Source organism: Cupressus sempervirens, chromosome 1, assembly GCF_028749045.1.
Source record: "Cupressus sempervirens isolate cs-2001-9-10 chromosome 1, ASM2874904v1, whole genome shotgun sequence".
NCBI lineage: Eukaryota > Viridiplantae > Streptophyta > Pinopsida > Cupressales > Cupressaceae > Cupressus > Cupressus sempervirens.
In genome coordinates this window covers 622419343-622484738 of record NC_143118.1, presented here as the reverse complement: position 1 = coordinate 622484738, position 65396 = coordinate 622419343, and the positions used below count along the sequence as shown (strand labels likewise).

The window sequence follows — 65396 nt, the reverse complement described above, 5'->3', positions numbered from 1 at the left end:
TTTTATTTGCTTGAAAAATTAGAAGAAGCAGGTATATCTTATTCTATTATCACAACTAATTTCTTTCTTTGCCAATATTTCTTATATGGCATAAGAGCTGATGGTTTATCTGTTGAAGTGTAAGAGTAGAGATCAGAACACCAGCAAAGGGATCTAACATAGTTTTGAAGCAATCTAATCAAAATCGTAGCAACTTTACCACTAGGTTGACCTCTTTTGGGAGGTCTAGAAAAATAGCACGGTTTGATTTGTCTGTTGTGATTGTGAATTCACAGTTGAAGCTCATTCACAGATTGAGATCCATGATTTTTTTTGAGAAAAGCTATATTCTGTTGCATACAATTCATTTCACTTTTTAAATCTAGGCCTATTTCCATATCTTAATTGGGATGAACCAGGGCAATGATTATCTTGAACCAGGACAGTGATTTAAGTGTGATGTCAAGCAATCATTTTCAAAATAGCCTAAAAAAGGACTGTGATGAGAAAGGATGAGTTTATGGCAGGCTAAAGCCCATCTGAAGATATTGGGTCCTTTCCCATGCTGGATGACCAGTTTATTACAACTGAATCAGTCTTTTGGAAGCCTATTGTTCCAGATGGGTCATGAAGATTATTGTTGCTAGAGGGTATCAGAGAATTGTGACCTCTTAAACATCACACATTTAGGAAAAAAATTAGTTTGAAAAAAGTAAGTTACTTTTGACTATTTAATACTTTTAATTTAAGAATCAAACCTTAGTGTATGATGTTTAAGCCGTCCAAAAAATTATACATATTGTTGCTGCAAAATAGAACCACCAATTGCTGGTTGTGATCAAGAATAGTTAAGTCATGCATGCAGATAATGCAAAGAGGAAGCCATCTCTGTCTCCATCGATCACGTATCCTCCTTTCTTCACTGCAGAAGTGTGATGTTTTTACAAAGAATTGCTTTTAATCATTTTTAAACAGGATTGATGCCATTGCCCTACATAGAAGATGTAAGTAATGTATTTGTTGCTGAAAAATTATTTTGTACTTAATACGATTTTTTTCTTTTGTATTAGTAGTTTGTGTCAATGAGGTGATTAGCAAACTGACTAGAAATCGCTCTGATACAAAGTTGATGCTATAGAGGAAAATGATCTAGATATATTTCTTTGTTGATGGGGTTCACAAGCCGTGCACTTGATGAAAGAATAAAATAGGGAATAGTGAAATAGGTCAGTTGTCTTACTCAGGCCAGACAAAATCTAACTGAACGAGAGTGTGTAGTTGTTATAATTTGGTTCTCTAGTGGATCCTACATATGAAGAATTCGCAGCAGCTGCAAGGGTAAATATAATATAACCGAAGCTTTTAGGTTGAAGTAAATAGTTTAATAGTGGTAGGGGGTTATTATTATTTTTTCTTCTAGTTATTGTAAGTTGCTGTCTCAAGTCTCAAAATGTCTTACTAGTTCTTATAGATTTCAAAATTTCAGTAAAAAGAATCATGTTATTAAAATTCTATTGGTCAAAATTTCAAAATCTTGAAAAAAATCAACATTGTTTCAATTGTCAATGGATGTTTCAAGTCAAAAACTAATTGGAGGTTGAAAGCACAAAATGCTGCAGGGCATTTAAGGATTTCTCTTCCAGCACTAATGATAAGGTTAAAAAATTGTTTGAGTGGTAAAATAATTTGTTCCAAAATTATGTAAGCTTAGATAGGTTTCTAGGCAGCAATGCCAAACATCTCATATCATTTGTGATCAAAGTGACAATGATCTAAAATGGTGGTTGCATATGTGACAACTAGGGCTTGGTGTTATCATTTGTGGTTGGATGTGTATGTTGTTAAAATTAGAGCCCAGAAATCCATGAAAATACCCAGCAATAAGAAAGAGACAAAATTGAAACAAAGAACACTAGAAATATCCTAAGGAAAACCCTCCGAGAATGAAGGGAAAAAATCCAGCTACACAACACAAAAATATCTTTATTGATAACGAAATGTTCAAGTGTACAATATCCTTTGCTTGATATAAATATATAACAATAGGAGAGACTCTTCATATGATAACCGAAAGGTCTCTTGAGATTCCTATAACTCCTATAATAAATAATGACTCTTCAAATATTCATGCCTCAATGCATGAGAATGACACATGTCATTTACATTTAATATTACAAATTAAAACTTAAGTGTCCTTTTCAGCTGAACGTAACAATAATGGTAATAACATTCATATTTCCAAAAATAAAGATCTCTATCGCAGCTACCATTTTCAACATATGTCCCCAATCACAACTCTTGGTGGTCTGTGAATGGATGTGTTTGTCCCCATTCACAAGGTGGTCATATAAGTTGATGATTATGATTGGATGTGTGTCCCAAATCATAATTGTTGTGAGTAGATGTGTGTCCTTACTCATCATTTTGATTTTGGATAGATCTGTTTGTTCCTACCTAAACTTAATGTAATACAAATTGGACATGTGTCAGTCCCTATCATTGGATCTATGGGTGGATGTTTTTGTCCCTATCTTTGGATATAAGTACTCTAATTGCAGTGAGGCTAGTTTCAGTATTGTTTGACATGAGTAGTAGTGTATATCCCTACTCTTACCTTATAATATTTGGTGAGCTATGTGTAGTCATCAATTGTAATGCACTTTCACCTTATATTCACACCAAGAGAGGTGTTAGAAATTAGTGTTCACATAGATGCTAGGAATATTGCGTTCTTCGATACATAAAATAATTATACACAAATAATTGAATTTATTAAATAGATTCACACATTAGTAGTACCAACGTGTTTAAATGTCTAGAGTTTGTGAAAATTTCCCAAGAAGCACGTATATCCTATTTTATTATTGGAGCTTCTTTCTGTCTATGCCTATATTTCTTACAATTCCCATACTCCCATGTCTGTTGGTAACTATGACAATTAAATTCAGTATATGAGGCAAATTAAGATAGCTCGTAGCCAACTTAATCAATTTTAAAATAAATGTGCTGCAATGACTTAAGCGTGCAGATTTTGTAAAATGGCAGTCCTGTACAACAATATAACACAGGAAAAACTCAATTATACTTATTTTCCTAGAAAGAATATAATAAAAACAAACTCAAAGCACATCTATCAAACTTGAGAAATAGAAACTGCTGTACCCAAATATAAGACGGAAAGCTTTCTAGGCGAGGATGCTCAAGATGCACTGCCTAAGAAACCTTGGATAGCTTCTGTTTTTGCTTATGGAGAATTAAGGATATAGTATCAACCACATTCTATAAAAATGCAACAGAAAAGTCCAAACAAGACATCATTTATCCCAAAAACTGGGTGCACTGTCTAATAACACAGAATGATGGACTGCTGGTGGTGTGTTAAAGTGCTAAGTGTATAAAGGCAAATCAACCATAGAATTGAAGAATGACAAAATGAGAGAGACAACCAAGAAAGCAAAAACAACATTAATCATTTTGTAATGAAAATCAATGAATACAAAACATAAATAAGCGACTTGAAGCATAAGGTTTTGCAACTTGAAATAAACTTGGTAAAACCAAACCAGAAAAAAAGAAGAAAATAAAATACAATTAAATCAGAGAAACTTAGAGAAGTTTATAGGTGTGGAAAATAAGATGTCGGTTTAATTGCTCAAGCTTTCACACATACGAGATTAATGCAAAGCCAATTTCCGGTGTGAGAGATGCACTAAAAGGAAAAATTTAAGTCTTTGTTAAATTAAAACTAAGCTATGTGTAGTAGCTGGCAGGAATAGGAAATTAAACAAATTAGCTGGATCCACAGCATCCACTTCGCATTTCCTATGACATGCATCCTCAACTTTGCATCTTTTAATTGCCATCAAAAAGATGAGAATGTTAAAAGCATGGAAAAGTACGATGATGCAGATTGGATCTATGTCCTCTCCAGGCAACTCTCCAAAAGTTACAATGCTCAATTCCTGACTAAAATCCCCATTGCACACCCGCTGCTAAAGAAAACAAACAACTAAACTGACCAATCAAACAAAGAAAATACATTCCATAAACATTATCATCTGGAAACATAAGAGAAAACCATGAACAACACAGATAACACAACTTAAGAAATCTTTTATGTTTCAAAATCCAAACATTCTGTAAATTCCAAAGTCTGCAGCTTCTACATATTCTAAGAAAAACTAGTTCTCACACCCTATGCATATACTGAACCAAAAAGACCAAAAACTTCCCTCAGAAATGAGAGAAAACCAAATTAGCAACTATTCAAACTGACAGCTAGCATCATCAACTTTGAAAGATTTGGCAGCTACATTATCTTCCCCGCCTTTTGAAAACATTGAACATCTTGGTTCAGAAAGAAAGAAACAATGTTGATGTCCTCCATAGGTGAGTGCAAACCTTTCAATAGGTTTGTCGCCAAGGGTTTGTCTTGGGATTCTTTGATGTAAATTTGAACTTGAGATGCTAGTTATGAAATGATGTTTCTGTATAATATACCAAATACTTAACCATATCAAAATTACAACATTAACGAGAACCATTGAACATTCAACATAGTAACATAGTACATACTTAACAACAACATTCAAATAGATATTCAAATTATCAGCAAATAGAACATTTTGATTTATACTAGTTCACTTCTATCAAAATTATAACGTATCATAAAGATGGTTACAATGAGTACCATGATATGATTGATATTAAAATGATTACGAAATTATGTCAAAATTTAGTGAAGGGAAGCCTCTAAAATCCTCCAAGGCAAACTCCTAATCACTAGAACTGCTGGATTCCTCATGGTCAAGATCTACGAAAGGAACACTAACTAATCTTGCATTCGTGTCTGTTGCAGTCTTGTCTTCATTAGTTTGAGATGGCTCCTTTGGCTCTACATGCCATCGTGTTGCTAGGCTCTCCTTGTACATGTGCCTGTTGTGATCCATGATATGCAAGGCATTGTGTACAACCACTAGCTTCTCTACTTTCTTAGAGGAAAGCCATTCCTCTTAATAGAGTGAATGAAGCTATGAGTAGACCTGTTGCTCTCTGTAGCTGAAAAATTAGAAACCCGAGAGAGAAGTCAAATGACTAGTGTGGTAATCTTTGACCTTTGTAATCTATGACATTTCCATCACAAAATCATATGCTTTTATGCCATAGTTTTGATACCCATCTTTGTCGCATCCAAATAACCTATAACCTAGAAAAATGCATCATGAACCAGAATCATTCAATATTCAACATAGTAACATACCCAATAGTAAAACTAAAGTCTAAATAATAAATATAGAATATCAAACTACCTATAAGAATGGTGAATTCCGTCCACTTAGAGGGAATCTCGCTAGCAATATCAACATCATACATCTTACCAATGCACTTGAAGAATCCCGCCTTCACCTTATTATTTTGAAGTGGTGTAACTCTACCAGACCTAGTCATGTACTAATGTAGGAGCATCTTGGGTTGCCTCATAATCCTGCACTTTGGTTCTTTCTGTCAATTGCTACCGAGTTTCAGTTGTTGCTGAGCACCAGTTTTCTGTTGGTACCGAGTTCCTAGTGGATGCCGAGTTCATAGTTGTTGCCGAGTGGTCTTTGATTGCCAAGTGATCCTTTGGTTGCCGCGTTCGTGTGATTGCTGAGCGTTCGTTTGGATGCCGAGTACTAGTGTTTCGTGGAACCTTCATTTGCCAAGTTGCTTGTGTCTGGTTTTAGTTTGGGCTGACCTTGCTCGCATTTAATTTTGGTATAGGTAGTTAATATTTGCTAAGAGCCGACTTGTGGCTTTTCTATGTTCTAGAATCTTCTGTAAGCCGTTTTGGCAAGTATTTAAGGGGATTTTGGGTAAAGTCTTAAGTAGATAATTTTAGGAGATAGATGGAGGACAGATTTAGAAGATGGAAATATGAACTTGAAAATTGGATCGTGAATCTGGAAGTGGTAATTGTAATTGGCCGTAACCTAGAAGGCCTTACAATTGGGCATGTATGTTGATTATTTGATGAATATATAAACATCTTGTTCTCCCTCTCCTAGGTGTTGTTCTTGTGTTGTGTTTTCCGCTGTGTTAACTCTTGCAAGGTGGTTTGCATAGCTGGTGTGCCTTTGGCCCTAGTTCTTTCCATGCCCTCCTTGCGTCAGGTCGTATCAGAGCATAGTTGTTCCTGAGTGTGCAATCAGCTCGCCAAAGTGTGAGGCAGTTTGTACCAGGACTTTGGATTGTGTAAAACCTTGAGTGAATTGGGTTGTAGGGTTGCAGATCTGCGAATTTGACCTATAACTTGCAGAGAGTTATGATCTTGCAGAAACCTGATCTGTAAAGATGGTTCGTGGTAGAGGAAATGCCGATAATGTTATATTGGATTAATTTACGACAAATTGCAGCCAGATTAGATGCTATGGAGATAGCCCAGAGGAGAGGAGCACATCTTGATGATGTAAGTGATGATGAAGTAGTAGCACCAAACCCTAATCCAAAACGTGAAGAACACCAAGATGAAGCAAGGCTATTGAGAGTGTTGTCTAGGGAAAACTCAAAACTTTCTGTAGAAGTTGTTCCTTATGATGGAAAATTGGACACCAATGTTGTATTAGATCAGATCTCTGGTATGGAGAAGTTTTTTGACTATGAAAACGCTCTTGATAATAAGAAGGTGAAGATTGCAGTTACCAGGTTGAAAGGTCAAGCTTCATTGTGAGGGGAACATTTGCAAACTGATGGACAATGGAGAGGAAAAGAGATCAGAACTTGGCCGAAGATGGTGAACAAGGTAAAGAACAAATTCCTTCCTACTGATTAGCAAGTTAGCTTACTAAGAAAGATGCAGAATTTGAGACAAAGAGACATGACTGTGAAAGAGTATACCGAGAAATTCTATAGATTAGACATCAGATCTGGACATGTGGAGATGATGTTGAAAAAATTGCAAGGTGCATAAATGGATTGATCTGGAATTCAAGATGAAATAAGTTTTGTGAAGTTGGAAAGTGTGGAAGAAGCATATCAATATGCCTTGAAAAAGCTGAGGAGATCTTGACAAATAAGCATGAACAAAAGACATAGGGGTAGAGGTGGTAGATTCTAGAGAGGCAGAGGAAGGTCTTATGGAGAAGGTAGCAGATCTGACAATTTTGTGCAAGATAAGGGAAAATCTGAATGGAAGAATGATGACAGAGACAAAACCGAGTGGAAAGGTGGTAGTTCTTACCGAGGAGGTACTGGTTCTTACTGAGGAAGAGGTAATTCCTATTCTAGAGGTGGTTTTCATGGTAATTGTTTCAGATGTGGTAAAGAGGGACATAGATCCTCTGAAAGTAGGCAAGGTAACAGAAATGTTGTGATTCAAGAAGACATTGAGAGTTCACCAAGTGGTCTTGAGGATGGAGAAAATCTAATGGTCAGAAGAACCTTATGTAATAAAGGAAGTGATGAGGAACTTGTTTTGAGAATAAGTCTTTTCAAGACCAGATGTAAGATGGCTGAAAAATGTTGCAAGGTGATCATTGATAGTGAAAGTTCAACAAATTTGGCATCAAAAGAGTTGGTTACAAAGTTGCAGTTGCAGAGGCTGAAACATCCCAAACTTTATCATGTTTCATGGATTGAAGATGAGCATAAGATATTGGTAAGTGAGCAATGTATTGTGAAGTTCAAGATTGGACATTACTTTGATGAAGTCTTGTGTGATATTATGCCTATGGATTGTTGTCATATTTTGTTGGGTAGACCTTGGCAATATGATAGATATGTTGTACATGATGGAAGATTGAATCAATATACTCTTTGGGTAAATGGGAAGAAGCAAAGATTGCTGCTTTTGATTGAAAGTCCATACGAGGTTAGTTGTATTGCAACAAAAGTTTGCATGGTTAATGGAAAGCAATTTGAAAAGGAAGTCAAGAAGAATCAAGTTTGTTTTGCTATAGTTCCTAGAGGACCGAGTGTTGGTAGTAATGACTGAGCAGCAGAAGCTGGTAATGACTTAGTGACAACAAATAGTGATAGCCAAGCACTAGAAGAAATTGCAGAATTGTTGAATGAGTATAAAGAGATTGTTGCAGAGGATATACCTGATGGTTTACCTCCAATGAGAAGTATAAGCCATTGTATGGATCTGATTCCTAGAGCTAGTTTGCCAAACAGAGCACCATATAGATTGACACCTACAGAGAATGAAAAACTTAGTAGACAAGTACATGAATTGTGGGAGAAAGGTTTGATTAGAGAAAGTTTGAGTCCATGTGTTGTACCTGCTGTATTAGCACCTAAAAAGAATGGAGAATGTGTACTGATTCCAGAGCTATTAACAAGATCACAGTGAAATATAGGTTTCCTATGCTGAGGATGGATGATATAATGAATTGTTTGAGTGGAGCAAAGTATTTTACAAAGATTGATTTGAAGATTGGTTATCATCATATCAGAATTAGAGAAGGTGATGAGTGGAAAACTGCTTTCAAGACAAAAGATGGTTTGTATGAATGGTTAGTTATGCCTTTTTGTTTGACTAATGCATCTAGTATCTTCATGAGGTTGATGAATAAAGTTCTGAAAAGATTCTTGGGTAAGTTTGTGATTGTTTATTTGGATGATATTTTAATATTCAGTAAGACTAAGGAAGAACATCTTGAGCATGTTAGACAAGTATTACAGAGACTGAAAGAGGAGAAGCTGCTAATTAATCTAAAAAAGTGTTCTTTAATGCAAGAGGAGATTGTGTATTTGGGATTTGTTATTTCAGCTAATGGTTTGAAGATGGATCCTGAGAAGGTTAAAGCAATTTTGGAATTTTGGAATAATTTACATCTGAGAATGTGGGTGAGGTAAGATCATTTCATGGTTTGGCTAGTTTCTACAAAAAGTTCATAAGAAATTTCACTTCTGTTTGTAATGTTATGACTGAGACAATGAGAGATAAAAAGGAATTCAAGTGGACACATGGAGCTAATACGAGTTTTGAGACTTTGAAACAAAAGGTTGTTGAGTTACCTATATTGGCTTTGCCTGATTTCAATAAGGTATTTCAAATTGGATGTGATGCAAGTGGTAATGCAATAGGAGCTATATTAAGTCAAGAAGGTAAACCCGTTGCTTTCTTTAGTGAGAAGTTGAATGATGCTAAAAGGAAGTATTATGTGTATGATCAAAAATTTTATGCTATTGTTCAAGCATTGAAGAAGTGGAGACATTATTTGATTCCTAAAGAATTTGTGTTGTATACTGATCATAAAGCTTTATAATACTTGAGAATCCAACATAAATTGAATCAGAGACATATAAAGTGGGTTGAGTACTTGCAAAGTTTTACATTTGTGATCAAGCATAAAAGTGGAGTTACTAACAGAGTTGCTGATGCATTGAGTAGAAGATGTTCCTTGTTGACTGAGATGAAGGTTAAAGTTCTTGGTTTTGATGAAATAAAAGAGTTGTATGATATTGATCTTGATTTTTATAAGGCGTGGAGAGAGTGCAAAGCACCAAATTTGATAGATCATATAAGTAAGTATGATGAATATTTCATTCAAGAAGATATGTTGTTCAAAGGTATTCAATTGTGTATTCCTAGAAGTTCTATGAGGTTGAATTTGATTAAGGAAAAGCATAGTGGTGGATTGGCTGGACATTTTGGAATTGATAAGACATTGAGTTTGCTGAAGGAAAAGTATTATTGGCCACAAATGCATAAGGATGTTCAGAAATTTGTAAAGAGTTGTGGAGTTTATCAAGATGCAAAAGGAGTGAGTCAAAATGTTGGTTTGTATACACCTCATAGTGTTTTTGAGAAACCTTGGAGTGACATCAGTATGGATTTTGTTCTTGGATTGCCTAAAACAATAAAAGAGTATGATTCTATATTTGTTGTGGTGGATAAATTCTCTAAGATGGCTCATTTCATACCATGTAAGAAGATATCAGATGCTAAGCATGTTGCCGAACTTTTCTTTAAGGAGATTGTGAGATTGCATGGACTACCAAAAAGTATTATTTCTGACAAAGACAATAAGTCTGTTGGTTATTTTTGGAAGACTTTGTTGAAGATGGGTACTAAGTTGAAGTTTAGTTCTACATTCCATCCATAGACAGATGGACAGGCAGAGGTTGTGAATAGAAGTTTGGGTAATTTGCTGAGATGTCTAGTTGGAGACAAGCCAAGTAATTGGGAGATGGTATTGGCACAGCTGAATTTGCATATAATAATTCTGTGAACAGAAGTACAGGGAAGACACCTTTTGAGATTGTTACTAGAATGCAGCCTAGGGGAGTATCAGATTTGAGGAATGTTGTTAGTGAAGAAAAGAGAAGTGCTATAGGAGAAGAATTTGATGATTTCATGAAATCTTTGCATAAGGAAGTGAAACTGAAGTTGGAACAAAGTAATCAGAAGTATAAGGAGAATGCTGATAAGTTTAGAAGACATCATGATTATCAAGTTGGTGATGAGGTGATGGTTCATTTGAAGAAAGAAAGATTTCCTATTGGAACATACAGTAAGCTGAAGATGAAGAAGTTTGGACCTTGTAAAATCTTGAAAAAGTTTGATAGTAGTAATGCTTATGAAGTTGAGTTATCTGATGACATGGATATATCTCCTATATTCAATGTTGTTGATTTATATAAGTATCATGAGTTAAATGATGAAGTTGTTGCATCAGATGATTATCCTAAGAAGCAGATTGAAGAAGTTGAATAGATATTGGATCAGAGAGTTGGCAAGAGTACAAGGGGAAAAAATTATTATAAATATTTGGTGAAGTGGAAGAACAAACCTATGGAAGATGCTTCATGAATTTCTCAATTTGAGTTGGATTCAGCTTAGGTTGTGGCATCTCAATGATTTAGGAGAATCATTTCTTCCAACCCTGGTTGTTTGATGCAGGAGCATTCTGGGTTGCCTCGTAATCCTGCACTTTGGTTCTTTGTGTCAGTTGCTACCGAGTTTCAGTTGTTGCCGAGCACCAGTTTTCTGTTGGTACCGAGTTCCTAGTGGATGTTGAACATTTAGTGGATGTTGAGGTCATAGTTGTTGCTGAGTGATCCTTTGGTTGCTAAGTTCGTGTGGTTGTTGAGTGTTCGTTTGGATGTCGATTACCAGTGTTTCATGGAACCTTCATTTGTTGAGTTGCCTATGTCTGGTTTCAGTTTGGGTCGACCTTGCTCGCATTTAATTTTGGTATAGGTAGTTATTATTTGCTAAGAGTCGACTTGTGGCTTTTCTATGTTCTAGAATCTTTTGTAAGCTGTTTTGGCAAGTATTTAAGGGGTTCTTGGGTAGAGTTTTAAGCAGATAATTTTAGGAGATTGATGGAAGATAGACTTAGAGGATGGAAATGCGAACTTGAAGATTGGATTGTGAATCTGGAAGTGGTAATTTTAATTGGTCTTAACTGAGAAGGCCTTACAGCTGGGCATGTATACTGATTATCTGATGAATATATAAACATTTTGTTCTCCCTATCCTAGGTGTTGTTCTTGTGTTGTGTTTTCCGCCATGTTAACTCTTGCATAGTGGTTTGGATAGCTGGTGTGCCTTTGGCCCTAGTTCTTTCCATGCCCTCCTTGCGTCATGTACCACTTAGAATTCAATGCATAAGCAACCATGTGCAAAGGAGTGTTCAACTTGTCCCATCTGCGCTGAATGATTGGTTGAATGTGCTTATTATTGACTGCTAAAGTGCAGTCCTCTTGCACTACAAACCTCATTTGGTCAAGCATAGAATCAATGCACCCATACACCTTTTCAAGGGTAGGTGCTCCCCATCATCATTTCTGATCACCTAAAAAATCAGAGTAATGACAGAGACTATGTATATTGAATCACTTCAAAATTGATCACCCTTCATTGTCTCCTTCACCCTCTTCCCCTATTTTATCTTGGCCTCAACCCACCGATTCCATTCTTGCGTCATAACCATGAGTTGCAGTGGCTCCTAGAACTCAAGCATTCTCTCCAAGAGAATGTAATACAATGCTTATTTGGTCTCAACAACTTCAAGAACTCCTTCGCGAAACATCTGAAGGGTGCATGTGAAGTGTGGTGGTTACAAATAAAAATCTGCACATCTCTTGCATAATAGAACACTCCTGTAATCTAGTCAATCTTTTCCATGTCCTTGAGTGCTTTATTCATGACATGCACTCAACATAGAGTCCACAATATATCTCTATAGACTACCATAGTAAGCTTCCCTGCAACTCTATACATATGTTGCATCTGTCAATATTTGGACCATGTTTTGGGGCCCAACCACCTCAATAGCCTCTGTAAGAATGTGAAACTGAAAATCATCATCTTTGCGATGCCCTGAAAAATAAACTACCCTTAGAAAGTATGGGACCTTTTTGCATGTAACCATGATGTTGATGAGTGTATGATGGCTAATGTTTGTCCATTCATCTATAACTATGTTGCATCCAAACTCTATGCGACAAATGATGCCCCAATATCCTTATAATGAGGAGATTGAGACTCTAGTGGTGCTCTCATACTATTCTACAAAAAAAAAATTGCATTTCCATTTTCTTTTGCCACCACTTGTTGGTGTTGGGGCTATTACTCTTGCTGCAAATTGTTTGAGAGGAGACTTGTCATCAAGAGGACCCCTAGCAACCTCTATCAAAATCTGAGAGGGGTGATCTGTAGAAGGTGGTCCACTAGTAACATAACTATATTGGGCTTTTGGATCAGCCCCATGGTAACTTGCCTCGCGCTCAGGTTCATACTCTAATGGACTTGCACTCAGAGAATAAATTTCACTCTCATCTCCATTGATATCATGGCTATCAAAGGCCAATTTGACACTGCATTTCACAAAATGAAAATTTTTCAGCTTAATTAGTAATTTAGAAAATAAAAAATAAATTATTAAGAAACATGTTTCAGCCTAGGCCCTAATTTTGAAATTTAAATAACAAATCACAAGTTATGAAATTTCAAACACCAAAAATGAAAACACTTTTAACAAGAAACAATGAAAAAGAAACAAATTTAAAGTTTACTTTTAGTTTTAGAAATAAAAATCAGAAAAACTTTTTTTTTGAAAAACCTACTTTGTGCTTGATGAATCTCTTTAAGCAAGGTGTAGAACTTTCATCCTCTTCTTCTTGTTCCTCTTTCACTTACAATCACTTCTTGCACTCCTCCAATCACTCATTCCACCTCTTTTCACTCTTTTATCTCAGTTGTAGCAAACAAGTCGAGATCCGAATGCAAGAAAAAAATGAAGATTAGATGGGCTTATATAGGCTTCAAGTGCCCAAAATGGGACCTACCACTTTTTAGGGTTTTAATAGAATTCTATTGTAAAAATCAAAACTTAAAAAAAGTATTTTAAAAACTTTTTCTTATACACTGATTGGTGACGGGGGATGCCCAGACATCCCTAGGACAGTTGAAGGATGCCTAGGCATCCCTTGTATGTCCCAAGGACATCTGGGTGTCCCTGTGTGTCTTGAGAAAGCGACACAACGGTGTGGGGGGACTTGGAAATGCCAAGTCAGGATGTCCTCAACCTGGCTACAGCTGGTTTGTGGGGGGAGGACGCGTCCCCAGGTTACACTATTTTTTACCAGATTTCAGATCAGACAATCAATGCTTAACCCCACAATTCACTATCCTTCAACCGTATTACAATCAACTGAAATATCAACATCTACCTTACAAGGTTCAGCAATCACTACAGTAGTTGAACTTTATTACAACTTTGCCTCACAATTTGGTTGAATTTCACTATTTCAATAATTGTCTATTTCACTCCAATTTCTTCAATTCCCTTCTACTCTGATTTTCACCCTTTTGTTCAAGCTCAAATCTAGCTTTTGTTAAAAGAGACAAAGCTACCATTTCAAATACTCCTTCCACTTTCCATGATTTTAAGATATTTTCCTTCCTTCATGTTGAACATCATAAGCTTTTTCTCTACCACAATAGACTGCATTCTGGTCATATTGCCATGGCCTAGCCAACAATAAATGACATGCATTCATTTGCACCACATACAAAGTACTCCATCCTCACGTGGATCTATTTTTGAAGTAACAAGACAAGACATCCACAAGTACACTTCAACTCTTCTTTAACCAAGAAATCTTGTAGGGGTTAGTTTTTGGAACACAAACAAGTAGTGATTTGTCAACCATTTCTATATTCACCTAATTATCAGATCCACCATCTATGACCACCTTACATACCTTGTTGTCCTTATATTTGGGTTCTGTTTGGAAGACACTTTTTCTTTTCCAATCAATTTTAGGAGTTCCCATGTCCCCAAATATTAAGGTTCTTCTCAGCATTAGGTTCTCCCATGATTCAGCCTCAGCTTCTTCTAACCAAAGTTTTTCTTCTTCTTAAGCTTCACCGCACTTTTTGGGTTTTGAAGGTAATCTATAACCTTTTGGATTTCATCACAAATAAAACAGTTCAAGGGCTTTCAATCTCTTGGTAGTGATTTTCCACATCCGCTAACTCTAAAGCTTTCCCTTTGTCCAAAGTCAACCTTCACATTCTCACCTTCTTCTAGCTCTTCACTCACAGTAGGTTCTACGGAAGCCTCTTCCCTTTTACTTTTATAGTTCTCACCTCTTTTACTGATTATTTTGTTTTTATGGTTCAGTTTCTCTTTAACCTTCAAGGCATACTCATATGCCTCATCTATGGTAGGAACTTTCCCAATGCAATTCCCATCTTGAAATTGACAATTAAGTCCATTTAGAGACCAGGTTGCCATTTGTCCTTCACATTCTTGGATATCCTTTTAATTTTGGAACCTCATAAAATGCTCAGTATAAGTCTATATCAATTGATCCATTGTTTTAAATTTTGAGATTCTTTAAACAATTTTTATTGGTGAACTGAGGGCAAAATTGGGCTTTCAAATGTTTCAACATCTTAGGCTAAAGATGATTTTTATCTTTCCTTTGTCTTCTTCTTGAACTCTGTACATTTTCCCACTACAAAGCTGCATGCAATTTCAACTTGGCGGCAAGAATGTTAATTTATTTTTGGATCATCTTTATCTCTATCTTCAATCTCAAAGTCCTCCGATTCTTGGACCCAATCCATATATAATTGAACTAAACTTTAAAATCAGAAATATCAACCTTTAACTTGAAACTCTGTTTATGTAAATGTCTCAATAAGTTTCTCCGTGGGTATCGTTGTAGCATTCACCAAGTTCTATGGTTCCTCTATATACTCATTCAATTTCAATCTATCAACAGTTTCCACTCTTCAAAACATTTGTCCTGCCCTTTCACTCCCAGTTGATGCAGACTCTCCTTTGGGCTATCATATATTGCTTTGATTGCAAAAAATAATGAAGATTAGACCTTTGACCTTTGTGTGCAAGTCTCCAAAAGTAGCTTTGGTCAACTCCAAAATAAAATCTCCTTGCTGCTATTAGTTCTTACTTAGTTATATTTAGCTACAGATCATAGAACCTTATGTTCAACCAACCACACTTCTGTAACCATGCAATTACTACTTCTTTGCCAGTTAAGAGATATTTGATTTGTCTGCAGAATTAATGATATACGGAATCATGTGATATATGATGATAATAAAAGCATTTAAATTCTCTACATTCACGTACAATTTTTTTTTTTGTTAATAAGTATTAACATTATGTGTCATTTGCATACTGATTTACTTGTGTTTCCCATGAATCCAATTCAATTTTGCATATCATCAGGAGTGTATCTTGTTGATTGATTTGATTTTTTTAGCTGGGTATGAAAAGAGTTCTTTTCATATAAATTAAAATATCTGTGTTATGTGGAGACTCTGTATGTTACGTATAATAATTAATAAAAGGATCTACGTTCTTTGTTTCTGTGCCACGTATTTGTTTATAGCTGATTTTTCTGTGATGTTTGTATTGCAGTTTTTACATGGTTCATGCAAGTCCATTTCAATTTCGAATATCATCGAGGAAACTCTTCTAGCTTGAAGTGGCATTTGCAACTACACTCCATACTCATGAGCTCCTTCAATTCACCATCATTTATTGACTCTTGTGAACGTTTTCCTGTGGCTTGCAGGAAATTACTGTATCTCCTCATGGATATGGAAAACTTAGTTTAGCTTCTGGGAAAATTATCACAAAAGATATTTCTGTCAATTTTTATTTTAGTTTTTCAGTACTCTCCAATTTTCTAGCATTTAGTGTAATAGCTGTCTTTACATTTGTGATTTTGGCAATACGAATTAAAATGTTACTCTTTAATTAGCTGAATTGCATGGCTGAATTAGTTGCAATCACAGGAGCTGCCTTTATTATCATTATATTATGGCTTAATTTTAGTCAAATAATTTTTTCGTTTAACTGTATTTGAAATCCATATCATCTAAAACAATGATTTAAATCAAATAGGAGTTTTTACAACCCCCCAATTGAAACCAAAGACAGTCTGACAAATTCTGTAAGGGCAATTTATGATTTCATGGATAAACCATGGAACATATTTTACTTTCTTTATCATAAAAGCAGAGAATGTTTGTCCTTCCTGTTATATCTTTGAGGGATCCAAGTTTCATTTGAAAATTAAGAAGGATCCAACGTAAGGCTCCTATATATTCCTATTCTCAAGATGTAATGTCCCCTTTTTCTAGTTTGCGCTGTATGATGTTATTATTAGTCTATTTTCCATGGTCTCATAAGCTAACCAAGCTTTTTTAGGAGTCTTGACGATATTTGGCTTAGACAGTTTCAGTTGTAGGTCATTCTGAAGGATTTTGAGGCAGTTTTAGGCATACTTACTATTGAAAGCAAGTCATTCTGGCCATGACTGTACATCCAGAAGCAGTGACATGTCAATGGTAATTGTTTAAAATTGACAAGATTTAATTATCATTGATATGATTTATTATGCATTAATAAAGTTCTTTTAAAAAGTTAAATTTAATTATTTACCTTTATTAATGCGTAGATTGTAGTCCGTTAAAAGAAAAAGCAACTACGGGAAAAAGGAAAAGGCAATCATAAAAAAATACGCAACGCTAGAAAATAGGAGAATGCGTAGATTGTAGTTTGTTAAAAGAAAAAGCAACTAGGGGAAAAACGGAACCAAGAAAATAGAAGGGAAAAAGGCAATCATAAAAAAAAATGCACCACTAGAAAATAGGAGTTAAAAACAAATCATGGAAAAACAGAAGCTGCAGGAAAATAGGAAGAAAAAAGCAAATCACAAAAAAGAGTCGCAACAAAATAGGTTGGAAAAAGCAAATCGCAGAAAAATAAGAGTCATGACAAAATAGGAGGGAAAAAGCAAATCCTGAAATTAAACAAGTGCGAGAGCTCGTGTAAAAACAACACAAGGAGGAACGAAGAGCTCTCTTTCATCAGGTTTGATTTATGCTTGGTTTAATACTTTCTCTTGGAGAATTTGGGAGCTTGGGCTTTCAGCAGGTTATAAGATGGAAACACTCAAGCTTGGAGGTAGCAAATGGAAACCCATTGTAAGTTGGAGATATTATCCAGATATCTCACTTTGTATTTCAAATTTCTAAAAAGAAGGCGGTGTTGCTGTAAGGTAGGAAATATTACTTCACAAGTCATATTTATCAGATTAAAGAGTTCAAGCTTGCAACAGAATTTGTGAGAAATGCTGTGAAGAGTTTGAGTAACATATATGCCGCTATAGACATTTCTAGCTACACTGCTATCTCTAGTAATAAATACAAATCAGTTTCATGAGCTTGCAATTGTTGAACAAGGCTAAGAAACCCAGCTCATCATTGAGGAGTCTGAGAAATTTACATGGATACAACTCCAACCCTAGACTTTTTCAACCAAATTGTAGCTAGCTGTAGCACTCACACGTGATTGATTATTTATACCTGCACAAGTTATATCTCTTCATTGGCATTCAGAACAGGTGTTGAAGCAATAACAAGGGAGCTTGATATGGTAATATATTTATTGTTGGATACTTCCAGAATGATACATCACTGAATACATACATGTCCATGTCCGCTATTACCTGAAAATCATCTAGGGAGTGGTGTCAAGGATTTGTCATTGCTGTTATGTACTCGATGGACAATTTGGCATCAGGAACAGCAATCTGGTATGCATATTACTAGTTTGTTGATAATTTCAGAGAAAACACTGTCATGATCAACTGTTAATGTACTTAAAAATCCTTGGAATTAGATATAAGAACATATATACTCAAGTTGTTCTCAATATTGCTGTTGCATTTCAATTTTTTCTGTATTGTTTCAATTTCCATATCTATTCTCTCTATAGCAAACTCAGAAATAACAATAAATCAGAAGCAAATCATTTGACACCAAAGCCAGCCATTACACAAGATCATGTTATTGCTAGTCACTTTATATTGTTGCGATGTGTACAGTCCAATTGAAGATTTCCATCAAATTATGTGTTTCATATTATGAGGTGGGTATGAGAGGAATCCAAGAAAGATGGATGAATATTAAGAGTGCGCTGTTTTGTTGCCAAATATTTTTGCTAATTTTCAACTATGTATGTTTATCTGAGTTTCAGGGGCAAGGGGATGCTGTAATGCAGCGACAAGAATTTGGGGACAGCAAAAAACCTCCCAGAATTTTGGAATGACAGGGAGATGGTGGCGTTACAGCTATTAAAAATTAAAATAACTTAAAAACAAATTAAAAGCAGAAGAAATTCAAAAAAATAAAAACAATGTGCTGCATTTGCAATGATACTCCTTCCTCTTTAGGTCTTTAGCAATTTTTTTCCTTACAAATAACTTTAAAAAAAAATAGTACTAAATGAATCAGGCTGTTAGGTCCTAAAAAAAGGGGGTGTCCCATCCAAGTCCCTGTGATGTCTGGGTCACTGGGTGTGTCGCTATGACCCCTGAGAGTATCTTCATATGGAACATTGGATAAAGTAATAACATAGATTCTAATTATTTTGTCTCACTAAAATAAGGCAGTGGAGATATTATTCTTCTTGCTCAAAAAATTGGCTTGCAATTGTACTCATTAGGATTTATTTCTAGAAATGTTTGCCATTCAATTATGGTACTACTTTCTGCAACATACACCAGTCCTAGGATGCTCAAGAGAGTTCTTATGGTGCATTCTTGAAAGTTGGCAACGATACACAATGCTTACATGTAATCTATCTTTGGATGGAGAATTTTGTTGGTTGAACAGAATAATCTGAGAATTGAGTCGAAAATTCCAAGAGGTCCTGTCCGTAACAAAATATAAATCTCTTATTCTACCATGTGTCAGTTACTTCCGACTTAAGAGCTAGGCTTATATGCATGCCTCTAGCGTGCTGACTACATCGTTTCTAGGACCAGAATTGCAGGTGTGAAAATTTCCTGGTTGACTTAGGCATTGATTTTGTTCATCTTCTCAGAAATTTATATTTAACATTTAAGGCCCATTTATGTGTGCCAAGTGTATACCTAGCTTTTGCACCCAACTAATATGCCATGTGACTTTTCAATGTTTCATAACTTCGAAGGCATAGCAACACATGCAAATAAATTAGGATTTGAATTGTTGTACTCTTGTACCAAATCTTTGGGCTTTGATCTTTCACATGAACAAGTGCCAATGGTGTTTTTCTACAATTTACCAATGAATGAAACAGATACACAAGATCATAATTTTTTCATGTGTTAGATACATTTAACATTTTATGGCCCATTGAGTGCTTGGACATCCAACTAATACAATTTCATAAAATTTTGCCCAAGCATCATGCCGCCACCTGTTCTGACTTAGTGGCAATCTGTGTTTGAATATGCTGAGGTACCACATCAAACTTATCAAGTTGCATGGTATAAGATGCACGTCCTTTAGTCATACTACGAAGTGTACTCACATACTGAAACATCTCTGCCAGTGGCACCAATGCATCAACAACCTGCATCCCTGTAAATATTAGCATGCTTCTCCAATGCAATGCCATGTTGAAGAAAATATATTCAATTGAACACTTAGTTATTAATTATCAAATGTGTACAACACACATTACATTTAATGCTCTTATTTAACAAGACAAACAGAAAAGCATAATGATGTCATGGCTACAAAATGGCCTACCTTGAGTCCTCCAGGCTTATCACCAAAGCTGTGGATCTGACCACGCCTTGAATTGAGATCACCAATAACATCTCCTAAATGCTCCTCAGGTGTCACAACTTCTACTTTCATTATGGGTTCCAGCAACTTCGGACCTGCCTTTCTCATTCCTTCCCTGAAAGCTCCACGAGCTGCAAGCTGGAATGCTAGTACACTAGAGTCCACATCATGATACGAACCATCTACAAGGACAGCACGCACATCAACAACAGGGAAGCCTGCCAGAACACCATTGCTCATACACTCTTCTAATCCCTTCATTACACCTGGTATATACTCCTTAGGCACAGCTCCACCTTTAATTGCACTCTTGAATTCGTATCCACCACCAGCTTCAATAGGTTCAAATCTTACAGTGATGTCTGCAAACTGACCTTGACCACCTGATTGTTTCTTGTGCACATATTTAACTTCTGAGTTCTTTGAGATGCTTTCTCGATAGTTCACTTGAGGTGCACCCACATTAGCCTCAACCTGAAAAAGCAAAGGATAAACAGTTGTAATATATTCTCGGGAAGTGAAATAGAATTTTTTTTATCTGGTAATGGTTTGAAAAGCAGGAAAAATGCATGCCTTGAACTCTCTTTTCAAACGATCAACAATGATTTCCAGATGCAACTCTCCCATTCCTTCTATTACAGTTTGGTTTCCCTCTTCATCTCTTGAGAAGTGGAAAGAAGGATCTTCCTGAGCAAGTTTGATAAGACCCATGGACATCTTATCCACATCAGCTTTTGTTTTAGGTTCAATTGCAACCTTAATTACAGGATCAGGAAAGTTCATCCTTTCCAGCACAATGGGTTTAGCTGGATCACAAAGTGTCTCACCAGTTATAGTCTCCTTCAAGCCAGCAAGAGCTACTATGTCGCCTGCCACAGCAGCCTTGACTTCCTCACGGCTATTTGCATGCATTTGCAATAGTCTTCCAACTCTCTCTCTCTTTCCTTTGTTGGAATTAAGCACATAAGATGCAGAACTCAGCTTGCCAGAGTAAACTCGTACAAATGTAAGAGACCCTACAAATGGATCTGCCATAATTTTGAAAGCAAGTCCTGCGAATGGTTCATCGTCACTTGGGAGTCTTTCTAGGATCACCTCTGGATCATCAACATCTGTCCCCGTTACTGGCGGTAAGTCAAGAGGACAAGGCAAATAATCTACTACAGCATCTAATAAAGGCTGCACACCCTTGTTCTTGAAAGCTGAACCACACAGAACTGGAACAAATTTAATGGATATGGTGCCCATTCTAATCAATTTCTTGATTGTTTTCTCATCAAGCTCCTCTCCCTCGAGATACTTCTCCATCGCTCCATCATCAAGTTCCACTATAGTTTCAAGCATTTGATTCCTATACTCCAAGGCCAAATCTTTCAGATCAGCTGGAATGTCCTCATATCTGAACTTTGCACCTAGTTCTTCCCCTGACCACACTATCGCTTTCATTCGGATCAAATCAACAATTCCTTGAAAGCTATCCTCTGCCCCAATTGGAATTTGTAGAACAAGAGGTTTTGCCCCTAAATTTGTTATTATCATATCTCTAGTCCTGAAAAAGTTTGCTCCAAGTCTATCCATTTTATTAACAAAGCAAATCCTGGGAACTCCATACCTATCTGCTTGTCTCCATACAGTCTCTGATTGTGGCTCCACACCAGCCACACTGTCAAACAAACAAATAGTCCCATCAAGCACCCTAAGAGCACGCTCCACTTCCAAAGTAAAGTCCACATGACCAGGAGTATCAATAATGTTTATACGATGACTATTCCACACAGCTGTTGTTGCAGCAGAAGTGATTGTAATGCCTCTTTCTTGCTCCTGCTCCATCCAATCCATTGTAGCAGTCCCTTCATGAACCTCCCCAATCTTGTAATTTCTGCCTGTGTAAAATAATATCCTCTCTGTGGTGGTAGTTTTTCCTGCATCTATGTGGGCCATAATTCCAATGTTTCTATAATCTGAGAGTGGCACCTCACGTTCTGATAAAATCAAAACAAAGGCTATGTCAGAACACTCAAAACTGTTTGCAAAGAGTAGTTAACAGAAAAAAGCAACCATCTCAGACCAAAGTATGCCATTTGTAAACAAAACCAACACTGCAAAATGTTAAAACTACAATGTAGCAGGCATTCTTAACAACAAATTTTAAAAGTATAAATTATTCACAAATACACTACATAACCTAAGGCTGAAACTGCAATGTAACAGAGTTTTTATAGTCAAGTGATGGTCCTGAGTAAAAGTAAATGTTATTCATTATTCAACCGATAAGAAAAATTGGTACAAGCTACCCATAATAGAAATCCTCCAAGCATAGCAGCTAAGCTAAAGACAAGGATTCTAATCCTGTGAATATTTGTGAGTGCAAATTTAGTAGTATTTTCAACAACAAACACAATTCAGTGGAACATATGTGCCAGAAAAACTCGGAAGTCATTCATAGCTGAAAGAATTATGTGTAAAACGGACCATCAGAACCCAACATAGAAGTCTGGTGTGCATAGTAAATGGTTTTTGAAATAGTCACTCAAAGAAATAAGGGCACAAGATGATCATAGAGTGCCGCAAGAATTAAACTATGCCACTCGAATCCCCGGTACCTGATTTCGGAAGACAACTAAAGCATGCAACCTTTCAAATCCCAAAGAAAGGTTCAAATTTTACTCAGAATCATTGAGCGGATTGTCTACTTGAGCAAAATTGCATGGGCAAGGTTGTCAGGAACCCAGAATATAGGCTGCTTGCCTCCCCATCCCCTAGTCAAATACATAACATGTTTCTCTAGAGGAATACTCTCCCTAATAGTAGAATTACCCGAATTTCTGAACCAACAAAACAGATAGGGAAAAATTGAAAAGTAGACAATGTTTTCGCCACTAAAATCATTCCTATAACCATAACAGAAAAAGAGAATTGCTAAATAACTTAATTGAAAACAATAACATAAAAACAAGAAAATAACATCCAAGGCAACAATCAATCGCACTTTAAACAAGTTGTAACACGACCAGTCTGGCGTACATGTTAATAAAATCAAAACGATAATTGTCAAATGTAGCAAATCAACTTATCCAAAAATTTCCTTCACTAGCTACCCATTAGAATCCCTTCTCCTCCTTTAATACTTGGACATTGTGTCAAACTTAATCTGAACTGAACACTACTATTGAGAACAAGAATTAATTTTTTTATAATTTAAAAGACATCAACAAATATGCTGGACCTCAGTACTGGGAAGACGCAAAGCAGTATTTCATAGTACAGTGACACCTTTCTTCCTTTATCGCTGGCAAATGTGGGTGGAAGTATTCCTTCCCTTGTGGTTTAAGAGTGTAAGAGAGAGGCATCAGTCTGTTAACTATGGTCCGCAAGTATTTCTTATTAATTTGTTGGAACAAAATCAAAGGGTTTGCAGCATATATCCAGACACTTGGAACAAATTCAAGCAAAATTTAGAATAGAAAGGAATTGCACTTGAAAAAACAAAACAATTTAAATAATTTGCTATACTGACCACCATCAGCAGCCATGCACACGACGGGCATTCTTTTCGAGACATTTGAGACGGAGGCCTTCTGAGGCAACCGGCTAAGATTGAGTCCTGTTCTTTGTATTGACGATGATGATGAAGGTAAAGGAAAACTTGCTAAACTCTTCAAACTATGAAAGGAATTTACTACAAAACCCTTTTTGGTTAGTCTTCTGCTACCATTATGCTTGTGGCCGACGCCACTGTTATTCTGCAAACAATTATGGCCAAGGCCATTATTATTCTCAAAACTGCTGCGAGAGAAGCACTTCGCACCCTTGAGACTTTCAGCCATTATTTACTGAATAATATTAAATGAGAATCCCTAAATCCTACAAAATCCTTCAGGCCTTCCTTCCTCTGCCACAGCTGCAATGGATTATTTGGGCCTTAATGTTTTTGTTTGTCTGGGCTAACATTTCATTTTGATTTGTATCTTGTTTGGACTCATGCGAGAATGGGTGGAGGATAGGTACTTCCTACTCCAATGATTTCGTGATCCAAAAAACTAACGAAGGCAAATGAACGGTGAATACGCTACAAGCGTGGAATGCAATAAACCCATCTTAACCTGGGGAATCCTACATCTTCCAAAGGTGAGTGCAATGTAAAATCAGCTATTAACACAGAGAAATGGATATGCACGGTGGATAAATTTTCCAACTGGGACATGCTACTGAATTTAGCAACGATTTAGTAGATCTTTTGTTAAGAAACACATTCAATTTAGAATTATAAGTCACTTAAATACCTCGTTCAGATATAGAGATTCGATGGATAAGGTGATTTGTTTAAAAAATAATCTTCCTACTGTAAGAATTGTTTTTTGGAGACAATTTTGTCACAATTAAGTTTTGGATTTTATTGTAAATGATATAAAATTTAATATTTATAAATAAAAATTAATAAAATAATTCTAAAATAAAATTAAATTAAAAACTTTATATTATAATTAAATTTATATTTTATTTAAAATTTATCAATTTATATTATAATTAAAACTTGGAATATAGTATCATGATAATTTGAGTAAGAAAGCTTATAGGATTTTCCAATATGTTGATTTGGGAACCAATAGAGGCAATAGAGGTGACCCAAGGAAGATCGAGATTGACTTCAAATTGGAAACAATGACAAGAAAGATAAAAACACTTTTTAAATAATGTTGCTCTGCTATGTAAATTCGTTAGCGAACAAGGAAGAATTGGGAATTTCAAAAACAAAGGCTGGAATCATGCGAAACAAGTAAAATTCTTCGTCTCTACTAAATATGCAAGGGTTTCATATAATATAAATTCTCCAGTTCATTGCTCCAAGTGTTTTAGCATATCGGCTAAAGATACAACGAGGAAAGTGGCGCAAAATCAAGATATTTCAAAAAGGCAAAACGATATACATTCCAAACAAAAATAGTTCCCTCTGTCTGTGGTTTAATCCTAACATCACCTATCCAATGTTATAATCCTTTTGAGATCCTATTGTAGAAGCAGGTTACTTCAAAGAAGAATCAACTCAAACAAGAACAGAAGAAATTAATCTCCAGTGGAATAACTAAAACAAAACCTTCCACACAATTAATTCAAGAAAAAACAACAAAATACAATGTTAAAACAACAACATACAACTTGATTCAAGTAAATCATAAAAAGAAAGGTTAGTTATCTAAATGAACTAATGACTCAAAAACTCATAAGATTTATTGAGATAAAGGCAAACAAATATTACAGAAAAGCAATGAAATAGAGGGTAAAAACATATGTTCAAAATTCAAACCTGGTTTCGGGCAGGAGTCCTTAGGGAGGAGGATCTAAGAAACCAGGTACGAAGGAGGGTTTTCAGGCAGAGTGTGGAGAGGCAAAAAATGGGGATGGGGACCCACGTGTTGATGGTAAAGTCCAGATCAAGCCAAAGACGCAACCTAATGTGGTCAGGCCAGGGAATCTTCCAACAAAATGGGCCTCGCTCTTTGGTGTCAAACCATCTGGTAAGTCATCTTTCCCTCTGGTTAAGATTGTATCAAGCCTGGAAAAGGGATCATGCATGATTGCTATTCCAAACGAATTAGTTGATCATAGCATAGCTTCAATGGCATCCACATTGGTTGGAAAGTTTATCGATCAGAGACCAAACATTGATGTGGTGCGTTCCTTCACCTTGAAGAAATGGCATCTTAAAGGTTAGGTCAGTGTTACTGCGATGGCTAAGGGGTTTCTCTCTTTTGACTTTACTTGTAATGAGGACATGACTAATATTCTGTGTGAAGGGCCCTAGAGTATAGGATAGGCAACTTTGGTGTTGCATAAATGGTCTTCAAAATTGGACTTAAATGAATCTTTTTTCAGCAAGCTCCAGTATGGGTTAGACTCCCTGAGTTGCCCTTGGAATTCTGGAAGAAGGATGATTTTATGGGTGTGGCCAATTCCTTTGGAGAACTATTATCAATTGATCCTATTACTGCATCTAAGAGAAGACTTACCTATGTGAGGATATGTATAGGAGTAAGGGAAGGGGATGATATGCTAGAAGTGGTGTGCTTCGAGTCTAAGCTCGGTACTCACATACAACAGTTGGACTATGAGAGCGTACCTTTTGGTTGCTGTCATTGTTTTAAGACTGGATAGAAGGCTTTTCAATGTTCGAAAGCGAAGATGGACAAGAAGAAGAAGTCTCTCCCTTCCTCTTATCTCAATAGGGACAAGAAAATTTGGAAGAGGAAGACCACCAGCATAGGCCACAAGGCTGATCCTATTATGGTTGGTCAGAAGGCTGGAGAAGTTAAGAAGGACGTTACACATAAGCTAGCACCTTCTGCCCCAATAGCTCAGACCAAAGATAAGAAGGATTTTCCCCATTCTGAAGAGCATGCCTAGAAAACTTCAAATGGTGAAGTATTTGCAGATCTAAAGGAAAAGCCAGAGGTAAATGCCCTAGAAGGAAACCAAGTTGACTTTCATGAGTCAGAAGACTCTCATATTGTGGAAGGGGCAACATATTTGCAACAGGTAAAAGCCTGTGGTTAAAGATTGCAAGGGAGCTCCTCAACAGATTATGAAGGAAGCAGATTCGGAAGGGATCCCTGAGTTGGAAGGGAGAAGTATTTTGGTTGCCAAAGACAAAGAAAAGGATAGAGTCAATAAGGATATAATTATCTATCAAGACCCATAGGATAATTTTGTTTCCTCTAGAGCAGGAGTTGAAAGCGTTGTGGAGAACGAGAAAGAAGTTTTGGTGAGGGTGCTCGATGATTGGGAGGATCCTCCTAGAACTCCAAAGAAAGCTCAAATAGTATCTAGGTCTTTGGAAACTATTTTGGAAAGAGAAGCTTTTCTTTCCTCTAAGGCTAGGAATAAATTTTTTAGAGAACCCTCTTTGGCCTCTCCGGTGGAGACTAGAAGCAGCTGCAAACCGGATGTGGGAACAAAGGCTAGAAAAGGTAGAAAAATAGAGAAGCAAACCAGAGAGGAGGAGACCAGAAGATGCTTGGCGAATGGGTACCAGAGAACTCTTCAGGAGTTTTCCAAGAAGGAAAAATGAAGATCATATCATGGAATATAAGGGGCTTAAACAAAGCCTACAAATAGGAAATTATTAGGAATTTGATCAGAGATCAAAGACCTGATATTTTGATGATCCAAGAAATTAAGATGAAAAAGGAATCTCTAAGGAAAATTAAGTTTAGTAGCATGATGAGTGGGGAGGTTTCGGATGTAGAGGGTGCCTCTGGTGGTCTTCTGATCCTGTTTAATACCAAGCATTTCAGAGTTGAAGCAGTATTTAATGAGCGCAATATTCTTCTCTGCCATGTTCATCATATTCAATCCAATGAAAATTGGTTTTTGCTGAATTTATATGCTCCTAATAATAAAAAGAGAGAAAAAATCACTGGACTAAAGTAGGAAACCTGGTGCAAAGTAGTAATTTAAAGAAAGGCATCATTATGGGAGATTTCAACACTCCTCTTATGGATGGGGAGAAGATGGGTGGTCTAATCCTAGAATGGGAAAGTAAACAAGACCTCTCTAGCTTCATCAATGGTTTGGCTTTTATGGACCTGGATCTTATGGGAGGTGCCTTTACTTGGTCAAACAAACACTTGGGGAAGGACTGCATCTAGGTTAGATTGGACAGAGCTTTAATCTCCCCTGATTGGCTGAAGTCTTTCTCTTGTAGGTTAGCTCTCCTTCCTAGAGTGGGATCTGATCATTCTCCTATCTCCCTCTCGATTGCTCCTATATAACCTAGAAGGAATCCCCCCTTCAGATTTTAAAAAATGTGGACTTCTTATCCCGATCTTTTGGATAAAGTCAAATTTTGGTGGAGTTTAGAAGTGGAAGGCACTGCTATGTTTAGAGTTGCCAGGAAACTGAGCAATGTTAAGAGAATGGTTAAAGTTTGGAATAAGACTGATTTTGGCCATATCTTTCATGAGAAAGATGTCTTGTCTGACAAACTTATTTATGTTCAAGTCTCTATTCAACAGGACGGGTATGATGAGCTTAGTAGGGAGGCTGAGTTGTCTATTCTTACAGACTTACATAATATCATTAGCAAAGAGGAGAAGTTCTCGAGGCAAAGATCTAGGGTCAACTAGCTTAAAGATGGTGATTAGAATTCAAAGTTCTTTCATCTAACCACCCTCAAGCATAAAGCTAATAACAGAATTGTTGGCATCATGAAAGGGCAAGATCTGATGACTAAGGAAAAGGAAATATCAGCTGAAGTTGTCTCCTTCTTCTCTTCTCTCTTGTCTTGGGATCCTCTTCTATCAAAGGTGGACTAGGAAGACTTGGTTGTTTCTATTCCTCAGATAATCCAACCTCATCATAACTTAATGCTTCGTGCCATTCCTTTTGCTGTTGAAGTTCGTGAAGCTCTCTTTTCCTTGCTTGCGGATAAATCTCCTGGCCCTGATGGGTTCCCTACCTTCTTTTTTTCAGATGTATTGGCAGGTGGTGATGGAAGATGTGGTGAAGGCAGTTTAGGAATTCTTTGGAGCCAGGAGTATTCTTAAGGAGATTAACTCCACTTTTTTGGTCCTCATCCCTAAGGTGCCTGGGGCTAACTCTTTGGACAAGTTTAGACCTATTAGCTTGTGCAATTCCTTTTACAAGATTATCTCGAAGGTTCTTACCTCTAGGTTGCTCAAGCTCCTCCCTTTGATTATATCATAGCAACAAACGGGTTTTGTCCTGGGCAGACAGATTTTAGACTCGGTCATGATGGTGCACGAAGTGATCCACTCTTTGGAAGTTGGCAAACGAGAAGGGATGCTGCTTAAACTAGACCTATCTAAAGCCTATGACTAAGTTGACTAGACTTTTCTTGATATGGTGCTCAAGGCTTTTGGGTTTGATTTAAAAGTTTGCAAACTGATATCTCAGCTTGTCTCTACTTCCTCTCTTGTTGTGTTGGTTAATGGAGCTCCTTTAGATTTTTTCAAACCCTCAAGAGGGCTGTGGCAGGGGGATCCTCTCTCACCTATTCTCTTCATTATCCTGGTTGAATGTATAGGAAGGCTTATTGAGAGAAAGCAGAAAGAAGGTAGAATTAAAGGGATAAAACCTTCCTCTAAAAGTGATCCTTTCTCTCATTAGCATTTCATTGATGATACTATCATGGGGGGGGGGAGGCTTCTGTGAAGGAGGCAAAAGCCATGAAGGATGTCCTGGATATCTACTCCAGAGGGTTGGGCCAACTAATTAACTGGGATAAGAGCTCTTTATATTTTATTAATACCCCAGAGGATAGATAGACGAAAATTTCTAGGATTCTGAGTTGTAATGTGGGAAAGTTTCCCTCTACCTACCTTGGGCTTCCTTTGGGTCTGATTCCTTCTGACTCCTTCTGGAATGGTATTATGGATAGGTTCAACAAAAAGCTTGTTGGCTAGAAAGGAGCTATTCTCAGTCAAGCTGGCAAATGTCAGTTGGTCAAATCCACCCTTTAGAATTTGCCACTGTACGCTTTAAGCCTCTTTGTGATTCCAGTTAAATTCACAGAGAGGATGGAGAAAATTCAAAGGGATTTCTTATGGATAGGTGTTGAAGGGAAAAAAAAGATACCCACTAGTTGCCTGGGACAAAGTCTATCTACCTAAGAATTATGGAGGTCTTGGCATAAGGAAGCTTACTCACCTTAATAAGGCTCTTTTGGCAAAGCAAGTATGGTGCATCTTCAACAACACTGGGGAATGGAGAGACACATTGGTCAACAAGTACATTAAGAGGCCTTATATTCAGTTCACCCTTTTTAGCGAGGACATTCCTAGAGGATCAACTATCTGGAATGGTTTTCTTAAAGCCAGGGACCTGGCAAAGGCTAAAGTTTCTTGGAAATTGGGGAATGGGGAGGATATCCAGATCTGGTCTAATAGTTGGCTTATTCAAGGCCCCCTAATGAACAATCCTGTCTATGATGTTTGGGCGAACCATTGTATTCAACTTTTTGGGCTGAAAGTCTGCAACTATAGGAACGAACAGGGTTGGATAGATCTATTTATAATCTCTGATGATCTAAATCCAATCATGTTAATGTTAAATTTAATGGTTCTCAGCAATAAGAGGGATGAAATGATCTAGGGGGACAACTCCAATGGAAATTACTCTGTTGCTTCTGGGTATATGGCTCTTTGGAGCTTAAAAGAGAAGCCTCCTTGGTCAAAAGCTTGGATCCCAGGCCTCACTCCTAAAATCAATATATTTTATTGGCTGGCCTTACAGAACAAAATTCTCACTCAGGATAACCTTATAAAAAGAGGACAAATTCTGCCAAGCAGATGTAGTTTATGTAAGAACCAGCTGGAAACAGGTAACCACTTGTTCATTCATTGTTCCTTCTCTAGGGAGGTTTGGGACTTCCTGACCCAAGACTTAGGGATTAGCTGGTGCATGCTAGATAATCTCCTAGATTTTTTCTGCCAATGGAAATCCTTGTTCAATTCCCTTGTTTTGTAGGAATTAGGCACTTGGATCTTACCCCACTACTGCTAGAGCATATGGAAGGAGAGAAACAATAGAATCTTCGAAGACAGAGATGAACTAGCCATTGTTCTTAGGAAGAAGATTCACAAAAATATAAAGGAAAACTACCTAGTAAGGAAGAGGGGAGATATCGAAGTGGGTGGTAGGAAAATGGAGAAGGAAAAAGAAAGAATGTTAAAAAGATAGGAAGCCAAGTGGCTTCTCCCCCCAGAAGGATGGCATAAAGCCAATTTTGACGGGGCCTCTAAGGAAAATCCTGGCTCCTCGGGATGTGGAGGCATAATTAGGAATGAATTCGGGGATGAAGTAGAGACCTTCTCTCTCCCATTGGGATTCCAAACTAATCACTTTGCGAAAGCAAGTGCGGCCTGCCATGTGGTGAAACTGGCTTTTGAAGTTGGACTTACTAATCTATGGCTTGAAGGGGACTCGAATAACATTATTAAAAGTTTAAATGGAAAATCTCATTATTCGTGGTCGATTGCAAATCTTATTAATGAGACACATGAAACTCTTGCTAAATTTGATGGAGGCCATGTCACTCACATTTTTCGGGAAGCAAACCCGATGGTAGATTGGTTTGCAAATAAAGGTGTCCAATCTGACCAAAAAATGACCTGGCAACTGGGAAAGAGATTTTTGGTGGATGTTAAGAGCTTGATCGAGCTGGATAAGATCCAAGGGAGTACGGAGGAGATCAATCTGCAATTATGAATAGGAAAGGCTTATGGGGAAAGGGTATGACTCTTAAAGGATGCATTGGTAAATGCAAGAAGTGGGAATTATTACAGTTTATTCGGCATGCTTCATGGGTCATTTTTTGTATTTGTAACTTGAGCAACGACAAGGCTTATTTCTTCAGTCGCTCTCTAAAACTCGGAGAACCCTATCAGGTGGTGAGGTTTCAGAGAGTTGTGCTTATGAGAATTGTGGGAGAGAAAAGTGCCGATATGGTGGGTGAAAGGGTGCAAAAAAGAACCGATGGGAAAAATGGAGAAATTGAGAAGCAGGGAGAAAGTGTGGGAGAAGCTAGTTCAGGGCAGGATTTCAAGGTATATCATGAAGCTGCATGGTTATGACCAAAATGTGACTGACAGCATGGTCAATTCATGGAAGGATGGTAGAGTCAGGGTGAATGGGATAGCTTTTCTGATTATGGAGGAGGTGATTTTGGCTATTACTAAGATTCCGATGGTGAGCTTTAAGTTCTTTAGGGACAAAAAGCTTTCGACCAGTGCAGTGAAGGACTATGCCAAGAATCCCAAGGAGTTGAATGCCTTGAAAAAGAGTGATACATTTTATGATTCAAATTCTATAATGAAGATTTGGAGGTATGTTCTACATGCTGTCATTGAGTACATTACTCTTGACCCTAGGTTTGATCGTGTTCACACTCACCATTTCGTTCTTTTGAATCATTTTCAACATGATAGCAAAGTTTATTTCCCTTTCTATTTGTTGAACTCTATGAGCAAGGTGGTGTCAAGCTTCAAAAAGAAACCCTTTGCTAACCCTGCTTTGCATGAGGGGTTGTTACTGCTCATCTATGAGCACTTCAAGGCTCAGATGATAAGTAACATCCCTTCGCAGGCTGAGAATGAAGAAATCGAAAGCTCTAGCTACTCCTCCGACTCGGATGATATACAGAGCATTATTCTAAGGAAGGGGTGCTTACCTTCACTAGTAAAAAAGCTACGCCTAATGTTAAGAAGTTTCCCTCCCCCATTACCCCTAGAAGAAAAAGCCCTAGAGATCATGGTCAGAAGAAGCTTGAGGAGGAGTAGGACACCTGTGATGAAGAGGAGACTATGGAGTCTAAAGATGAGGAAAAGGAGAGGCAGGAGGAAAAAAAGGAAACCCAGGGTGGGAAGAAACACAAGAGGGTGGGCATGGAGGATGAGTGGTTGCAGCAGGACCCGGACTCTTCTTCATTCCCTCTCTCCCCTGTCCATCCCCAAGCCCACCCGGAGGAGAAGATAAAGGATAGTTTTGGAGCTGAGAGTTGGGGGGTGTTGGCCAAAGATAGGAGGAAAGCTTGGAGAAATTTTAATGTGAGGGCTTCAAAAATGGGTATTTTAAGAGAAGTGATGAACCCCCAGATCTTGGTGGACAATCAGGAGGAATCACGTCTTAAAGAGCTCCTTAACCCTGTGATTGTGGCTATCTCTGATAATACCAGGGAATTTGGGATGAACCTCTTGAACAATGCCCGCAACAACATGATTGACAATTATAGGTCAATCAAGTGGCTTTTTCATGAGCTATAGGAGGTTAAGGAATCTTAAGGGCCTGGAGAAAGGGATAGATTATGATGATAGGCATAGCCTGGCGGAAAGGAGGATCCACAATCTAGAAAATTATAATCACAATCTGTCGAGCCAGATGATCTCACTGCTCAACTCAATCAATAACAACAATCTATCTTTAACTGATTGGCTTAAAGATAGAGGCATGCAGGGGGATGTGGATGGAAAGGACAAGGGTAAAGCTAGATCTAATGAAGATAATACCACTAGTATCACTTTTTGTACTCTAGACCAGGAAGAACACAAGACTCACCAGTAGGAGGCTGAGGAGAACCAGATGGGTCAGGAGGTTGCCTAGGTCATGTAGGAGCTAGAAAGAAAGATCGAGGATTAGTTCTTGTCTTTTCCCTTTTTGGCTGGCTTTTTGTTCTGGCTTTTGACTGTTTCGTTTCTCTTTTCTTTTTTGTTTGGCCTTATCTTTGGCCTTTGTTTATTTGGCTAGGCCTAGTGCTTATTATCAACCTTTAGACTTGTTACTTTTGTGGCTGGGCTTCTAACGCTTATTTTCAGCCTATTTTATTTTAACTCTCGGGTTTGAGGATCCCTGTAAAACCTGTTTAACTAATAAAAAACATAGGTGTTCACAAGAAAATATTGAACCTGAAGGAGGATGCTAAGATAAGCAAGGAAAAGACCGAGTCATCACCTCTAGAAGATAATATGAACAAGAAAGAAGTACTTTTAGACTGGAGAAAGGTATCAAATAAAACGAATACTCTAGATAAAGAGCATCAAACCACTATAAAGAAATCAAAAAAGGAAAAGAAATTATTGTGATAATAACCAATCATTACTTAGAAAATCAATGATTTGATTGCAAAATATTTGGCATATATGCAATTTGGAATAATCCTGCATCGACTAAGTCTACTTTGGAAAAATGGTTGAGTGCAGGTTGCAAGGACTAACCAAGTATGACATCTCTTTCTGATTTTATATTATATCTTCATTATAATAACAATCAAATTAAATAAGAATTACTTCATGATACTAAATATTTTCTTAATGACTATAGTGTATTTTTTTGTAACCAGGTTCCTAACTTTGATAATAATCACTTGGATATTATTAAAAACTTACTCGTAGAACTTACCTATATTTAGATCCTAAAAAGAATTGGCAATGCTATAAGTGAATTTTTAGGACTAGAATCTAACTTTTCCATATCCAATGACATCAAAATCTTAGTTAATATTAATACCAAGTTCAGGCTTTAGATCTAGTTAAAATCATTACAAATAGAATAATTTACATGTTGCAACCTTGCTTATACCAAAATATCGTTCAAGAAATCATTCTTTTTGATCCATAATCTAGGCAGAATGATTATAAGTCCTATTCTATTATTAACCCTACAACAAAAATAGGATTACAAAACTCTAAGAATCAATCTGAGTTGGAGAATCAGTGTCAAATTTTAGAAGAATTAAGGAGGAGAGTGAAGCTACTTAGTAGTAAGATCCATGTACCCAATTTAGATATTGAAGAGGGTGAGATAGTCGAAATAGAATCTAATTTAAATCCAAATACCAATTTAGAAAAAAATAAAAATAAAAAGAAAGGTTTATTAGAAAAAAGTGGAAATTGGAATGATCAAGTCAAAAAGAACTATGGATCAGAAGAAAAGAGGAAGGAAACAATTAAGAATAATAATTGTTGCTTAGATAGTTCAGCCTTTGAACACAATATTAAGCATTTGGAACTATGTAAAATATGTAAGAAACAAAATATATTTATTGAAGACATAAAATAAAACATAAGGTTGCACAATAGGCTGATTAAGGATATAATGTTAATTCATAATAATATTTGTGATCAACTTGTTTTATGGGATAAGACACATATCCCTCATAGTAATAAGGAAAATCATATTTTGGATGATGAGGAGAGATTCAAGCTAGTATTATCTCCTAAACTGTAAAACTCATTCAGCAATAGAAGCACACAATATCTCTAATAGAAATATTAGGGAAGGCAATCACCTCCAAACTATCAATAAACAAGTGTATAATGAGTGTTTGGTAGATTCTCAACATCAAACAGTAAATAAAAATACCCTTTTAATTCCTTATCAATTGATAAAAGTAAATTGTTTAAATCAAGAGGAAGGTTTTAATAAATATTTTAGTAACCCTAAGTCTCTAATGATGCAAGAAAGTAGGAAAAATGGTTTAAATGAGAATTTAGTTAGGGATTCTCCTTTTAAAGGATTTGATAGAAAAGAAAGAAATTTAAAAGGTCAAAGAAGAAAAATCAATCTAAGAAAAAAGAAAAGAATGTTAATTCAAAACCTTTTATCCAAAAGGTCAAAAATGTGGAAATAGTAAATGCAGAAGAGTTAAGTGCTATTAATTTGGAAGTTAACGACAGGTTTATTGAAAATAAGAAAATAGAACTTTCTTTAATTCCTAATAATATGTTAATCAGTATTAGAAAATACAAAAGATTTAAAGAATCAAAACAATAAGGAAAATCATGAATTAGAATTGCAATCAGATAATCTGGTAACAAATTTGACAAAGAAAATCTCAAACAAGAGTAAAAAGTTTTATAAACTTTGGTAATCTCCTATTGGAGGAGAAAATATAGTTGAAGAAGATAATAGACAAACTTCTCAATATAAAATAGAAGGGAAAATAGAGCAAAAATCAAATTTGAAAATGTTCTAAGAAGAAGACAAGGTTGAGAACTCCTACTCTGATTTAGTAGACAAAAATAGTGAAGATGCAATAAAGGAAAAAAAAAATGGTTGATTAAAAAAATCATGGATCTAGATAAGAAGGAGTTAGAAGAGGAGTATTTAGAAGGCATTGAAGAAAATCATATTAGAAAATATCTCATATAAATTAATGCTCCTATAATAGATAGAAACAAGAATTCGGTCCTCTTAGAAAAGGTAGTTGAAGGTGTTAGAATGTTTAGAATAACTTGGGGTGTGGGGGTGAATTAGTTACTCAAGGTCTATAAGTACCATTTGAACAATCAAACATTAACAATGTTTGTTCTGCTTGTCCTACTATAACTCGATCTCTACTGTATACTGATAAACAAAATTACTAGTAGCTCACTATCCTAATATAACTAACTTGTTGAATGCAAACATGTAAATGTAAAACACCATAAAAAATTCAACACAAGTTTGACACTAGGATTTAACGCGGAAATACAATTTGGGAAAAACCACCAACAACATGTTACCACTTTTTCACTCTTTTGAAGTAAGCCTTGTTAGGAGCCAACTTTGTTATAGGTTACAATACACATTGTTAAATGTGACTTGGTTAGAGGATTTAATCACCTTGTTAGGAGTGGCCTTGTCAGAGAACTTTAGAACATTCCAATAGAATGTCAACTTGCTAAAGGATTTACACAGACTGATAAGTCCTCAATGACTATTAGGTCAACCTTTGATTAAAAGGATTTCAATACAAACTATTTACAATGATTAGAAAGAAAATAATAGGGTTTGATATGAATGTTTACAACTCACTTTGCAATTTTAGATCTCAGTTCAATTCATGTGTTGTTTCCTTGATAAGCCATCCTTGTCACCTCTATCCTTGATTCACTTGGAAACCCTTCAAGAAATCATCCTTCTCTTCTCAAAAAAATTAAGCCTTTTGCTTAGATTCACTTATCAACCTCAGCATCTTTTTTCCATCTCACTAGAAACACACACATATTCTCTGCTTTGTCTCTTTGCATCTCACACTTCACACTTATGTCACCCCTTTATGCTCTCTCTCATACACTCACTCTATGTTCTTGTGCATTCACTCTTGTGAATCTCTTCTCCACACTTGTAGTATGCCTCATACCTCCTTAAATAGGTAATTCTAGTCATTTTCCATCTTTCATGTTCACTGTAGATCTAAGGGTTTACGATATGATCCAACAAATTCATTGTATTTGTTCATCTCCCTTCTTTTCTAGAAACTTCTCATCAAATTCGTTCATTAGGTATCATACCTAATCCTCTCCTTGAATTAAATGTTCCAACTCATCAATCTTATCTTCAACATGATTTCCATATCCCAAGAATTCGATTGAGTCAAATGAAAATCATGATTTCTTATACATATTCAAAATACCATCACTCGGTCATCACTAAGTTTTGACACTCGATCATCGCTAAATTGCTTGGTCACTATAGAACTTCTAGCTCAACATTAACTTGTTTTCTTGGTTGATATTGATGCTCGGTCAACACCAAATTTGCTTGGAACTTACTATGGCTCGGTTGACACTAGCATCACTCAGCATGAACTTCAAAGTTCCTTGATCTTTTACTCTGTTGCTCAGTCAGGCTTTACATAAGTGATATATCTTGATTTGTTCTATAAAGACTTAAAAAACAATGTAATTTAAACAATCACTTCATTTTGTCAAAGTTTAACTAATCAAGTGTCCATTGTAGCTTCCTTTTCATAACTCAACCTTTCCTCTAGGTGCTTTTGTTATAAGCAATCCCTCAAATCCTCTTCATCAATGAAGTAGATATGAATTTAGATCAAATATAAACATGTCTGATTAGTAGATTTGACATCAATGACAATACAACAATTTTCCAATTGTAGTTTCAACAATCTCCCTCTTTGTCATTGATAGAAACACCTTAAAATATCTCAAGTATATGAATACAGTTTCTCTCTTTGTTACCATGCAATCCAACTTTTTGAGTTCAAACATCCTCTTGTATTATTCTTAATACTCAAATTTCTCCCTCTTCTATTTTGTATCTCTTCCTCAAATCATCTCCCACTAAAGTATATCTCTCCCTCTTTGACAACAATGCCAAAGACATGAGCTTTCTTGGCTTCATGTACCTCATACATCTTGATTATGTAGATATTTGCATGCTAGGCTAGATATTGTCATCTGCATATGACTGATCTGTTATGTTTGTAGTGCCTACCCCTAGTTTAGTTTTAGTTTTTATTGTTGAACTCTTTTAGGCCAATTTATGTGTATGCTTGATGATTAGTAGCATTATTTTCCAGATTATTGGATATTGTTTTCATACTCAATTGATTTTATGATGAGACTACTTTGGTACCAGTTAGTTCATGTATGCATGATTATATTATTGATGACAATTAGTTATAATTATTCAAGTTATTTAATGATGTTAGTTAGATGGATTATTTGTAAGTGTTGCCTATGGATAGTTACCCCATACTCACATGTGTATGGTGTGTCTATATGTTTTCTTTATGTATGATGTTTCTGATGTGGTTAAGGAAGGGAGTCGTAGTCACCTGCTAATCAGGATCTACACGATGCACCACTTCCTGCCATTACCAATTCAGTTTAGATTATATGTGATTGTATATGTGTAGATTTTATGTAGATTGTAGTTCCTGGGTATCGACTTCCCTGAATTGCCAGGATGAGTGTACCCTATTGTAATATCTCAATGGTAAGAGAGGGGAGATAAATTCTTGAGTCCAAATCCTAACCTTAAAACCAATTGTCTTAGAAAATTAGAACAAGTATCTGAGATGATTACCCTTCCAAATTTGTCATATGACATAAATTCATGATTATAACCCTTGAGTTTGATCTTGTATGTGGTATTTTATGATGGATTTTCATATTTTGTCTTGTAGGTCTTTGGTGATTTTTTTGCTGATTAAGTCAAATTAAAAGAATAATTAATGATTTAATTTAATGAAAAATTATTAAGATAATTTCAATATTTAATTATATTTAATTAATTGAAAAATTAATTAAATAAAAGATTTAAATTTAAAGAGAAATTTACAATTCTAATTTTAGAGTGTAATAATATTGATTTAATTTAATAATAATATATTTAGGAGATCATTTTAAAATAAATGCTAAATATTATTATTACTTAATAAATATTTTATCAAAAATGCTTCAAAAATTAGTTAAAGAGAGAAAGATAAATTAAATTAAATTAAGATATTTTAAGTTGTAAAAAGTGTGCATGAATATTCAAAAAGTAAATAAAGAGTTGAAAGATTGTGACCAACGAGTTCCCTTGTGTGATCACACAATTAGTGCCCCAAATTCAGGGGAGAACTCCATATCAGAGATTGAGAGTTCATTTCGTAGGGACCAGGATTTTTGGAGAAGGGATTTTCAGAGAGAAGGTTTTGAGAAAAAAAGAGAATTCTCTCACAATCTTTGGGTGTTTGCGTATTAGCATAAGATTCAGGTAGAGTCTTGTGTTTTATTTGCATAATAAATTATGTTCTTCGGAATTCTTGTCTACGTCATGTTTGTTGAATTTGTTTTTTCCAAATTTTGTCTATGATGAATCTTTCAATCTTTCATGGTGAATTTACTGGTATTCATATCAAATTCTATCTATATATGAGGATTGAAAGATTAGGAAACTCTCGTTCTAGAAAATTGAATAGTTGTTATTTTAATTAGGAATAGTTTTGAAATGAAATCAAAATTTAGAATGAAAATTCAATTGGTTTATCTGGGTTTCCCTATTAGATTAGATTCACAATACATATATATATATATATATACACACACACACACACACATAGTAATTTGTAATTACTTTGTAATCACATTATAAAATATTTAAAAAAAATGAAATTATGCAATTTTGTTAGGGCTGCGATTGCAGTTAATAATAAAAATAAATTATTGTTTTTTGGGTGGACAGGACCACCAACACCCCACCCACCCCTTTCTTCCATCTTCTGCTGGCGGCAACATGTCCACCTTCATCGATGCAATAGGTACTGTGGCAGTAGGGCTGTCGCAACAGTACTTTGCCAGTCATGCGGGCCCTAAACATAATGTTGTGGTTTCTTTTTTAAATTTTAGTTTTATTACATTTTAATTTAATAAAATTTTAATATAGTTTTTTTCTAAAAATTATTATTAGTAAATGTTATTAAAATTAAGCTTTATAATTAGTTTAAATTAATAATGATTAATTTAATAAGATTATTATTATTAGTTTTAATATATAGTTATTATATTATGAAATTTAATATTTGTTGTTATTAATGATTTAATATTAAGTTATTATTTTATTAATAAGATAATACATATTATAATCAATAATTAATAATTATTATTAAAAGTTGATAATATTGGGATAAGTACTTGTTTATTTAATAAACAATTTATCAAATACTTTATTTTTAATATTTTAAATGAAGTAATTTGATGATTTTAACTTTATTAGGAAAATCGATTGTTTTAATTAAACTCAGAATTCTTTTGGTCTAGTTGGTTTAGTGTGATACTTAGAATAGATTCCTTTCTCTAAGGAAGTTGAATTAATTCAAAAATTTTAATATTTATGATACTTGGGAAATGGAAACTGAAACCCTAGTTTTGAACATCGAATCTTGTGTTTGAAAACGAAAATGAAAAACTTTTAATGAAAATCAAATCATGTGTTTTCAAAACGGAATGAATTGGAAAATGACTTTTGTATGTACTCTTTTTATGACATGTGACTTTACTGTTGGGTGTTGGGTTGACTTAGCTTTGACCAATCAGGTTGTTTTACTAGTGGCTCGGGAGTTCTATTTTTGTGATGATGTTTTGATCTCGATCTTTTATACTCAACCATGGTATGTGTCTAGTATGCTTTATGATGAGTTTGGATCTATTGTTTGTTATTGCTTTCCAGTGTTCTTATGTGAAATTGAGGTGAATGGTGTGACCTATTTGATTTAACCTTTGACTCTTTGATTAGTTATTTATGGATGCTTTCTAGTTGCTTGTAAAGGACTGAGGTGTTATTGTGAATTTTCTTTTGATGCTTTCCAGTCACTTGTATAGGGCTGAGGTGAAAACTATGATTCTTTGATCTATACTTTTATGTGCTTAAGGTAGGTTACTTGTATGTAATGTTGGGAAGTGGCTTGCAATGGAGGTTGGATCCCAAAGTGGCTGCCTAGGTAACCCATTTTAGGTTATCTTAATAAGTGAAAATACTACACTAAATGAGAGTAAAATGAACCTAATAAGAGTCTTTGTCTTTCCTCACCCATGCCTCAAGTTCTAGTGCAAACTAGGATGGGAGTAGAGAGAACGCTTGGTTGTGACTATGCATCATTAGTATGCCTTGTTAGTTGGAAAGGATATTAGTGCCGAATAGAGTCACTAGGGGGCCAAGATCAAGTCAGACTAACTCTAGAGTTGATTCATGTAATGACACTTTCCCGCTTGCATAGCAGATTCCCTACATATCTTTGTTTGCCTCTGGGTTTAGATGTCATTTTATCTTGGAACCTCTGAGTTAGATTACTTTCTGGTTTTCCCTTAACCTAGATTGTACTTTTGATTTTTGGGATTGTTATCCTGTTTGGGACTTGAGACTATCTCCTCAATGTGGTGAGAGTGGACCTTTTTGGGTTACCATGAGGTTGGGTGGTAGTGCTTTTTACTTTTACCATTGAGATTCGTCCGTTGATGCTGTGGCTAGAGTTCCTTGTTTCACATTTCCTTTCATTCTATCTTTGTGTATTATGATGGATGGTTATATCTATATGATGGATAACTTTACTTATTGTATTCTATTTTGTTTCATGGATCCGAAGTTATGATGTAATCTATTTTATAAATTTATATTATTTTAACCTTTCATACCCTATGACATGTACAGTGGATGATTGTGCATTTTGAATTAATGCCAAGTAGCATTCAGAATAAATGTATATTATTTAAACGAATTTGAACTTGTAGTTATTCTTTTTATGTGGATGTTTTATTTATTGGACTTAGTATTATTTAAATTTAAATGTGATTCAACGTCATGGGATCCTTAAGGAATGTAATTTGTTATGTGTTGCTTATGTATGGTTGTATGTTATTGCTTCCGCTATTTTATAATTGTTGTATATGTTAATTTTTTTTTATAAAAATATTTTGAAAACTTAGTAAAACTTTAGGTTAGTTCTTTTGGATCCCTTGGTAGGGTGTTATAATGTTCTTCTTCTTCTTCTACTTCTTGACTACCTTAGGACCTCCTAAAGTATAATTGTCTGCATCAATGCATACAATATTTTGATTAGCACATTTGATGCAATGCACCATTTCTCCTTAAGTTTCTTTGCTTAAGGGAATCACTCCTAATTTGCCTCTAAGATTTTCATGAGCATCTTTAGGTAAGGCTTTAGTGAATATGTCAACACTTTTTTCTTTGGTGTGGACATATTCTAACTTCACTTCTTTTTCTTGAATTAGTTCTCTCAAGTAGTGATACTTGATAGCAATGTGCTTTGTTTTAGTGTGCATCACTGGATTCTTTGATATGTTAATAGCACTTATGTTATCATAATAGATAACCACTAGATCTATAATTTCTTCTTTCATTTCCTTTAGTAATTTCTTGATCCACATAATGTTTGAACAATTCACTGTAGCAATCACATACTCGGCTTTAGCTATTGATTGGAAAATATAGTTTTGTTTCTTGCTTGTCCATGACACCAATCTCTTTCCTATAAAGAATGCACCTCCACAAGTGCTTTTTCTATCATCAATATTCCCTGCCCAATCAGATTCAGTGAACACCTTCAATTCAAATCTATCACTCCTTTTGTAATACAATCCATAATATTTTGTACCTTTCAGATATGTCAATATCTTTTTTATTGCCATTATGTGATTCTCCTTAATTTTTTCTAGAAATATAGCAACTATCCCAACTACTAATGCAATATTAGGTCTACTATGAACAACATATTGCAATTTTCCAATCACTGATTTGTATAGTGTTTGGTTCACATCAACAGATTCATCATTTTTAGATAACTTATTGTTAATCTTTAATTGGTTTTAATATCGCAATGACAAAACACTTAGTCATTGTCTATTAGTATTTGAGTGCAAGCTGAGTGATTCAAGAGCCAAGCAAATAGTGTATGCCAAGCCATTTAGAAGTTGAGTTACAACATTGAGAATGTAGTCATGGCCGAGCATCAAAGTCTTCAGATGCTGAGTGAATAGTTTTGGACATAATTGTTTGTAATGGCACAAACTTCTATGTAAACCATTTTTGGGTTGACATCATGATTATTTTATGATTCTAGAAGATATTTATGGAGGTATATTACAAATCCCTATGCAGTACATGCAACTGATCAAATTAAGGGATGCTTTAAGAGGCATTATGGATCAACCTCAACTGTTGATTCTTAGCTAACCCTAGTTCACCTATGTTTATTTAATAAGGAAAATGCTAAAGAGTATGCAATGCATGAAAGAAGACAAATGCTAAGTGCAGAGAGAGCATTCATGTGGCTATGGAGGTTGTGACAATGATCTGAATTGTAGAATTAGTTAAAGAGAATAGAGGAAAGTAGACAGAGGACATAAGAGACGTATTTGATCAAAAGGATCAAGGATATATCAGTAAAGAGAAGATCTGACATCTAGCAACAAAGTGCTAACCAAAGGATAATGGTGCTAAATCATTTTAACAGGTGATACAGAGAAAATCTCCTAATAGAGTAGTCTTATTAGACTTGTGTAAATCTCTTAAACTGAGTGCTTTCTTGATTGTAATTTTAAGTCCTCTAACAAGGTACACTTTTATGACACGGTGCAAGGCAAGAGAATCCCCAAAGGAGATGTCCCAACCCCCAATAAATAAACACACAACGGAAACACAACATAAGATAACAACAATGAAAGATTTGATACCAAATCACAACTCTTTATTTATAAAATAACTGTTTACATGCAATATGCTTGGCTGTAAGGCCTTCCTGGTTAGGGCCAAATACAATAGCAAATACAATAATAGTTATGCAAGATCCCGCAAGATCCAACTCACAACACTAATCCTAGCTATTCCAGACCTGTAACATAACAACAATCTGGTAGAAACCTCCAAGATCTCAACTTGTGCTCGCAAGCCACCAAGCAACCTCCTTGTTTCCAAACCGCAACCACTAGCTCTTCTCACAAACTTGCAACTCCACTACAATCCTATTGTAAATTGCCTCACATTCGGTGCTCTATCCATAGACTCAAGAAAACTTGCCCTTCAACTACTCCATGCTGAACTCAAGATCTACTCCCTATGAATGAATGAATCACTCCATGAATGAGTGAAATAAAAGACTCCACAAGACCCCCTACTTATACCCAACTAAGCCATAAGTCGGCTTAGAAATTACAAATTAAATAAACCCCTTGCATTAAATGCATATTTAAGTCACAAGTAAGCTCACAACAAACATTTAATCAAAATGTTAACTCTTGCATTAACCCATAGTTAACATGTGATAACCACACAAAATATTTAGGACAAGCCCAAGTTTACAATACAGATTTAAATGCACATAAGAGAGATAACCAAGACCACAAATAGGTCCACACAAACTCCTAGATTGATCCACAACATGATCATACACTACATACATTAAATGCACCAAGAACTCCAGTCAACACCTACAAACTATCGAGTGATGACAAACTCCCAAGCATTGCCAATATCCCAATACATGCCGAGCACAATAGACCATGTTGAGCTCCAAGACCATGCCGAGCTCCCAGACCATGCTAAATTCCAAGACCATGTCGAGCTCCATAGGCCATGTCGAGCACTAATCCTTCTTTGACCAAGTACCAGTCCAAGTACCCTCCAAAGCAACTACTGAGCCTCCTCCCATTAACTCCAAAGTAGTCATCGAGAAAACCCAATATGCTCCTACATCAGACTCCCTAGGTAGATAGAAAAGTATGTCCCACACTTTGATGCCCAAAGAAAGATCAACAAACATCTTCATCTTCACCAAAGGCTTCCACTCTAACAAGGACAAGAAAACTAATTTGCACATCATCCACATCTGCATCATTATCTTAACTGATCCTTGTACTCTTTTTCATTTTCTAACTAAACCTTTCCTCTAGGTGCTATTGTTACCTCATTTGATCAAATCCTCTTCATCAATCAAACAAATATCAAAACTTAAATCATATAAGCAATTGTCTTACCAACAAGTAGCACGTTTGACATCAGTGACAAAATAATGATTGAAACATATTTATCATACTTATATCAATTTATTTTCAACAATCTCCCTCTTTGACATTGACGACAAACAAAACTAACCAAATTTAGTCCGTATGACCAATCAGAATACCAAAAAGAAAATAATTCCTTGTATTGAAATCTCTCCTTCTATCATAAACTTCCATCTTCTGGATAGGTTATAAAATTTTCTTTTGATTAATGGACAATCAGTCAACTCATCCTAATGACTCCCTCTTGATCAGTTCTTATATTTCCCTCAATATTATCTCCCTCTTACTAGGTATATGTAATCAACAAGTACACTTGTACACTTTCTCCTTCTGAGTAGATATTCCATAGTTCTATATCTTCTATATTTGAATTTCTCTCTTTGTGATTTCCTAAACTTAGTACAAATTTCTTGACAACAATTTCTCTCCTCTTTGACAATAATACCAAAGACATGTCATCTTAATATCTAGATATAAATATTTTCAATTTCTCCCTATGTCACCTTGCTTGTGACTAATTCATAGTTCCAACTCTTTGATTACATTAGGAAACTCTTAAAGTAAGATTCACTGCATCAATGTCTAACATATGTCAATCAACTTGTTTGATGTAGGGTACTTCTCATGCTTCTTAGATAGCCTTTGATAGGGGTATCACCTCTAGTTTACCTCTTAGATACTCATGAACATCCTTAGGTAATACTCTTGTGAAGATATCAACAATTTCTTCTTTTGTGTTGACATATTCCATCTTCACCTCTTTATCTTGAACTAATTCTCTCAAGTAATGATACTTGATTGCAATGTGCTTAGTCTTTGTTTGTATCACAAGATTCTTTGATATATTTATAACACTTGTATTATCACAATAAAGTATTACAGGTTCAATGATTTCCTCCTTCATACCTTTGAGTAGCTATTTGATCCATATAATGTTTGTACAATTCACCACATCAGCAATATATTTAGCTTCACTAGTAGATTGAGAAATGCAGTTTTGTTTCTTACTAGTCCATGCAACCAACCTTTTGCCTAAGAAAAATTCTTCTCTAGTGGTTCTCTTTCTATCATCAATATTTCCAGCCTAATTAGTTCATTAGTGTAGGCTCTTAATTCAAATTTCTCATTTTTCTTGTAGTATAGACCATACTCCTTTGTTCCTTTCAGATATCTCATTATTTTGTTTATTGCCATCAAGTGATTCTCTCTAGGATTAGTAGAGAATCTTGCAACTATCCCTATAGATAATGCAATATCATGTGTATTGTGTACTACATATTATAATTTACCAATCATAGACCTATATAATGTTTGATTCACCTTAGCTGAATCATCATTCTTTGACAATTTATCTGAATCATCATTCTTTGACAATTTGTGTCCTGTCACCATAGGTGTACTTACTAACTTGGAATCTTCCAATCTAAAAGTTTTTAGTATCTCCTTTATATAATTTGACTGAGTGATGTATATACCATATTTCATCTGATGTACTTGCATACCCACAAAGAACTTGATCTCTCCAAACATAGACATCTCAAATTCTTTCTTCATTCAATTTGAAAAAGCATTAATAAAGCATCTTGACTTCCAAATATGACATCATCAACAAAAAATTTAGATAACAAAGTACCTTTTCCTTTCTCTATCTTCAAGTACAAATTACTGTTATCATTAGTCTTCTCGAATCCAATCTTCACTAGATAATTATGAAGTCACTCATACCATGCTCTTGGTGCTTACATTAAACCATAAAGAGCTTTCTGTAGTCTACATAACATGTTTTTCTTGTTAGCATCAACAAATCCTTTTGATTGTTCTATATAAACTTCTTACTCCAATATGCCATTTAGAAATGTAGACTTAACATCCATTTGATAAACTTTGAAACCTTTGTATGTAGAGTAAGCAAGTGGAGTTCTTACTCCTTCCAGTCTTGCAATAGAAGAAAATATCTCTCCATAGTCTATCCCTTCTTCTTGTGCATATCTTTTATAGAATAATCTTGCCTTGTTCCTTGTGACTTCACCATTTTCATCTAACTTGTTTCTATATACCCACTTGGTACCAATCACATTTTTGTCTTCTGGTCTAGGAACTAGAGTCCATGTCCTATTTTTGTCATTTTGTTCAATCTCTTCTTCCATGGCTTTACTCTATTCCACATCTTCTAAGTCATCTTACACTGATTTTGGTTCTTGCATGTTCAAAAAACATGTATCATTTCTCAATTTGTTCCTTGTCATTGGTCTAACATCTTTATTACCAATGATTTGTATAGCAAGATCATGTCTCTTGACATATTTAAACAATCTTGGTTCAGCTTTGGCTTCTATATTTGGTCTCTCAACTTCTAAATCACTATGTACCTCTCTGTTAGGTAGTTCAACATCTCTTTCATGTACACTAATTTTAGAATTAGAATGTGCCTTAATTTCATTTTGTAACTCGATATCTTAATGTAGCTCGGTTCCTGAATGCAGCTTGACACTCATAGTATGTGATTTGACAGTCACTAAAATTTGCTGTTGGTTTGGAACACGATTTACAACATCTTCTTCAATAGGCATACCTTCATAAAAGTATACAAATAATTTGTATTCTTCTGATTCCTTCATAGGTTCAACCTCATATACTTCTGTATATTCATCAAATTTCACATTTGCACTTTCCACAACTTTGTTAGTGTTAGTATTTAAACACGTATAAGCTTTATTTCTTGTGGAATAACCAAGAAATATACCTTCTTCACTTCTTACATCTATTTTACCATTCTTGAAATCTTTGATATTATAACACTTGCTTCCAAATACCTTAAAGTATTTTACATTTGGTGAGTATCCATATCATAGTTTAAAAGGTGTTGAATGAGTAACTTTCTTGACTTGTACACAGTTCAAGGTATAGACAACTATACTTGAAACTTCTCTCCAATATTTTAAAGCAACATTTTTTTTATAATGAGTGTCCTAGCACAATCCATTATAGATCTATTCCTCCTTTCACTGATTCCATTTTGTGGAGGATTTCTAGGAGCATATGTCCATCTTTTGATTCCTTTGTCATTACAAAACATCTCAAACTCATTTGATGTAAATTCTCCTCCTTTGTTAGATCTCAAAATTTTTAAGCTTTTACCTATTTCTTTCTCAAATCTTGCTAAGTACCACTTAAACATTTGGAAAGTATCAAATTTTTGTTTCAAAAACATAACTATCATCATTCTAGAATAATCATCAACAAGCAACATAATGTACTTATCTTCTTTGTAGCTTTGCACTTCAATTGGTCCACACAAGTCAATATGAATGATCTCAAATATTCCTTTAGAGGTATGAGTCTTACTCTTAAAACTTGGCTTTGTCATTTTGCCTAACTGACATTGTTTGCAAATTATATTGTCAGGTTTTTTCAACTTAGGCAAACCTCTGACTCTTCTCATGTTACTGATACTAACTAAGTTATCAAAATTAACATGACATAACCTCTTGTGCCATAGCCACACATAATCAAATTCTACAACTAAACAAGCAACATCCTCTATATCAAGGTAGAATAGATTACCTCTAGTTTGATCACATATATCTTAGCAATTTTGTTCTCAAACTCAATCTTACAACCCAAGTTATTGAGTTGTGACACACTCAACAAGTTATAATTATGTCCTTCAACATGGCTAGTAAGCATTGTCACATAAATTTTTTTTTGTGAGCTTGATAGAACCTTTTCCTTTTATTATAAATGGTGCATCATTACTAAACCTTACACTATTTCCATCATAATAATTCAAGGTAATGAACTTACTTTTATCTCCAATCATGTGGTGTGAACACCCATTGTCAATGATCCATCTGTCATTTTTGTTCACACAAGACACTAGTGTAGTTGCCTCATCTTCATCAGATTCATCCTTCATTGCTACATACACCACTTCATCATCATAATCTTCAAATCCATCTTTTGTTTCCTCTTCAACAATGTAAAAAGACTTTTTTCCTTTATCTTTCTATTCTCTACCGTCTTCATCTCTTCTACTTTTGTATTTGTCACCACCTTTGTAATTCTTCTTCTTTGGGCATCTAGCAACAATATGACCAACCTCATTGCAATTCAAACATATGATAGGTAACTTACCTTTAAACTTGCCTTTACCTCTGTGAAATCTCCTTGCCAATAGTGCTTCAAGTTGATCTACATCTTCCTCATTTGTATCATTGTCACTGGACAAATATTTTAACTTTTTCTTCTTCTTCTCATTGGGTTCCTCCAATGACAACTTAGCTTTGAAAGAAAATTCATTATTTTTCAGGTTTTTAATTATCAAAATTAGATAGCTCAAAAGCAGTGAGCCTACCTACCAGACCTTCAAGAGTCAGATCATTCTCTGGTATACATCTTAATTCTTGTATTGGATAAACTCTAATAGCATAGATGAGAAACAATGTTCTCAAAATTTTTCTTAGTACAATATCATCATCTATTTTACTAGTAGCTCCTTGTATTGCAATAATACAATCTTTTATCCTAGAACAATATTAAGCAACATTCTCACTTTCTTGCATTCTCATACCATCAAACTTACCTCTAGAACTTTCACCTTTGGCTCTTATAATATTTTTGTCACTTCTATAGATAGTGTGTAGAGCATCCCATATTGTCTTTACACTATCACAACCCTTGATATCATCAAACTCAACATAGCTTAGGGAAGAGGCAATCTCCAACATTGCCTGGTTGTGTTCTTTCTTCATTTTTAGATCTTCAACATTTAGGGCTCCAACAAGATCAATATGCTCAACAAAAATGGTAGATTGTGCATGATCTTCAAGACCTCATAGGTGTAGCTTCATCAAACTTTTCCATGTAGGAAAGTTATCTCTATTAATCTTGGGTTCTTCTCTTTTTGACATCTTGATCTTTGTGCTTCTAGTACCTTCAAACTAGTCCTCTTAAGCATATGTCTTTGACATCAATTGTTGGAATTCTTTAGAATAACTAAGAGGTGGGGTGAATCAATTATCCAAGGTCTAGATGTACAATTAAAAAATTTCACAGCTCAGTGAACCCATATCAATAAAACATATTCATCATGCATGCATCCATTAGATTATACAATCACTTAAACTCGTATGTTATGATCAAATTAATTTGCAAAAATGTAAACATGAAACATAACATATTCAATAACACATTTGGTATGATGATTTAATGTGGAAACCCAATTTGATAAAAATCACTAGTAACATGCTACTCATTCTCACTCTTTTGAAGTGATGCCCTATGAAAGGCCAACCCTATTAAAGGTTACAATACACATTGTTAAATGTGACCTAATTAAAGGATTTCAATCACCTTGTTAGGAGTGAGCCTTTTTAGAGGACTTCAAATCATTCACTTGGAATGTCACCTGGTTAAAAGATTTAAAAATAACTGTTAGTTCAACTTTGATCCAAAGGATTTACCCTATATTGATACAATGATTAGAGAGTAATAGTAAGGCTTGATCTGATAACAACTTACAACTTCATTTGTAGATTACAGATATCTTTTTCAGTCCTCCATTTTTCTTGGCTTTCACACTCTTCAACTCTGATAGCTTGTTCACCCTTCAAGCATCTATACCCTTAAGCCTTCTTTCTTTGTTTGCCTTGATGTAGTCTCTTCTCTTAGGTCACTAAATGAAGCAATACCCTAGACTCCTTGTCTTCCTTAGGTTCTCACACATCAACTCTTGTTTCTGACCAGCCATCTCAATAAATAGAGAATTAAGATATTTTTCCATTCATCCTCAATTGTCCATTTTAGGGTTAGGTTAGATTAGGTAGGATACAATGAATATACCCCTCATTTCATTTCATTCCCTTATGGAAACTTTTCCTTCAATCCTCTTTGAATTAACCTCAAAAATAGTTTATCTTGAATTCTATGCCACCAACTCATCAATCTTATCTTCCACATGGTCCATACAATCCAAGAAATCAAACTTGCCAGCTCAGATTGATGAAATACTCGATCTTTCTTATAATGCTACCACTCAACATTAACTAGCTTCTAATGCTTGGTACATACTATGTTGATTGGCATCCACTGTCAAAACACTTTGCAAAAACCAAAGTTTACTAGTGCTTGACATCAACTAAACTTTACTCAACTTATACTATTTCACTCGGCTTACAATGAAATTTACTTTTCTTGGCTCCAACTGATTTTATGCTCAACTTGCACTAACTTTTCTCGGCACCTAGTCATTTTACTTTTTCTTCTAAACTTACTTAGTGTAACCAACCTTTGCAACCTTAAGTAGATTATCAATGCATTATAATATCAATGTCTTAATTGATCCTTGTACTCTTTTTCATATTCTAACTCAACCTTTCCTCTAGGTGCTATTGTTACCTCATTTGATCAAATCCTCTTCATTGTTCAAATAAATGATATTACTTAAATCATATAAGCAATTGTCTTATTGGCAAGTGCCAGGTTTGACATCAGTGATAAAACAATGATTGAAACATATTTATCATACTAGTATCAATCTGTTTTCAGTAGTTAACCTATATATGTCCTAAGTCACTCCTTATATAGTTATGTTTAAAAGCTTGTGACAATAATCAATGGGTCTAAATAGACTTGTCAAGTTAATGCTAGCTGGGAACAACTAATTATTCATTTTATTGTACCTAATCTAATGATAGTTCTATAGGAATTTCTAATCAACCTAGCTAATCAACAACTACACCAATTGAACTAGGTTATGGCTTGTCACTTAGCATGGGTTGAGTGAGTTTTATTATTTTATTATTTATATTCTAGAATATGTATGCAGCTGGAACAATTTTTCTATTGTGCTGATATGTAATAAGCAACTTAAAAAGGATCTCTCTGTATATATAAAGACTACAAGTTGTGCATTTTGTCATGTATTGTATCTACATTTTCTTTGCTATTTCTTAACTTATAAGAGTATTTCAAGGTTGGGAACCACTTCAACATCCTTTGCATGGTTTAGAGGTGATGTCATTATGGTAGTGAGAATAACTTTAATGAAGAGTTGAGTGTAAGGAGTTACTGCCTGAACATTCAAGAAAGATTCAAGAAACATTCAATAACATGTGAAATAAGATATTTAAACATGCCTCAACCAATTATGATTTAATTTTGGATAACCTACCTGATTAGTTTGGAATTTTTTTCTCACCAAAAATCATAAAATGTAAGAATTAATGTGCCAAAAAGAATGTAAAAAGATGATTCTCATAAATATATGATCATCGTTCACAATCCTTTTTTAAAGCTTTTTCGACATAATCATTCCTACAATTTTTTGGCTCAATCTCCAATTGGTTAGTATGTGTTTTGAAAAATTATTCTTGGACTGTGAGTCGGGAAAAAGAGAAATATACAACTTGAAAATTATGTACATGGCTTGTCACTTAGCATGAGTTGAGTGAGTTTTATTGTTTTATTATTTGGATTAGAGTTAATGTCATTGTTTTATTGTTTGGAACCACTTCAACATCTTTTGCATGGTTTAGAGGTAATGCCATTGTTTTATTATTTTGAACCACCTCAAACACCTATGCTAGAGTTACAACACAATGTAAAGTTGATTTTAGATATAAAAAATAAAAGAAAACATGACATAATTCATCCCCAATTTTCTGTTCACAACTCAAATGCTCTCCCGTGGCCTGATCTCTCTGTTTATATACATACATACATAGATAAATATACACATATATACACATATACATATACAAATGTATATATGTATATACATACATACATACATATACAATTATCACAAGGGCACAACAACAAAAGCCTAGATCTCCACTGATCTCCACAATCCACAAGATCTCTCTACATACATACACACACACACACACACACACACACACACACACACACACACACACACACACACACACGCGCGTGTGCGCGCGCCCGCACGCACACACACACACACACACACATCTGTATATGAAATTTTATCACCTTGGAAGGCATTTGATTAGAAATATGGAAAAGTTGCAAAAATTGACAAAAAGTTATCATGCAACAAATATTGTTGCTAAGCAATTTTTTTTGTAAATTTGGAAGGTGAACAGTCAAAGTTTTGTTTTGATCAAACAAGTAGGAATGAATATGTAAGGTCAGGAGATATAGCCTATAAACGAATGTTCTTCAACCTAGGAAAGGGTTGGAGTTGATATGTACGAATTTGAATCAATAAGAAAGAGATTTTGGTGGGAAAATATGTATAGACAACAAGTACAATTTTAAGATCTCCTTGCAATTTTACAGTAGGTACATGCTTATATTATGAAAATTTGTGTTTTTGCTTTGTAGAAAAGGTGCTAATTAGTTTGAGGCGTGTAAGTTAAGCTTGAAGTACTAATTTTTTTTGTTTGCTGGTTACCCTAATATGTGCTTAGGGTTTTAATTGAAATGGAGTCTCCTTCCTAATCCCCATGGTGAGAAACCCTAATTTTTGTTGTGTAGAAGGGGTATAGAATGGAGATGAATGTTTTATTTTTTATTTTCAGAAAGCCCACCTTCTTGGAGTACCTATTTTGAGGGAAAGAAAGTAGATATAGTGCAAGAGATGAAGCCATCTAAGATGTTTTAAGATGCCAACTCGCGAAGACATATGGTTCCCTATAGTCTAAATTTTTATGAAAGGATGAATTGCAAAACTCATTAGTTACAATGATAGATTCCTTATACAACAATCAGTGTAATGTCCCCATTTTGGAGGAGTTAATTATTTATAAAGTTATTGATAAAAAAAATATTAAAAGGTAACTTTATATTTAATTAAGTGATATATCTTATAAAGTCATTAAATAAAATAATGTTCTAGAGGTTGCTGGAAGGAGCACAGAAATAATTAAAAAAAGAGAGGCCGACCTATCAAGGAAAAAAGAATAAATAGGCATTGAGGGATCATTTCCTATCATCGAGATTTATTATTGATTTTTACTGATGTGCATTGTGGAGCCTAGGGTTTTTGCAAGTCGTCATAATTGGCCAGTGAGAACGAAAACTCTCAATTGGTACACAATTTTGAGGGTGTGAAAGATCACCTGAATTATTGTAGCTGTGGGAAGGATATTTCAGTCCTTTCACTTGTGCTTAATTATTGGTTTGGAGTTTCAAGTGGAGTTGCACTTTCACCATATCATCTTCAGCAGTCAGTCTCCAGTATCTGATCAATCCAGGTTCTTCATTTCAGTTTGTAGTTGTAACAAGTTCTCAATTGTATACAACTAGTTAGGGTTTGTCTGTAATGTGCCATGTCATAATGTTTCAGTGCTAAAAATTGCCATATCATTTGTAAAAATATTTTAGATTGGCACTATTATTTCCTTATTTTAGCAATATACTTTAGCAGTGTATTAAATTTAGGGTTTTCTTTAGTGGCCTATTGGAAAGGGTCATTACAATGGTATTAGAGCAGGTTTCCTACCAACTTGATAGGGTTTATCCAGCCAATTTACATAGGGAACCAACATAACTAAGAATATGGCTAAGGGACATTCTCAAAGCCCATCCAGAAGTGTGCGAGATGATGAGACTTTACAGCATCAGGAGAGGCTTCTACAATCAATAGAGGCAAGTACACAGGCAATGATGGTTATGATGCAACATTTGATTGAGAAAAATAGTAGAAATAATCATGATACTGACCAAGATGATAGGAACATAGTAGGATCACAACATAGGACACGGTTTGGAATAGTTGACAGACCCACACGTCCTACATTCAGGGAAGAAACTCCAACACGCACACCTGATGCTATGGTAACATATATTGTAGATGAACTTCGACAAGAAAGGAATGAGTGGGATTCATTACCAACATATGTACAGGATGGGTGGACATTTGACAGGTACCTAAACTACAGAGCTACCAGGCAGATAAACATAGTGAGTTGCAACAGGTCACCAACAAGTTGGTATTACCCACATTTGATGGTAGTGAAAAAATGACTGCTTGTGCTTGGATTCATAAGGTGGATACTTTCCTATCTCTGAAGACTATGATAGAATTTGAAGGGCTCAAGTATGCCACTTTACACTTAGATGGGGCAACACATGATTGGTGGACACATGGCATGATCACATTGGAACACAATTAGATAACCACTTATTAGGAATTCTTCAATAGATTGATAGAAAGGTTTGATAAAAAAATCTTGAATTTTATTTCCAGGAGTTAACCCAATTGAGACAGTCAAGAAGCTTAGAACAATTTATCAATGACATCTAGAATCTTGCAGTGATGGTGCCTGACATTTCAGAGTAGAGGCTAGTCATTTTATTCATAGAGGGATCAATTGAACCACTCAAGGGGTGGGTAAAGGCTTTTGATCCTCCTACATTATAGGAAGCCATGAAGAAAGCCTGCAGTATGGAACTTGCTACTCCAACAAACTGATTTAGTTCGGAGGGTTCTTCATCATTTAGAGATAAAAAAGGGGAATTCAACAAGGGTAAAGAGAAGGTTAGTGACTCAAAAGGAAAGTCAGCTATACCCTTGGATAAGGAAACACTTAATGACCTATGTAGGAAGAAGCTATGCTTCTTTTGCAAAGGTCCCTATGAGTTTTGTCATGATTGTTCTATGAGGCCTAAGGGGAAGGCTAACTGGGTGATGTGGGCTTATTATGAGGGTTCAGATTCAAATAGCTCAGAGCACCATGATGAGGATCCTAATGGGGAAGAGGTTGAATAGGATATAGATAGTGCTGAGAAAAAAGAGGCTTTAGAGCTACATTTATAGGAAGCATGTCAGTCTAGTATTCAAAGAGATGGATCTTTCAGATTTTGGAGAGTCTTGCTAGGGCAAAAGGTTATTACTCTATTGGATACAAGTGCCACACATAATTTCATTGATGCACGATTTTTGGAGAGGTGTGGACTCATTACTGAGGAGTTTGAAGGATTGAGAGTCAAGGTAGTTGATGGATATACTCTTCGTTGTGATAGGATGGTGCAAGATCTACCTTTGCGCTTGAACAACTATGAGTTCAAGGCAGACTATCATGTGGTCAACATGGGTGACATGGACATAGTAGTTGGGATGTAGTGGCTACATTCTTTGAAGGAGGTTACTCTAAGACTAGAGGATATGGAGATATGGTTCGAGGTGGATGGAAAGACTCATGTGTTGAAGGCTATTCGTAATGGTGATGTCAGGACTATCTCACTTAGACAGATGGAGAGATTAGCTAGGCATAATAATATAGAGTGGGTGACAATATGTGCCTTGATGCCTACCTAGGAAGAGTAGCATAAGACTAAATATCATCTAGATATTCATAAATTGAGAATCAAGTATGAGAATGTTTTTAGCGAGATTCCACCAGGTAGGCCACTAGACAGAGGCATTGAGCACATTACCGAGCTAGAGGAAGGCACTAAGCCTATCATGATCATAGCATACTAGCACCCAAAATGATTCAAAGATGAGATCAAGAGGACCATCAAGGAGTTGGTAGCAATGGGACACATCAGACCAAGTAAGTCACCTTTTGCATCTTCTGTTGTTTTGGTAAAAAAGAAGGATGGTACTCTAAATGTGTATTAATTACAGGGTGTTGAATAAGAGAACTATAAAGAATAGGTATCCCATCCCACTCATTGATGATTTGATAGACGAATTGAATGGAGCTTTTTATTTCACAAAAATTGATTTGAGATCAGGCTATCACCAAATTAGAGTTTCAGAGCAGGATATTGAGAAAACTGCTTTCAGGTGTCATTGTGGGCACTTTGAGTTTGTAGTCATGCCTTTTGGTTTGACTAATGCACCTGCCACTTTTTAGTCCATTATGAACAAGGTCTTCCACCATCAATTGAGGAAATTTTTGATGGTGTTCTTTGATGATATTTTGATCTATAGTAGGACATGGCAGGAACATTTAGAACACTTGGAGATAGTATTGAGCATTTTATAGAGGGAGTCCTTGTATGCCAAGGAGTCCAAATGTGATTTGGGGATGACAAAATTGTTGTATCTTGGACACATCATTAGTGCAGAAGGAGTGTGAATGGATCCTAAAAAGATCCGTGCTATTGTTGATTGGCCACCACTAGAGAACCTTACACAGTTAAGAGGGTTCCTTGGTCTATGTGGATTCTATCACAGGTTTGTTAGTGGCTACTCATGACATGCAACGCCCATGATAGATTTGCTGAAGAAAGAGGCATTTGTGTGGACTTGGGAGGCACATGAGTGTTTTATGCGGTTCAAGGAAATAATGGCTACATGCCAAGTATTAGCATTGCCTAATTTCATGAAGCCATTTGAGCTTCAATGTGATGATTCTGGAGAGGGAGTTGGTGCTATACTCATGCAGGACAAGCATCCTATAGCTTATGAGAGTAGAAAAATTAGAGGGCTTGAGAGATCATTCAACATATATGATAAGGAGATGTTGGCCATCATGCATGTCTTGGCCAAATTCAGACAGTATCTTGTGGACAACAAATTTTGTATTAAAACTGATCATAATAGTTTGAGGCACTTTTTGGGATAATGGGACCTGAATAATCGTCAATAGAAGTGGGTGAGTAACTTACAGGCATATGATTTTGATATCACATATGTTAAGGGGACACAAAATATTTTTGCAGATGCGTTATCCCATAGGCCCCACCTCACTTCTATGATTTAGATATCAGAGGATTGGCGACACTTGATTGTAGTAGAATATGCCAAAGACATGTGGGCCTCTGCTATAGTAGAGGGAACAACAATCGACACCAGATACACTCTCATAGATGATTTGATCATTTACAAGAATAGGATTTACTTAGTCCTAGGATCGAAAGTGAAGCAGTTGATTTTGAGAGCATTCCGTAATTCACCTATAACATGCCATCGTAGGTATTTCAAGACTTATAGGTTAGTATGTGAACGGTTCACTTGGAAGGGACTTAAGGTTGATGTTTTGCAGTATGTGCGTGAGTCTCATGTTTGCTAGCAAAACAAACAAGAGCACACTTATCCAGCAGGGCTCCTACAGCCACTTCCTATTCCTGACAAGAAGTGGGAGTGCATCTCTATGGATTTTATTACGGGCTTGCCCAGGGCCCAGGGGCACGATTGTATTTATGTGGTGGTGGATAGGTTGAAAAAATATGCTCACTTCTTCCCTATTGCTACTACATACTCAGTAGCTCAGGTGGCAGAGGTCTTCTTCAGGGAGGTTTCAGATTACATGGTTTGCCTCAGAGCATTATGAGTGATAGGGACAGCTGCTTCATGAGTCACTTTTGGCAGGAGGTATTTTGGTTGTGTGGTACTGAGCTTACACCTAGCACTAGTTATCACCCATAGACTGATGGTCAAACATAGATTGTAAACAAATGGGTGGAAATGTATTTGAGGAATTATGTGGTAGATCAATAGCGAGCTACGGTCCGATGGATATATATCTATGAGTATTGTTATAATACTACATACCATATGAATATACAAATGACACCCTTCATGGCACTTTACAGCTATGAGGCACCTAGTTTCTTAGATATGTTGTTGGGAGACAGTCGGGTACCCCGTGCAGGTGAACTATTACAGGAAAGTAAGGATATATTTGCTACTCTCAAAGATAACATTGCTAGAGCTTAGAACTAGCAAAAGCAGTATGTAGACAAGAAGAGGACTGAGTGTAGCTTTGAGGTAAATGATATGGTTTACCTCATGTTGCAGCCATATAAGCAATCGGCTCTCAAGAAGAGTTGTGTAGAGAAACTCAAGCCACGCTATTATGGACCATTCAGGATCGTCAGGTGAGTTGGTGAGGTGGCTTATGAGTTGGAGCTTCCTGTGGATAGTAGAGTGCACAATGTGTTTCATGTATCACACCTCAAAAAAGTGTTGGGTCAGAATGTGATGCCTTCTCCAGTATTACCTCCCTTGGATGATGAGGGAAAATTGATCTTAGTGCCAGAATCCATTCTGGATAGTAGAGAGAAGCAGCTTCGCAGGAGAATAATTAGAGAGTATTTGGTTAAGTGGAAAGATTTACCTATTGAAGATGCTACTTGGGAGGGAGAAGTGATTTTATAGCATCCAGCATTAAGATTGCTTGAGGCCAAGCAATTTTAGGGGGGCGGACCTGTAATGTCCTCACTTTGGAGGATTTAATTATTTATAAAGTTATTGATAAAAATATATATTACAAGGTAACTTTATATTTAATTAAGTGATATATCTTATAAAGTCATTAAATAAAATAATGTTTTAGAGGTTGCTGGAAGGAGCAGAGAAATAATTAAAAAAAGAGAGGCTGACCTATTGAGGAAAAAAGAATAAATAGGCATTGAGGGCTCATTTCCTATCATCGAGATTTATTATTGATTTTTGCTGATGTGCGTTATGGAGCCTAGGGTTTCTACAAGTCGTCACAATTGGCCATTGAGAACAAAAACTCTCAATTTGTACGCAATTTTGAGGGTGTGAAAGATCACCTAAATTATTGCAGCTGTGGGAAGGATATTTTAGTCCTTTCACTTGTGCTTAATTGCTGGTTTGGAGTTTCAAGTGGAGTTGCACTTTCACCATATCATCTTCAGTAGTCAGTCTCCAATATCTGATCAATCTAGGTTCTTCATTTTAGTTTGTAGTTGTAACAAGTTCTCAATTGTATACAACTAGTTAGGGTTTGTCTGTAATGTTGCATGTCATAATGTTTCGGTGCTGAAAATTGCCATATCATTTGTAAAAACATTTTACATTGGCAATATTATTTCCTTATTTCAGCAATAAACTTTAGCAGTGTATTAAATTTAGGGTTTTGTTTAGTGGCCTATTGGAAAGGGTCATTACAATTAGAAATGAAAAAACATAAAATTGGCCTTCTTAGATCTCTTTTAAGTGTTGTATTTATTGGGAAGTAAACAGTTTGGCCTTCTTAGCTTTTTGTGACCACCTGTACACATATCTTGTGTCCTTTTAACATCTTCAACAATGTGATGAATAAAATCATGACCTTTATGCCTCGAGTCCACAATATATATCTCATGTGCACCACTATCAACTTGAATACAGACATAGGAAGACTCAACCATGTTATTGAGTTCATGTGAAATTGATGCTACCTCATGATTAAAACTATTTTTACAAAAATCAGAATAAATGTCATACCTTGGTTACATGTTTTTAACATCTATAATGGGCTAGGCCATGATTGTAATTTGATCCATTTTGTGATCAAGATGAAGTCTCAATGGTCTACTATGTGCCTCCTTGTGATCCAAGGTTTTTCTTCTTCTTTAGGGATACCACATGATGATTGATTTTTACATTGATTTTGATGAGTTGTAGTTCATAATTTATGAATGATTATCATAAAGTAAAGATTTAGTTAATGCAAAAATGTTTGTTTCCAAATAGGTAATCAAGGAAACAATATTTAAGAAGTAAAATAGTCAACATATATATTTTAAATGAATCTTTTCCCTCTATTCTAAAGAAGATGTCAATTTGTGTAAAGGACATGAATGCTGCTATATAATTCTTTAGACTTAAATAAGACAAAGATTATGATAAATATATCAGGCAGTGGACATGAAGCTAAAGTGATGACAACACTAAATGACATATACATGCAACTATTTGGGAGTGCCAATTAAAACAACACACATATGTATGCCATAAATACATAATTTGAATAACATCTCAATCATCATCCAATATATGGATATCCATGTTGGTGTTGAAAATGATTAGAAGAGTAAATATTTATGGTCAAGATCGGGACAATTATATTCAATAATGTCGTCGATGCTCCAAGCCAGTGATATAAAGATAAAGACAATATTTTGAATAAACAATTCATATATAATATAAGAAAATGGAATAATGTTGCCACATCATGTTAGGAAGACAATTAAAAATTTAATAAAAAGCTTGATAATAAAAAAGATAGAGTCATAAAAGTGGCAAAATAAATGACTATGGTTCTAGCAGTACATTTAAAGGAGGTTTGAATATTCACGAAATAGAATAGTGACTTACTGGTTGGCTAAGAAATGAGACACCAGTATTTGCATTCAATGACAAGATGAAAAAATAAAGTTATGTAGTAACAACCAATACATGAAGATGAAGAACATCCACTCATTGGAAGTCTCAAACAAACAAGGGTTTTTAATGAAATTAGATCTGTCAAAATCTTACGATAGATTTTATTGGGGATTTATATGCAAAGTTTAAAAGGTTATTGGTTTCGGTTAGAAATTCATTAAATTATTTTATTCTACTTTGTCTACTATTGTGTTGGTGAATGACATGTCTTTTGATTTCTTCAAAGCTTCATGTTCAACATTTCTGCTATCTTTTAAACATGGTGGAACCTTTGGGCAGACGTATTGGAAGATTTTTTTAGGATGGAAAGATTTAAGGTCTCCAACATTTTTCTAATTTTTCTCCTTATTCTTGCAAGTAATTTTTTGATGACACTATTGTGATGTGAATGGATTTTATCAATGAGGTAAAAAAATTAAGATTTCTCTTTCGTCCTATACTTACTTCTATGGGACAACTTATCAATTGGACCAAAAGTTCCATTTTCTTTATCAATAATCTAGAAGAGAGACAAAAAAGAATATCTAAAATTCTTGATTGTAAGATGATTTTTTTTTCCCTTTTTCCTATCTTTGTTTCCCATTAGGGATCAAGCCTTTTAATTATTTTTGGGATTCCATTATTGAAAAAATTAATAGAAAGTTGACTAGTTAGAAAGGATCACTTTTAAGTCAAGCTAGGAAAATCCAACTTTTGAAGTCTATTCACCAAAATATGCATGTGTGTACATTAAGACTTTTCTCTATTCTTGCTAAGTATGGTAATATAATTGAAAAATCTCGGGGAAGTTTCTTTGGATGGACACAGAGGAGAAGGTTCATTTTTGTTAGTGTTTTAGGAAAATGCTTGCAAACCAATTAAGAAGGGATGCGTTAGCATCGACACTATTAGAATGATTAACAAATTTCTTCTCTCTAAACAAATTTAGAGAATATTTGAAGAGGAAAAAAAATGGAACTCTCTAATTAAGAAAAATAATATCTTTGCAGCTCTTAACCTTGAAGATTACCTCTATTTATATGTTTGGATTAATGGTTACCAGATCTGGAATAGTATCCATAAAGATAAGAACATGTTGAGAAAGGAAAAAGATGGAATCTTGGTAATGAAGGATGATCAAGTTTAGGGATGACAGTTGGATTATGAATAATCCTATTTTTGAAGATCTTATCTTCTTCCAACATGCAAAAAAATGCAAGAATTTACTAGGGATTGAAGTTAGAAACTACTAGAGAAACAATGAATGAATTATACTTAAGGATGTGAATCTTGCTCTTCCTCCTATTAACTAAAGTCCAAATTCCTATTTTACTAGATTGAGTCTTAATGATAATGTGTTCTGCAATCACAATTTTGATGGAAGGTTCTTTGTTTCCTCTATTTTATCTATGAATTTTATAGACTTTGAGAGTTCATTTTGGTCTAAAGCTTGGATTAACTCTCTAATTTCTAAAATAAATATCTTTTACTAGTTGTTCTTTCAAAATATCGTATTGATTACTGACAATTTATGCAAGAAAGGATTTTCTCTTCCTAATTGATCATGGCCAATATATATGATTTTGTCATTTTTTTAATCAAATATGTTTGGAGTACTATTCTTTAGTCCAAATGGCCTTATGTGGGAAAATATTACTTATTTTTTCCTTAATGAAATTCATGAATCCTTTCGATGAGTTTTCTTTGTCTACTCATTGCTCAGGATGCTCTGTTTAGTAGCCTTGGAAGAACATTTTAATCCACATTAAGGGTACATTAGTGTCTCATTCCATTTGTTGAATTAATTTTCAAGTTTTAAGGTAAGTGTACATTTCAAGCCTCAAGGTCAATTTTCTTAAGGAAATTTATGTCTTTTCTAGCCTTGGATCTAACAAATTTCATGGTCTCCTTTAAATTTCATGGTCTAACAAATTTTGCCAACTATAGGCTTATTCGATTTTGTCATTCATGTAAATATTGTGCGAGTTAGTAACCAATCCCTAGAGTTTGGTGAACCATCATTAGTTTTATTATTCATCTCAAAATCTTAATTGATTACTATAGGGCTTTTAATATATTCTAATAATATTTACATGCTAAAGAGATTTGATCTCATTCAAGGGTATCTCTAACAACTAGTCTATAGAGATTGTTGCTATGTGAATGAATCAAGTTCCTCTAATGACCAGTCTATAAAGACAAGGGTATTTCGTTCAAGGGTATCTCTAACGACCAATTTATAAAGACACCAAAGATGTGGAGAAATAATAGAAATTTGGTTACTTATCAAGTGCAATTTCACTCAATAGACCTCTTGATGGAATTTTTAGTTTGTGGGAAAATCCAAATTTTGAGAAGCTAGGCACAAATTATAGCCAGGTAAATATGATATGAAGGATAAAACCTTCAATTTGGGCTTGCAAATAACATGAATCATGAAATACTAATTTCCTCCTAGATAATGTGACAAATGCACTTAAGACAATAAAATAGTTCTAGACAAAGAAAAATGAACTTGGTTTAAAACAAGACAAATCTTGCAAATTATTTTCTAAAAACCCTTACCTTCAATAGCGTTGTAAAAATCTTCATGAAGCTTCCCTCCTGCCCACACTTTGCCATGCAAATAAATGAAGTTTCACTTTTTTTTGTTTATATCCATGACAACATTGAAATTTTAATGCTAAAATTAGCCGTTGTTGAAATTTTGAAGTTATCAAGGCCATATTTTTTTTAAAAAAAATTTGACAAGCCAAATTGGTCTGCTGTCAAAAATGTTGGTCGAAAATGACCCCAAATGTACTAGTGCAAGGTGAAGCACAATAGGTAGAGAGGAAAAATGATAAGCCTGAAGAGTTGAAGGTGATTACTACAATAGAAGAACAAATAGCCATATAGACTCTAGTTACCCTACCAGTTTTTGTTACTTCTCCTAGTAGTCAAGCTCTTTAGAGGTCGAGCACACATGTTACACCTTTACAAATATCAAGGCCCAGTAAAAGTACATCAAGGAGTATAAATGATACATCTTTTGGAGATGTAGGCTTAGATGAGGTGATTGAGTTGCCCAAGTTTGATCTAGAAATCATCACAATTAAAGAGATGAGAATTCTACAGGAAGCTCTGCAGAGAAATAAGACACAGGAAATGATGAGAAGGGAGTATAAGAAAAAGTAAGTTTTGCATGAGATAAAAGACATAGTTTATGATGCTTTTAGTCTCCCTAAGATGAATGAAGACAAGACGATAATTGAGCAACTTGTCACTATTGTTGACAAAATAAAGGATGAAGACCTAGACTCAAATGTTAAACTTTTAGAATGGTATGAAAGGAAATTTCACACAAAGGTACTAGAGAAGATATCTAGTGCTATTGCACTAAGATAGGTTGATCTAGCAACCAAACTGGAGAGTGTGAATAAGGTGTTAGAGAATATTATCTCTCTCTCTCTCTCTCTCTCTCTCTCTCTCTCTCTTTCTCTCTATACCAACTATGTGATGTGAATCTTTTCACATAGGAAGTTCAGAGGGCTATTGACCAATTGCAAGGAGATTTACAAACTACAGGTACTACTCTTGATTTATCTCTTGGTCAAAGTCAAGCTCATTTTTAGAGATTACCATCCACACAAGGTATGCTTACCAAGCTTAAAGCACAAGATGCAAACATTTGATCAACTACCTTGATAAGTATTCAATCCATGTTAACCCCACATATGGAAGTGTTGCATAAGGAACTAGCCTATGCTAAGACATTGATGAAGAAAGATAACCAACTTTCAACTCATGATGGCTTAGTTGACCTTTCTACCTAGCTAGATATTCAATATCAATCTCTAGAGGTAGCATGCAACAATTGGGATGCAACCCTAAAAATTACAATGGAGATCCATTAATATTTTTTGGACAAACACACTATCCATGGACCAACCATGACATAAGTGTCAAAAAAGGGGGTTTATGAAGTTTTTATTGATAAAGGGGGATATTGAAGATGAGCAATACAATTTTGAGTAAGGGGGAGTAATAATTGTGATATTGCTATCAAGATTTAACTGTGTGATTTTGAGTCAAACTAATTGACCCATGTTTCATGAGTAGTAATTCAACATGAATCCATCTCGCATGAGAATAAATGGAACACTTAGCACTCATTGGATCTGGGTGAGGCTCACAGGAGTAAAGCACTAGGACTTCCCTGGAAGTCACCCATCCTAGTACTACTCTAGCCTGAGTGCACTTAACTATAGAGTTTCCTCCATGTTTAAACCCAAAGCTTGCAACCCAATTTGCAAAACCTTAACCAAGTGTTGTGCCTTATGAACCATTCATTAGAAAGTCTCTTAAGCTCATCAATTGATAAGTAGGAGATAATTTCTGTAGCAAATCAAATTGTGATATTGCTATCAAGATTTAACTATGTGATTTTGAGTCAAAC

General features: G+C 35.3%; 1 protein-coding gene across 1 annotated transcript; it reads right to left on the bottom strand.

Moving 5' to 3' along the window:
• Positions 1 to 19464: 19464 nt before the first annotated feature.
• Positions 19465 to 24011, bottom strand: SCO1 (Translation elongation factor EFG/EF2 protein). Its single transcript, XM_089832954.1, has 4 exons — positions 23592 to 24011; positions 20648 to 22056; positions 20036 to 20548; positions 19465 to 19856 (listed from the first exon to the last, which is right to left on the bottom strand). The coding sequence occupies exons 1-4, from the start codon at positions 23899 to 23901 to the stop codon at positions 19689 to 19691; spliced, it is 2400 nt and encodes a 799-aa protein (XP_089689080.1). The 5' UTR covers positions 23902 to 24011; the 3' UTR covers positions 19465 to 19688.
• Between the last annotated feature and the right edge of the window lie 41385 nt (positions 24012 to 65396).

Coding starts and splice junctions, on each gene's coding strand:
- SCO1 (XM_089832954.1), bottom strand. CDS start 23,901: ATGGCTGAAAGTCTCAAGGGTGCGAAGTGCTTCTCTCGCAGCAGTTTT. Junction 22,057..23,591: donor GTGCATGGCTGCTGATGGTG/GTCAGTATAGCA, acceptor TGATTTTATCAG/AACGTGAGGTGCCACTCTCA. Junction 20,549..20,647: donor GTTTGAAAAGAGAGTTCAAG/GCATGCATTTTT, acceptor TTGCTTTTTCAG/GTTGAGGCTAATGTGGGTGC.